The 72,089-nt window shown below is 38.6% G+C and overlaps 1 long non-coding RNA gene across 1 annotated transcript; it reads right to left on the bottom strand.

Annotated features, from left to right (window-relative positions):
• Positions 1-283: 283 nt before the first annotated feature.
• Positions 284-55,535, bottom strand: LOC134731809 (uncharacterized). The gene is made up of 4 exons (XR_010114401.1): positions 55,461-55,535; positions 5,900-5,958; positions 3,993-4,128; positions 284-411 (listed from the first exon to the last, which is right to left on the bottom strand). It is a non-coding gene; the product is annotated as an uncharacterized lncRNA (long non-coding RNA).
• Positions 55,536-72,089: the final 16,554 nt, after the last annotated feature.

Consider the following 72,089-nt stretch of genomic DNA (forward strand, 5'->3'; position numbering starts at 1 on the left):
AGAGAATAGCACTAAGAAACACAGAAATCTTTTCTCTTCTCTGCAGGCGTTTGTCACAGCGCCAGTTCCTAAGTGCACAAACTTTTGGCAGGATGAATCACTTTGATATACTTTTCCCAGGGTTCAAAAAGAAAAGATAAACAAAGAACTTGTGACTTCAGGAGGAGCAAAGGTAGCTCCTAACTTCGGGAGTTTATGAGGTAGCTCATCTTCTTTACACTTCTGGCAAAGGGGAAGGGAGTGTCAGTAAAAAGAAATTACCTTGTTAGTGGTTTCTGTGACTGCAGGTTTGGCGCCTGAGGGCACATTCTGTGAGAGTTTGCTGCTATTTTCCACAGGTAAAGCAGAGGGCAGCTTCTGTCAACAAAGGTTGACACTCCAAGGTTTTGTTTTGGTTGGCTTTATTCCTGCCTTTTAAGGCACAGAAAAGTATTAATCATTTAAAACTGGTTTTCAAAAGGTATTTGAATTTTCATTAACCATATTTCTCAATGAGTTAAGTCAAACAGGAAAGGCAAAATACAGTTGACGTTTCTTTTGGATTTTATGAGAACAAACAGGATGTGTCTAATTAAAACTTCAGCTTTAGTTTATTTGGCAATTAGTTTATTTCTTCTAGGATAAGAGTGTCTATAACTACACGAAGATTCAAATGTTGAAGAACAAATGGCACAGAGATGAGGATGCATTTACATACTAGCCTATGTTTATTCTCTTTCACTTTCCTGCAGCTCTTTGAAGAACAAATGGCACAGAGATGAGGATGCATTTAAATACTAGCCTATGTTTCTTCTCTTTCACTTTCCTGCAGCTCTAAGAGCTGTTCCTCACCAGCCAGTCTTGTATCACCCCATTGAGTAAAACACATTTTAAACCATCAGAGTCATGACTTTTGGATAATGTATTTTTCTGGATATTTGCCAAGAATTTGAGATGTAAGAAATAAACATTCAGCTTCAGTTTTTGATACAATTGGATTAGAGCCAACAAACTATAGCCCAAGTCAAGTGTCTTCACTGATGCTGCACCAGTGACGTCATAATTGGAGGTTAGGAGACCTCACAGGATCTCATTTGTTACACTCACTAATTTCTTAGTCAATCTTATTGCTTTCTTCCCACTCTCTGTCAATTGATGAAAAATCAGAATATTGCCTAGACTAATGGGAATGTGATAATATCTGGCTCTGTAGATGGTGAGTGGAAGAAAGGGAGGCTTAATCTCCATGATCTTCTAGTCCCTTGCTGCAGGTGGGCAAAGTCAAACAGAGGTACTGACTGTCCCAGACTAACCCTACTTGGCTGCATCCTGAAAGGTCCACTGTAGCTAGGCTCAGCTCTGCAAATGCAACACTCTAATCTTGCTTGTTTTTTCAACTGACCCAGAGTGATCAGCTTCTATAGACTGACATTGGCCAAATACCCACAAAACTGATTTAAAATACCAATTTATTATTATTTTATTTTTTTTTTTTGAGATGGGAGTCTCGCTGTTTCCCAGGCTGGAGTGCAGTGGCACAATCTCGGCTCACTGCAAGCTCCACCTCCCAGGTTCACGCCATTCTCCTGCTTCAGCCTCTCAAGTAGTTGGGACTACAGGTGCCTGCCACCACGCCCGGCTAATTTTTTGTATTTTCAGTAGAGATGGGGTTTCACTGTGTTAGCCAGGATGGTCTCCATCTCCTGACCTCGTGATCCATCCACCTCGGCCTCCCAAAGTGTTGGAATTAGAGGCATGAGCTACCACTCATAGCCCCAGTTTATTAATTTACAATGATAAATATAACTCCCAAAGGCTCAGAGTGGCTCTTGAGCATGACCAGATCATTCTTTCCTCTGGAGAAAATGTTATGTGGGAATCTAAATTATATTTAAAGGGCAGCTTGGTGAGTTCAGTGTCACACAGTGCTAATAGGGTGTACCACCAAGCAGTGGCAACATGTGCTACCCAACTCCAACTCCATTTCCAGGAACAATTCTCAGAGAGGATAGGAGGGAATGTTATTTGCTCAGTGCTGACACTGTGATAAATTAGCCCCCTGGTGTTTTTCTAGAATTGAGATATATCATCACCACCCCTTAGTGATAAGGCAATAACCTTTTAAATATGTAATCAACATGTATTGAATAGAAAACAGCATTCTTTTCCTGAAAAAACAAAGTACTACAAAATACTCTAATGACTTTAACAGGACTAAGGGAGAATGTCCAGGGCCTTTGATTGAATTTGGGAGACAGCCTGCATCTTCTCTCTGACAACTGGAAAATACAATGCTTCTTGGGCAACATACAAATTAGACTCCACTCAGAAGGAGTCTAGTGGATGAGCAGATGATGACAGTTCTGTGGATGAACAAATGACGTGCTCATCCATAGTGTGCTCTCTGCTTGTATTCACCTTCAGAAAGTGACATTTTCTGACCTTGCTCCCCAATGTGGAACTGTGTCCTGCTATGCCTGACTGTTGTGTGCCGTTTTCCCACGATACCAGCCAAGAGTACAGGCAAGACGCTTTGTAGCCACAAATGCTCCTTGTGCTGATGGAACATCTTTCCCATCAGAACAATTTTGGTTCAGTAATAAAATGAAGGGGACTCTAGAGGATCTTTCATGGCCAGCAAGGTAGAAGAGGTGTTTTAGCCCAGTATCTACTCAAGAAGTGGCATAAAAGGAGTTGAAGCCATTTGCCAACATATTCAGGATAATAAGTAAGATTCTCATTTAAGGAATAACTTATTAAAGTCAAATGCATAATTGGGGAAATCCTCTCAATTTCCCCATCTCCTTTCCCAATATCTAAAAGATATGGAGAAATAAATTATTTTTTATTAATAATAACAATAAATTATTTTTTTCTTTTTCTCCCTGAGTGAATAAATTTGTTCATGGGAAATTTTGTCAATTCAACAATAATGATAGCAATAACTAATAGTTACAGAGCACTTAGTATTTTTTCTCAGATATTGCACCAAGAACTAGAAGAAATCTTCACAACTATTTCATGAGTTAAGTACTGTGACTGGCTCTAGCAGGCATTGGGGTGAGAGAACTGGGCAAGCTGCTTAACTTCTATATGCCTCAAGTTCACACAGCTTGTAAGTGCAGCGCTATTGCTTAAGCCCAGGGCATATGACCATAGATCCTGCATTCTTAATTACAAAGCAGTGCCTCCTCAAAATTTCAAACTATAAATACTTGAGTAATTTGGCCTAACCCATTATAGCCATTAATATCGCCTCTATAAACTTGATTACCATGCTGAAGTTTTTTATTCCTTTTTCCTTCATGAAAAATAAGGCAAATGCAAAATTAGAACAACCTCCTGTCCAGTGAATGACTTTATTACCATCTCAGCCAATACTGAAATCCCCATTCCAAAAAAAAAACAAGATCTCCACCACCCACATTACCTTCACTGTTAATATTTATAACATGTGGTGAAAGAGTTTAGAAATAAACTTCATTGTTCCAACAAAAATTTAAAATCTTCCAAATTGGCTAAGGGGCTCTACTTCCATAAGGTCTCCTCCTTAAATGTAGGCCTTTTGCCAGTGTGTCTGACAAAGTGAGTCTCAAAATTTTAAAGTTATCGGACCATCTTTTGGCAGGTTAAAGAGTGTTCCAGGTGTCAAATGCACTCCTAGAACTGCAACTCCAAAAAATAGAATTCCTTCACATTTGTATATTAGAATTTAACCAGATGTTCATTATTAGGAAAAAGAGCCAAGTTAACTAAGCAAGGATCAATTCATACTCTACTATGAAAATTATTGAGTTTAATATAATTCAGAGGAACTCAATTACTTTTAGAAATATTTAGCAATAATCCTCCAATATTAGCATTTAACTTTGTGAAGATGGGCCCCCAAACTTTATTTTTCAGTTAAAACAGCAAGGAAAGAATCTATTTTTTTGACTTTTCAATTTTTCTAAGATGTTTCGTAACAGTGAAAATGCATCAATGTCGGGGAGGATTATTCAGTGTTCACTCACCATATTACTGTAGGAAGTCGTAACCAGTAGAATCCTTTTCTGCTTTTATTTCTCTTAGGTTTTCAAAGGAGAACATCAAAGAGGGTTCTGTTTCAGGCATAATGGTCCCTTCTTTTTCTCGTTAATCTCTTGATGCCTAGAAGCCCAAGAAACATAGACATTCTCCTTCTCTCCCATCTTCCAAAACCACATACAAGGGAATGAAGCTGTTCTGCAACATAATCTCACAAGACAATTGATGGGATCATACTGATTCCCTCTTGCTCAGTGTTTATTATTCCCTTTGTTCACCCATCCATCTTCCTATCTCACTAAATTTGTATATATCCTCATATTTTCAACCAATGAGCCTATACTTCAAATACCTTCCATCTGTTTCAACTTTAATCTTGGAGGGAGACACAGCACCTTTAGAACAGACAAAAAGGAAGTGGGTACATATAAGTATTTCACATAAATAATCCCAATATATTGGTGTAATAAATGTAATCCCAAACATCTACCTAATGAGTATATTAAAGATTAAAACCTGTTCTCTGAATTTTCAATCTTTGTTTCTTCTTTCCTATTTGTTAGGCTGGGACATCATTAAGGTTATCCTTGAAGTCTAGAGAAAAAAATGTTCTATCTTCTTGTATTGTTCAGAGACTAGAAAGGAAGTCAAATACTTTAGCTCACCCAAATATAGCATTAATTCCTGCTGAGGAAAGTCTGATTGAGAAACATCCCCAGCTGGATACTCTTATGTAACAATTTGTCTAGTCAGTTTCTTGGTAAACTAAATGTTTCAACTTTAGCAACACCTATGCAGAGTTGCTTAATTTAGATCTTTTGAATCCTCCCACCAAAAAATAATAAAGAATCCAAGTAGCATGACTTAACCCTTTAGTTCAATTGAACAAACATATATTAAGTATAAGGATATGGGCACTTATGTCACTAGTTACAATAATGAACTGTTTCCTAAAATGCCCCTGGGACCTTACAAACAGAGCAGCAGCAGCAGCTATAATGGCACCAGTAGCCTCATGAGTAATGGAGATGGCACCTTAATACACATCTGGGGGCATCGACAAGCTTAGCACAGTCATCGAGGCCATTTACAGCACCGGTGCTTTCAGAGACACAGAGCAGGCTGCTACCCTTAGTGTCAGCAGAGAAACACAGGCATCACCTCAGAGCAGAGATGTTATCAGAGTGAAAATTTTAAAACAGGCAGTTCTGCGTGGTGGCCAAAAGGACTGGTTACCAGATCATACATTCTAGACACTCCTTAGAGAAATTATGTGGGAAGAACATGAGGACACTGAAGTTCCCACAAAATAGGCAAAGATACAGCCAAAAATACTATTTTGAAATTGTAATTGTGATCCATTTTTTTTACCTTCAGACTAGTATGGACTGGGAAATACACTGACCCTTTGTTTTAGTTGTCTATTGCTGCATGAAAGCCTCATGATATTTACTGGATTAAAGCACCAACCATATTGTTAATTTTTGTGATTCTTTGTTTTAATTGGGCTTAGCTGGGTGGTACTTCTGCTCCATGTGATGCTGACCGGGGCTGCAGTTATCTGGGGTTCAATTGGGCTGGAATGTCCAAGATGGTTCACTTTCATGCCTGACAGTTGATATTGGCTCTTGGCCAGGAACTTAGCTGAGACTGTTGAACAAAATGCCTGAAAACAAGCTCTCCATGTGATTCGTGCACTCATTAGCTTGGCAGCTGGGTTTCAAGAGGAAGCAACCTCAGAACTAGTGTTCTAAGAGAGGAAAAGCATATGCAGCAAACCTTCTTCCCAAAGGCTTAGGCCAAAAACTGACACAGCATCACTTCCCTGTGTTCCACTAATCAAAGCAGTCACCAGCTCAGCCCAAGTTCAAAGGAGTGGAGAAATAGACTTTACCTGTGAATTTGTGGCCATCTTTCAACTGAATAACCTCTGTCCTTTGGTTTCAAGGAAAGCTAAAACAGCCAACAGAGAAAGGTATTATTACCACAAACAACTCAGATGGGACTAGGATGAGGAAGTAGGTGTCAATCAGAAACATCCTGGTTATGGTTGCCCCAGACTCCTTTTACATGTCTTAAACTCCATTTTTCAGATTCAGTCTGAACTGCTGCATTTATATGATCTCCATTTCCTAACATTACACTGCTGAATGGAAAACACCTCTGTCTGGTCAGGAAACCACAATTCTTTTTTATCTGTTTCACTTTGCACTTGATGTTTTATACTTCCCAGTGTCAGAAGGAGAGGAACTAGGGCCTGTGCAGCCTTCTGAAGAATCATTGACTTCACATCAGATTCACGTGCACGTGGGGTTTTAGAATCTGTACTCCCAGGCTATACTCCAGATCCAATGACTCAGTATGTCTGAGGGCATGCCTGTGTGCACACACAAAACTCTCCAAGTGATTCAGATATGCACCATTCTGTTAGAACCACTCTTAAAATGGTTATTGTTTAGAAGTTAATTTAGGGTTTTTAAATTCTTTGGAAGAAGGCTGTCATGAACAACTAATACATACAGAAGGTAATTTTCCTTATAATAGATCCATTTGCACAATTTCCTAGATCTTACCTATACCTTTGTGATTAAAGTTAAACATAACCCCTCCCATATGATTTGTCTTTGCCACAATCTCTTTTAAGTACCATTGGACTAATTGTGATGAAAAACTGAGGCACAGTCAAGGCCGGCTGTGTGAAGCTGAGACAGGGTTTCTGATTCCTTTGCATGGCGGACAGCTGCTCTCCAGAGTCCCAGCCTGTTCAGAACAGTTACACACGACGTGATCAGCCTGTCATGGGGCCTGTATGCAAGCATGAAAACTCTGGAACCAGCGTCACAGTGCGCAATCTGCGGAATGACCACTCACAGGGCAGCCGTACCTAGGTACTGTGCCTTTGGCGTGGTGAAGCAGCCACGAAGCAGGCACCCAGCCAGCACTATGCATGCCAGCAGAAAAGAGAGAAATGCCCAGGAGACAAGGCAAATCCTCCTTCCTGTAAAGACTGTCTGCATGCCTGCTTGAATACTGACTGCCTGCAGAAGGAACACTGAGTTGTTGGCAGAATCATGCCTCCTATGGGCTAATGTGACCATAATCTTTCTATGCCTCAGTTACCCCGGAGGAAAATAATATCGGAGTCCTGGATTCCTCCTGGGGGTGCTGTGAAGAGTAATGAGATAGTGTCTATCAAGTGCCCTGAGGAGAGTTCCTCAGAGAACCATATAAAGACAAGGTGCATCATTAACGCCCATGCAGCAGGCCCACTGTCGGGGATTTCAAAGCCTCACCCCAACTCAGTTGAAGGACAGTGCAACTAAGACAGCCTCTCTAACTATACATGTCTAAGTCTAAACAGCAGGCTCACGCTAACTGCTGACATATTAAGAAAAAACAACACAATAACAACAATCATTGGATTGATCATTGGATGCTGCATTCATTGGGCAATCTCTGTTTTCTTTGATAGAAAGGCAGTAGCCCGCAAGCTTTCTTCCCTGGGCTGACAGCCATTTCTATAAAGCCATGCGTTTTTTCAGAGCAGCCTATGGTGACATAGCAACCCAGACATATGGTGTCATTATTCAGCCGACACAAATTTGACACTTAAGTGAATTTATTATATTTTGCTTTGCTCCTGGTGCCTGAAAGGCTTTGCCACTGTCTCTTCATAGAGCTTGTCACAGATGTTGATGTATTTTCCTCCTCCATGGCCGGGTTTTACTGTGGAAACTGATACAACTTCACGATAGAATTTCTAGATGAATTATTCACGCATTGCATGCTTTCTGCACACAGGGACTTGGAAGAAATCCATACTATTCAATAAATGGTCTTTCTAATCCTCTTTAGCAGAGCATTCTCTCCTGGTTTAAACTGTTTCTATTATCGCCTTTGTAATCATAATGTTTTGGATAAAGTATTTCATAGTTGATAGCTTGGTTAAAACATTTACAATATTTCACATTAACGTGCAACAAAATTGCCCAGGCACTGGGATGAAACTGATCCATTCTAGCAACAATAAACCATATGGGCAAAATTCTCATCAGCTCAACTTTTGCTCACTTAAACACACACACACACACACACACACACACACCACCATCACCACCAGCAACAACAAACCATGAAAACTTGAAGTCAATTCTACTTCCACTGATTTATAGAATAATTCCTAAAATATCTCAATATTTGTTGTTTTCAACAGAAAAGGCCTCTCTTAATGCTAATACCATCTGTAGAGATGAGTTTTTAATTGAAAAAAATGTTCAACTTGATAGAAAGGAGTCAGATGAACTCATCACTGGCCTCTGAGAAAAGATTAATGAAACAAAAACATATCAAGCTTCTTTAATACCTGGAGAAGCCATAAGGATACCTCGAGTGACATTATGGGCTATGGTACATGGGAGTGAATAACTTTAACATGACACAGTAAGCCCGTTGAAGAATTAAGAAGTAGAATTACAGTTTTTAAAGTATACTGACCTGTTGACCTTTAAGATTTAAGACTTTGCCTTGGGGTCATTTCTTGACCTAGTTTTTGTTTTGTTTCATTAGTGTTTTTTTTTTATTCCCCACTGAAATAATTTTTTAACATTATTCAGCTAAATTCTAAGTGGTTGGAATGTTAGTTCTTCCCTATCATTGCCTTACTTTTAATTTAATTAAATGCTTGAGAAGTACATGTTTTTAAATAAGAAATCTCTACTTTTAGAATTTGCTTTACGTTCAAAAAGCACTGACATTCTGAATCGTTCCTAGAACAGATGGCAAAAGAATTGCACAAAAGCACAAAGGAAGATGAAATTCTAGCTAATGATTATTATTTGAACAAATTCAGGCTAAGTGCAGTAGACTTCATTTACTACACTTTGAGGTCCATCCATGCATAACTTCCCCCATGTGTTGTCTATGGCACCACTCTTTTCCCAGCCTCTCAAAACCTCAGCATTGGAGTCATCTTTGGCTGCAACTTCTCACATCCCATATCCACCCCCCAAGTTCTGACAGTTATTTCTTGCTTTGAAACATATCTTCTATTCAAATCTCTTTGTATTCCTCTACCTTACTCCAAGCTCCTGCTGTCTTAATTCGGATAGATATCCATGATATTTGTCCCATTTCATCTTCTAGTGCTCAGAAATTTCCCTCATCTGAGTCTACCTTGTATATCATTACCAGGATAATCTTCCTCATATATGATTTTATTATATCCCCATTTAAGAATCCATAATAATTTTCTATTATCTAGGTTTGTTACATGTATATGTGTTTATATGCCATATATATAAATATATGCCATATATATATATATATATATATCTGCCAGACGTATAAACTCATTTAATCCATGTAACAATCCTATGACATAGAAACTATTACTTCTTCCTTTTTATAGATGAGCCCACTGAGACACAGAGAGGTTAAATAATTTGCCCAAGGTCACACAGCCAGAGAGCAATGAAGCCATGATTCAAATCCAGTCTGTGCTTTTAACAAATATACTATGCTGCCTCGATCTGGAATAACTAGCACCCACATGTTTTATATTTTTTAAACAGTTTTCATTTATTTCTCACTTGCCCAAACCTTTCAGTCAGATGCTGTTCATCCCTAAATTCATCTTGTCTTATATCATTTTAATAAAAGGAACCATTTAAGTGGACTACTCTCCTCTGTGTATATATTTCTACCTCTTGTACCATCCATCGCCTGTGATGTTTCTCTTGCCTGGGAGGCCCTCCCATTTTTCTCTCTTTATGTAACTTATATGTAATTCAGTTCCTTAAATGAGGTTCTTCTGACCTCACATGAGTCTCCTCCCTTCTTTATCCCCTCTCAGTGTGTGCGGACACACAACCCAACTTGTCTACACTTTCTTTGCAGAGCCTCCTTCTGACTTCCATTGTTCTCTGAAGCTTCCTCCACATTCTCACAGGCAGGACTTGTAGGTATGTTAACAGAGCTCTGATGACAACTGAGATGGTTGGTTTGTCCCTTGATTTTTACCACATTCCTCTGTGTTGGGATCACTTCACATGTCTACTTTCCCCCCACCACCAGATTATTAGTTCCTCAAAGGCAGGTGCTGCAAAACCTCTGCCTATGTCATAGCATAGCAGAGAGTCAGGAAGTATTTTTAGTACATCAGCATACAGTTCCATTTTGATTTCTACTTGTTGCATATGTGTACATATATGTGTGTGTGTGTGTGTATGTGTATTCAAGCATGTGTGTTTTATTTTCTACCAATATTGTAAATTCAATGAAGACAGATCTTGCTTCTGTTTTCCTTGCATTTCTCATCAAATCAAGTACAATGTAATACCATCAATCCTCACTAAATGCCTGCTGTATGAATGGGTGAGTTATTAAAATTACCCCAGGAAATGAAGATCTTTGGCTTGAATTGCCAAGTGTTAAAAATGGCACCACTCAAAAATATATAGTCAACCACACATTAAAAAGTACTAAGAATAACTCAATATTTCTTGTATGGAACAGTTGCATTTTCTTCTGAGAATCCATATGTTAAAGTCTCCCTCTGTATTTCCCACATGAGCACTTAAGTCCAGAACTCAGAGTGTACCTGGCTTCAAACCAAGTACATTAGTTATTTTGGAATTGCAGAATTAATAGTCATTCTCCCACTTGCAGATCTACCTCAAATAAAAATTGTATTTCATTTGGATTAACAGTTGTAACTCATAAATTCAGCTACAGAAAGCTGCACTAACACAACTCTGTGGCACTTATCCCATTGCCATGCTTCAGAAAAATACTAGCAATTATGATGATTCACTTATTATAAATAAAGAGAAATCTTTTCTCCCAATGCTTAGAATGTGGATATGGAATATGTATTTTACTTATTCTAAGAATCAAAATTGTATGGTAATATTGTGACTTTCAGGCCAAAAGCCAGAGCCATATACAAATTCAGAAAACCATTTTGGCAATTCAAAGTTAACATCCAGATATTTTGTAACAGAGCCATGATATATCATTATCAAATGCCTCATAACTATTAAACACAGAACCAACAATAGATCCATTAGAAGGCAATTTTATAAATAAGCAAATATGTCTAATAGAAGATGTTATCTATCTTAATATTTATATTATGAAATATAACTATTATTAATAGATTTCTATTACCTTAAAAGTAAAAAAAGAGAAGAGAGTCAACATTTCTAGGACTAAGGGAGGCTCAGCCCTAAACGATGTGGTGTGACAATGAATTAGAAAACCACAGACTCTGAGAGACCAGCAGCTGAACAGGAGGGAGAAAGAGAGAAATGCACTTTTTCAAGTAGTTTTATTACTTAAGTTAGGTATAAAAAGAAAAGTCAAAGAGCAAAGGCCGTTTACACAGCAGTTTTAGATGAGAATCCAATAAATCATGTCATATTTATACAACATGGAGAGAACTGTTGACTTCCCATTTTTTTTCAGTCACTCCCCCACACACAGAATGTGTCTCCCTCACATGAAAGTTGGAAGCTCCTTCCATTCTGGAAGGCACTGACAGAGATATGAATATGTAATATCCCGGTAATACAGTCATACTGAAAACTTGGATTTAATTTATACAGTTACCACTTGGGGGTTACCTCACATGTTGTTTAAATCAAAGCTAATGGCTTTTAGTAACTCCAAGTTAGTGCAGAGGTAGTTTGGCCATTTAAAAATAAGTGCTTCCATATACAAACGAGTAGATTTCCGCATACAAATAAATTGTCATTTTAAAAGGCAGTGGGGGACCAGTCACTCACACACATTCATTGAGCACTGATTATGCAGTAAATAGGAGCTAGACAAGATGCTGTGGGTACAGAGAAAAAGGTGATCCCAACCCTGCAGGAGCTCACAGGCCCACAGGGCAAACAAAGTCAGATCACTTTTAAAATAAAGATAAGTGCCTCCAATTCAGTATGTACAGAACACAGAGAGATTGCATATTACCTAAGGGATGAGCCTGGAAATGCTTCCTGGAAAGACTGACATTTGGTCTGAGACTTGCAGTATGAGAAGATAACTTCATTTACTACACGTGATCACTTTGGAAACCAAATAAAATGGACACAGAGGAGGTGGTTTTAGGATATGCGCCTTAGCAGGAATTAAGATCCAGGTTAGCTGTAAATACGTATTGTGATACAAAAACTATTTGATGAACCCTTTAGTCTGTCTTGCACTACACTAAGGCATAGCAGAGAGTGCAAATGAGGAATAAGTGAAGGTCTTCAGAGTCTATAATTTAATTAGAAGATAAAAGTCAAACACGTGGCAGCCAAATAACACGACAGGACACTAGAATCTTTAGCTGTTTCAAAGCCAAGTATGAATCACTTTCTATTCTTACCCAATCCTCTTTCCCACAACTTTTCCTGTTAATGATGTGTTTGCACAAGAGACAATACCCACGCATAATTCTCATAAAGATTTTTCATTTGTTTGTATATAAATCTAACAACATCAAGAACAAAGCAATTATCCTAATAGATGGACATAGCAAGAGACCAAACTTGGGTTCACATTTCTTCATATTTGTGGTAAATCCCATGCAGTCTTGCTTCATAACAAAACAGACCTCATGTTAGAGGCCATGTTCTTTCTCAGAACCAAAATGTCATCTTTATAGCTTTTATGCAAAGTTACAGATGAGGAGGACTCAAAGGAGTCAACCACAAGTTGAACATACACCAAGTTGAGAAACCAGATTTACAATGTAGTTACATAGCTATTCCTCCACTAAATCACATTCACTCGATCTGAGAAAACACCATTGGTGCATTCTTCCATTTAGTGAAGCGATTTCACTTCACTGAGGAGTCGATCTCTTAAGGTTTTTTACTCCTACCCACAACGGGATGCAGTAGTTTGCTCTAAGAAAAAACACTACAGGTAACTAATTGTACAAAAATGTGAATGTGGGCCTAAATCAAGACTGCCTCCACTTGCACTCACTTCAGCAATTTGTTTGACTCTGATGAGCCTCAATTTTGTCATACATCAGACAGGCACAATGATACCTACTGAATCATTACAGGGCTTACAGATTAGAGAGAAGGGACAACATACATCCACTCTGAAAGCAGATTAAGTCCCTGATTTGAAAAGCAATGTTAGGACGAATGACATGGCCACACAGATTTGAAGTGTATGCACAGAAGGGACACTACTGCCTGAAATACTATCCACACAAAGGGGAACCCCCCTCGGCAGCCTTGAGAGGCTTGGCTACCCCTGCATCACCCTTTCAGACTTGGGCTCATATCGGCTGTTGGGAAGAAATGATATTAATAATCTATGCATTTCCATTTAAAGAAATGCTAAGGTTCCCTAACGTTTAATAGCCTTTCCATAAGTAGTGACAATTATATTCCTTATTACCAAATAGTGAGATACTGGTTTTTATTTTCAGAAATATAAAGTGATTATAATATGGAACATCCACTTTGCCAGTAGCTACATGAGCTTGGAGAGGTCCATTAGGAGTACAAATCACAAGGAACACAAGACACTGCTTCTTAATTTCATGCTCTTCTCTCCCTCACGTCAATTTCTCATCTATTGGAGGATACATGGGTATCCTCAGTGAACTCCTAATCCATGTCCTCCCGACTCCCACGTGGTAGCCTTCCTCTTTCCTTCTGCAGTTACTGGGATGCCTGACACCTACTACCATGCTTGAGGATATCCACTCTCCAAAGCCACTTCAGCTTCTCAAGCCATCCAGGCCCCAAGGCACACACCGCATCAAAGCTGCATCTTGCCAAAATTGTCACAGTCTCAAGCGTTCATCATGTCACCCCCCCACCAGAGATCTCTCCCACTGAAGTGGAGAGAATTCCCCCACTGAGGGCCCTGGCCTGTGACTTGGCTCGTGGTCGCTGCCCCTGGAACTGTGTGCGGCACACCACCTGCTGCTAAGTTGTGTGCAAAGGCCCTGTCGCTTCCCATCCTCTTCTCCCCGGGTCACAAAAGTACTACCTCGTTCTGTTCCCTGGTATCTTCGACACTTTACTAGGAAAGTGAAAAGCCTCTCTTCCTTGTTTCACTTGAGTCCTCTCCACTGGGATCTGGCACAATCCCCAAGAAAAATAAGAAGAGCACGTAGAAGATCGACAGGAGTGCCACACACATGAACCTGCCACTCTGCTTTCATTTAGGCCTTCATTCTGCAGCCCTTTCTCCACTTTAGAATAACTGCCTGAGGATGACTCACTCTATCTCAGGAGGCTTCCTGGACTTCTTTCAAATAGCTCCCAGACAAGCATGTGACAAGCTTTGCGGATGTGTTGGAATCTCAGAGGGTATATATTTTGAGTTCAAGTGGCGGCCCTTGCTATAGTCATAAGTTAAAGATTTATAACCTACAGCTTCTTGATAAATTACTTTAATATGAAACACAGTGTTGGAAATAAAAGAGCATTTTATTTTCCTAAAACTACATTCACTCCTCCTCCCCACACATAGAAATTATACACACACTCACATATACACGAAAATTCAGCCATCTTCTGTTCTCATAACCCTCACCAAAACTAAAATGTGTGATACTCACTAAGACCTTTGTCTCAGAAATCCCATTATTCTATAAATGTGTTCAGGTTACATATTTCTAGCCTACAGAATTTCTGCTTACATTTCCTCATGGACAGAGCTTTCTGTTGCTCAGCTGATAAACTACACTGGTTGTACTTATTCATGAGATCAATATAATCCATAGAAAAATGTTATTTACATACATGCCTATTTAGTTTAATTATTAGCTTCAAGGATAATTTGTGACAATGCATTAAATTTTTCTTTGTATTACTCTAAAATTTGTATTTCAGAAGGCTGTTGGCAAGGCATAGGAAATGAATTCAGAATCTTGCCATGATGAGAGAATACATACTAATACTATTTTTTAAAGTATAATAAAAATTGTTTCTGTATTAATAACTTAAAGCATTTGCAATGTTACAAGATTTTTCACTGCATGCACAAACTGAAAAAGAACTTCTAAACGTATTTAAGAATACTCTTCAGCAATTTTAGTGGCTCTCTAAGAGTGACTTCATTAATCATTGCTTCACTCAGGTAATTTACTCTTCATGCTGCTCCAGTGAATTCTCCAGTTGTCTTTAATCTTTCCCAGCATCTTCCAATTGCTCAACTTCGTTCTTATCTCTGGGGCTGTTCTGTTACTCCTCCGTCAGACACAAAGCAACACACAACTGAGCGATCGCAACAGCTGAAAGAACTACCTGGCCAGAGCACATGCAAAGCAAATGCAGAAATCACTCTCTAGAGCAATGGGAAAGTCTCTTTTGAGGAGATTTAACATATTTTCTGTAAGCTTTAGTACACTTGGAACAGATAAAAATCTATGTGTATAGCATGTGTGAGAGAAAGATTTCAAATAAATTACCCCTAGAGGCATAAGCATACGTTCAGCTACAGCTTTAACAATATTTTCTAATTTGATTCATTCCCAATGAGTTTTGCCATGAATTTCAATGAGTCCTTCCAACTTGCATGTTGCAGTTTCTTTTTTCACACATAGCTAATAGCCCTGGAATCAGATAGTTAAAATTTTGTTTAACCTGAAGTCATTTTTTAAATAATTCTATCTTTCAGGTCTGAAAGGTTCATTTTGCTGTTAACAGATACAACCGAGGCAAATCCAATGTCATTTATAAATTTTATGTTTTTTATATTCAATATATAAAAAACAAAAAATATTTTTGGTATCTCGTAATTAGATGTTTTATTGTGAGACATTGATACTGAGATACAAAGAAAAATAATTATTCAAGAAGGGAAAAAGCTATGAAAACAGCTTATACAATTGCCAGATTGAACTGTCAAGAGAAGCAAAAGTTCTTAGGTTTACCACAGGCACATATAAACAACCCAGCCAACAGCAATTCTTTGTTGAAACTCTAGGTATTCATGACTCAAATATGAAATAATGCATCTTTCCTTGATGGTTGGTTTCTAGAAAATACAAAATGTCCAGGGTCCATAGTTCATATTTCAGGCATCATTCTTCTTAATGCACAAAGATTTTGCAAGCCTGACCTAGATGTGAGGTCTTCCAGACCTGTGCTTTACTTTGTGGATGGGTATGCATGTTTTACAACATTCTTTCAAATGTTTAATTACAAAGAAGGACTTGCAATATCTCCTACTTCCAACTCAGAATTGGACATTTTCAAGCATGGCTATTCTGCCTGCCTTCCAAAACATGGTGTGGGGCTGGTACTGATAAACCTTGGATTCTTCAATTTCCTCTAATCAGAACAGAAACAAAAGAAACCTTCTGTCTTGTTCTGCACTATTTTCTTGTGATCTAACTTTCCATTCACTTGCAGAGTGTCAGGGCACTGGGGGAACAGTGAATTCTCCATGGGTGAGCCCAATTTGACTGCTTTTCTCCTGGTCATCAGCTCAATGTTCCACACCACTTAGCGGTTGAGATCTGAGGAAAGCTCAGGCATGAAGCCTCAACACTATGTTTCTTGCTCTAAACGGCTGCTCTGAAGTAGCTGGAAAAGTCAGGGAGACAGACACAGCTTATCAGAGTTGCTCCTCAGTCTAACAAATGGTTCCGTTGAGTGGAGCACTCTCAATGCCTACTACTTAAAAAAAGGAAAAACATCTATTTAATCAGTGTAGTGACCAAGGAGGGAAGCAACGGCATAACCACCAGGGTCTTGCATAGGGTGCACCAGGAAGCCCATGTGTCATGGCTCATGTAACGAAGGACCTTGGATTTAGACTTTGGACTTGATCCCTGAATGAGGTTATCCGTATAGTCACTTTTAGTGTGGTCCACATAAAGGTGAATGTGTTAAACACACACATTTAAAACATCCTAAACATTTTAAATGTATTTAGTATATTTTAAATATACTAAACATTTTTCTGTAGTCTTGTCTGGATGTTTATTTTAAGATACTGAGAGAAAAAAATAAATACACAGCACTTACTACATTCAAAACACCATTTAAACACTTAATGTGAATGAAATCACATATTCTTTATAGCCATCCTGCAGTAAGGACTGTTACTATCCTGATCTTACAGATGAGTAAACTGAGGCACAGAGTGCTTACGTAATTCATCTGAGGTCACACAGCTAGTAAGTTGGCAGGGACACCCAGTTTCTAACCCAAGCTCCAGAGTCTATACTCCAGACTGCTATACTCTACTGCCCGCTCTGAGAGGTGGGCTCTGAGAGGCCCTGGCAACTGTCCAGTCTCTTATGCTTTATCCTGAACCCAAGGCAGATTACTCTCAGGCTCCAGGTGCTTCCCTTGGTAGATATGGCTAGAGGTCCATGTAAGGTTACTTAGGGACACCACTTGAACCACTGCTTGATTATTGTAGGGCTCCACTTCTAGCTTCTAGGGTAAGTTGTCCTCAAAGCATTATCTGGACAAGCAAGTTGGCCAGCACATATGGCAGTCACTCTCTCTCTGGTTTCGTGGTCCCACACTCTCTCTGTATATTCCCACAGTCCCTCCCTCCCAATGCTATGGCATCAGATACAGGCATTTATTCCTCATTGGTATATTTCCTCCTCAGAGGAGTTTCCTCCCCAGAAAAGTTAGAGTCCATATTAGTCCATTTTCACACTGCTGTAAAGAAATATCTGAGACTGGGTAATTTATAAAGGAAAGATGTTTAAATGACTCACAGTTCTGCATGGCTGGGAGGCCTCAGGAAACTTACAATCATGGTGGAAGGGGAAGGGGGAGCAAGGAAACTTCTTCACATGGCAGCAATGATAGAGAGAGAGAGAGAAAGGGAGAGAGAGAGAGGGAGCTCTGGGGAAACTGACACTTTTAAACCATCAGATCTCATGAGAATGCCCTCACTGTTAGGAGAACAGCATGAAGGAAACCACTCAAATGATCCAATCACCTTGCACCAGTTCCCTCCCTCCACATGTAGGGATTACAATTCGAGATGAGATTTGGGTGGGGACACAGAGCCAAACCATATCAGAGACTAATCAGCATTAGTTCGGTCGTTTTATCTTATTTAGGACCATGTATTATAGTGAACACATAGGCATTTTTGAATATGCTTACGATATTCTTGATCAGCACTAAGCAATCTCCAATTTATCATATATTTTAAACCAAAACAGACAATCCAAATCTAAACATAGCCTGCATTTTACTTCTTCTTTCCTAAGATGTGAAAATTATAACTCATTTTTCAGAAAATTCCCCCAAACATAGGCAGACACTTGGTCTCCTTTTTCCTCATTTCCACAAGATAAAATAATTACAAGCAGAATTTTAAGAAATCATGTATGCATTAGGAACTCAGTCTTTCTTTTTGGTATCAGCTTGTTCAGAGGTATTCCTTTTGAGAAAATCTAGTGGTTCTCTTGATATCAGCAACTTCAAACCTTTTTCTTTACACAGACTATGACATTGTCATTGAATATGGTTTTAGACCACCATGTGAGCAAGTCATTTTAAACAGTTTTTAACATATCCTGTTACTGATGAGGAGTCAAACTTCATATATCAAGCAGTATTAAAAATAGTTATTTCCAGTTGACATGTATCAAGAGATTTTTTCTATGTTTAGACCATCTGACCAAGTAATTCTACTTTGGGGCCTCTGTCCTAGGGAAATAAACTGAAATAACAGAAAAAGCTTTATGCACAAGGACAGCAATCCAACCACCTAATCCTCCCCCAATACAGGAATAGCCAATAAACTATCCACTTAAATGAATATTTTATAGCTCCTAAAATATAAGTGATGAAATTTTATAAAATGTAATATTTTTCTCATTAAATGGAAAGATAAGACAAAATTATATGTACAAGTTAATCACACTTATGTAAAAATCAGGAACTCTGAAGGACAAAAATAATAATAATGATGAAACAAAACACACTAACTCACAGAGAAAGTAATTTTGACAGTAATTTTAAAAGACTAGTGGGATTCAACCAAAAAGGAAAGAAACAAGAATACTCTAGTCCTAACCCAAGAAGCTCTAGAAGCGCCTTTGGGCTTTCGTATTCTTTTGTATAAGGCTGTACTCAAAAAATACTTATTAAATCAATGAATGATGAGAACAGATATTCACAATTACCTAATACGTTGCAGCATACAAAATTGCTGATATTTAACCATTTCGACCAATAAAAACGGCAATTTTACATGATTCAACTGAATAGAGTCAATGAGCCTCTAATACCACATGTTGCACAAGATCCCAGTGAATAATCTGTACCTTCAGCAGTCACTTCCTCTTTCCCTTCTTCTCTCTCCCTCCTTTCTTCCTGTGCTGGCCAAATAATCAGCCTGAAGAAAATCTAGTTGGATATTTCACACAATATTGCTAAAAATAAAGATAATATCTGTCGCTCACTTTTTCTCATGTTGGTGTCATCACATAGACATACTTTAGGGCTTAAACAGGAGAAATGCATAAATCCTAAGATTTCTTTTTTTTTTCTTTGTATATAATTACATGATATCTTGGGATAATAGACACCAATAAGTCTAGTTTCCCACACCTGGCCACCTAAAGAGAAAATCACCAGACAATTTAAAAGATATAGGGCTTTTTCCAATACAAAACAATCAATGGTTCTTTTTCCATATCCTGAGAGCACTCCTGGTGGTCTTCCAACTTATTTCTTTTCATATGTGGAGACAGGGAAATATTGAATGGAAGCTCCATATTTTGCAAAAAGAGTACTTTTATTTTCTATTCACTTCCCTCATCACAATCCCCCTCCCCACTCCCAGGCAACTAACTAGAAACATCATAGGTAACCATGAGGGGAGTCAACCCAGAGAGACCTGGAACAGATTCAAAACAGTTGAACAACATTTCCAGTATTGCGAGCAGTTCTTTGGCAACACTCTACTAAAAAACATTCTTTGAAAAATAATTTATTTTTCACTTTATCTTTTTTTTAGTCCTTCCACTACAAAGAATAAATAATTGACTGTGTCTAATCACCTTTGTAGAATCCCCTACATACCATTTTTTTACTTTACAACAGTGCGAAAGTAATGCATATTCATTAGAAAACATACTTAAGTACACTCATACAGCCATTTTGTTTTTCACTTTCAGTACAGCATTCAATAAATTACATGAGATATGCAACACTTTATTATAAAATTGCTTTGCGTTAGGTGATTTTGCCCAACTGTAAGTGTTCTGAGCATGTTTAAAGTAGGCTAGGCTAACCTATGATGTTTGGGACATTAGGGGCATTAAATGCATTTTCAACTTATGCTATTTTCAGCTTTTGATAGGTTTATTGGGATGTAACCCCATTATAAGTTGAGAAGCATCTTTGTATAAATAGTAAAATAAATATGTAACCCTGTCTAACTACCTTTGTGGAATACCTTAGCCCTTTCAGAATTTCAGAGCCCTCTCAGCCTTAGCCTGATTGTTAAAATCAGCATCCTGGGCCAGGCACGGTGGCTCATGCCTGTTATCCCAGCACTTTGGGAGGCCAAGACGGGCGGATCACTTGAGGTCAGGAGTTCAAGACCAGCCTGGCCAACATGGTGAAACCCAGTCTCTACTAAAAATACAAAAATTAGCTGGGCATGGTGGTGTGCGCCTGTAATCCCAGCCTCAGAGAGGCTGAGGCAGTAGAATCTCTTGAACCTGGGAGGTGGAGGTTTCAGTGAGCCTAGATGATGCCACTGCACTCCAGCCTGGGCGGCAGTACAAGACTCTGTCTCAAAAAAAAAAAAAAAATCAGCATCCAAAAAAGGGAGATCTGTTCATTCACTTTTTTTTTTTTTTTTTTTTTTTGAAAATTGAGAACATGAGCTAGGACAATTATTCATGAGAACTGCTGAAGTAAAACAATTAATATGTTTCCCTCAGTTTTATGATGCTTCTATAACCAAGTGACAGCTATATAAAATGACTAAAGAAATCAGTTGGCCAGGCACAGTGGCTCACGCCTGTAATCCCAGCACTTTTGGATGCCAAGGTGGGTGGATCATGAGGTCAGGAGATTGAGACCATCCTGGCCAACATGGTGAAACCCCATCTCTACTGAAAATACAAAAATTAGCCAGGTGTGGTGGTGCGTGCCTGTAATTCCAGCTACTCAGTAGGCTAAGGCAGGAGAATCGCTTGAACCTGGGAGGCAGAGAATGTAGTGAGCCAAGATTGTGCCACTGCACTCCAGCCTCGGTGATGGAGCGAGACTGTGTCTCAAAAAAAAAAAAAAAAAAAAGAGGAAAGAAAGAAAGAAAAAGGAAGGAAGGAAGGAAGGAAGGAAGGGAGGGAGGGAGGGAGGCAGAGACAGAAAGAAAGAAAAGAAAGAAAGAGAGAGAAAGAAAGAAAGAAAGAAGAAAGAAAGAAAAAGAGAAAGAAATAAATCAGTTGAATTGTAGCAGGATGAGGTCTCAGAAAGAAGTTTACAGTATATTCTGTCCTGCTTGTTACCAAGTTGACAAAGTTCAATTTGTAAGTTGGTCTGATATTGTAACATTTTGTTAGAGGAGCTAAAAAAAAAAATCCTTTAGAAATTACTCACTTCTAGAAAAGTATAAACGCTGTACTAAATACACACCTGCTTTCAGTACCTATGTAAGCAAGACAATATCAATTTTTTTGTGGGAAAACAAACTAACCTAACTTTTGCCAACATTTCATGTACATTTTTACGTTTTTGTTGTCCAAAGACAGATGTGAGTTTTAATACAGTTTACCCATATAAGGAGACAAATTGAGCTTCAAATCTATCCAGGAACTTACTTCATTCTTTTGCTATCTGGTGTCTTTGTTTGGATTAAGACTCAAGACAAAATGAAAAGTATGCAAAAGACATTAAGATTACTGCAATCACCTGAAGATTTGTCACTGTAAAGTTACCTTATGTTCCACCTCAAAATGTTTTAACTTCTTCATTCATTTTATGGCAAACAAACTCTCTAAAACTTGTCCAGTGCTCTCATAAGGACCTTATTTAAACCTAGTGTGTGTCTTTTCTCAATTAGCAATTAGGGATCTAAAGTTTTTATTGTTAACTTGGTAATATATTTTTGAATTATAAAATCAGAGGGAAGTAGTTGGGAAAAGGACTGGAATAGGAGGCATGATTCCCAAGAGCTAGTCTCTGTGTTTTACCATGATTATGTGTTTTACCATTATCAGGGCCTCCGAATACATAAAATGAAAATGTTTTGTTAGATAACTAACTACTAGTTTGCTTCTGCTTTTTCCTGCAGTCCTTTGACCTATTTGGACTTCAGTTTCCTAAAGAATATAATGGAAATGATAACAAAATCAAATGAATTCTAAATTGACTTCCAATAATATGATTTTAATTATATTTTCAATTGTGGATATTATCAATGCATAGAAATGTACATGTTCTAAAAGATCTGACATAGCATGTCATATGTTTTTGTTAAGACATAAAATTGTTAAGAATAAAATTAGAAAAAGCCACCTTCTGGAATTCATACTAAAATAAGACAAGCAGGTAAGATTCACCATCTGTCTAGTAACTCACCTGACGAGATGGTTTTCAAACATGGTGCTCCCTTGATTATCAGTAACACAACTAGTGTATAGAGAAAGGTGTAGAGCCAGGCGTGGTGGCTCACGCCTATAATCCCAGCACTTTGGGAGGCCAAGGCAGGCGGATTGCTTAAGCTCAAGAGTTTGAGACCAGAGCAGCCTGGGCAACATGGTAAGACTCTGTCTCTACTTAAAAAAAAAAAAAAAAAAAAAAAGTGCAGTCTCATCCAACAGCTGGAGAAAGTTATGAATCAGCAAAAGGGTGAACTATCTGGTGGTCTAGAAAAATCTAAGATTATTATATTTACACTAGTATTCAGGGGAAAAGGATGCCCCAGTTCTGAAAGCTAGAGACAGATATCTAAAAAGATAAATTTAGATTCCCCCAACATTTATCGGACACCTGTATACCATCCATCGTGATTGATTATTTTGTGCATTAACTCATTTAATCCTCACAAAACCCTAAAAGTATTACCCTAATTTTACAGATGAGGCTCATAGATGTCCAAGGACTGTCCAGTTTCACCCAGCTGGAATTTATCCCCTATTCTTTGACCCCAAATCCCAATGTTTTTGTGTTCTATTATGCTGACTTTCCAGTGAATGGAGAAAAAAAAGAAGGTTTTTTTCTAACACTCTAGACTTGGAAAAAAGTAATCCATTTCCCTCTGTTAAAACTTTATGTTTGTAACAACTTAATTTATTCTTCACTATTGAAACAATTACAAATGAAACCCCTCCCCTACACATCTATATTTTTCAAACTTTTACCTAAAAATCAAAAGTCAGTAAGTGTTCACCATAATACTGTAAAATAACACAAATCATTAATATGGTTATGAGGCCATAAAATAGAAAAGGTAATATTTTTTTCTATTCATTGCTAGGTTCGTGGCTAAGACTCCTATAATGAAAGGCAGATTAACAGGAGAAAAACATATAAATGTATTTCATATAAGTTTACATGGCACAGGAGCCTTCAGAAATGAAGACCCATAAAACAGGAAAATCTGAATATTTTATGCTTGGGTTTGATGAAGAGTGGACAGTCACGTAAAAGAATAAATAAAAGACAAAAGAGTATGATCTAATGGTAATACACTGGGAGAGAGGGCTTAGTAAGGCCTGTTTGTTCAGATTCTTCTCTGTATTCCTGTGTCTTTAAAGATAAGGGCATTCTTTCCTCTGGGTATAGGAGGGATCCCTCTAGAATGAGGGTATTATGACCTACTTTAAAGGAAGGTCAGAGAGTTATTTTATGGTCTGCTTCAGGGGAGAATGGCAGGAGAAGGTCAGAGAGATCTTCCTGCTTCTGCTGTTCCTCAAATACTAAGGTTCCATATTTGGGGTAGCATATGCTGAAACCCGTCAGTGCTAATAAGCAATTGATTTAAATCAGGATTTAGGCAGCTAAGCACTGTTTACTGCTACTGGGCCCTTACTTGTGGCTACCCCACTGTCAAACGTCAGTCAAATGATAGATGTGCCCAATTCAAAAACTATCTGATATGTGGCTCTGCTAATAGTAGATGCTACAGCAATTATGCCACCAAATTCCTATGGTTGCAACATCAGAATGTCTGATAAGTACAAGATAATTTATATGTTTAGCCAAAGGAAGTGAAATTTATTGCGCCTGTTAACATCTTGCCTTAATACAAAAACACGTAAGTTAGGTTTACAGAAATATTTGACACAGCTTGTAGACCTCTTGTTTATTACATTCTTGGACCCCTAGAAATCAAGTAGAGAACAATGAGGTTAGAAAACCTCCTATGTTAAAGTTAATCCACTGGTATTCTATTCAAAAGTCATCATTCTAGTTTATAAATCACTCCTGTGCATTTAATTAGCATATATTAATTCTTCAATGTACATGTTGATGGTTTAATTTTAACAGGCTCTCTCTGGATGATTCTTTTGTTAGGAATGACAGCAATAAAATGTTTCAATATATTTGTATCAAAACCATTTACAATAGTCTATGACTCAGCAATTCCACTCCCACGTATTTACTCTAAATGATAAGTAAGATAATTGAGAATAATAACAAACTATTTACCCAACAATAAGGAATTGTTTAAAATATAATACATTACATTTTTCCACAAATAGTTGAGAGCTGCTATGTGCTAGGTGACAAAGACTGACTAGTAAACAAGGCAGAAATGATAAATACATTCATGAAATTGGAAAGATAGATATTCCAGTGACTATTTCTACATAATGGACTATCCCCAGGTTTTGTAGCTTACAGTAGCAACCATTTTATTATGCTTATAGATTCCTTGGGTGAGGAATCTAGTGGGAATGGTTTATCTCTGTTCCATGACATCTGGGACTGCAGCTGAGAAGACATGGAAGCTGGAAGTGACTCCACAGCAGGAGGCTCCTCCACTCACATGAGTGGGTAGGATGAATCAAAGACTAAGACTGCCAACCACAGCACCTACATGTGGCCTCTTCGGGTAACTTGCCATCCTCCTAGCATGGCAGCCTCAGACTAATCAGATTCTTACATGACAATTCAGGACTCCAAGTATGAGTCTTCCAGCAAACAGGTGGAAGCGGTATCGCTGTATTAGTCTGTTCTCACACTGCTATAAGGACATACCTGAGACTGGGTAATTTAAAAAGGAAAGAGGTTTAATTGACTCACAGCTCCACATGGCTGAGGAGGCCTCGGGAAATTTACAATTATGGCAGAAAGGGAAGCAAACATGTCTTTCTTTACATAGGGGTAGGAGAGAGAAGTGCAGGGAGAGTGGAGAAAAGCCCCTTATAAAACCATCAGATCTCATGAGAACTCACTCACTATCATGAGAACAGCATGGGGGGACCACCCCCATGATGTAATCACCTTCCATGAGGTCCCTTTTTCAACAGATGGGTATTACAATTTACATTATAATTCAAGATAAGATTTGGGTGGAGACACAGAGCCAGACCATATCAATCACTTTATGATCTAGCCTCAGAAGTCACAATTTCACCATACTCTATGGGCCAAAGCAGTCATAAGCCTACTCAAATTCAAGAAAAGAAGAATTCAAGTCTCTTCTTGATCTTAATATGTGGAGTGGCAAGGTAACATTGTGAATGAACATGTGAGGTATTGTTGTCTTCTTTGGAAAATACAACCTGCCTGTCTTTGTCCGTTTTGTGCTGCTATAACATAATACCTGAGGCTGGGTAATTTATAATGAGAAGGAGTTTATTTGGCTCACAATTCTGTTGGCTGGAAAGTTCAAAACTGGGCAGCTGCATCTGATGAGGGCTTCCATATGCTGCTTCCACCCATGGCAGAAAGTGGAAGGAGAATGGACGTGTACAAAGAGATCATCTTGCCAGCTCTTTGGCCACTCTCCTAGAAGACTCTAGAGAGCCAGGCCTCTCCTCATGCTCCACCCTCTACAGAGCCAGGCTTCCTTGTGCCCCAGCCAGGCCAGCAACTGAGTTGGGGATCACATGGTGAGATAGGAAGCAAGAGAGAGAAACCAACGAAGTCAGACTCTTTCTAATGACCTGCTCTCTTGGGAACTAATCCATTCCCATGAGAGCAACAACTCACTCACCACCTCAGGATGACATTAATCTATTCATGAGGGATCCACCTCACTGACCCAAACACCCTGCAACTAAGCCCCACATCCCAACATTGCCACATTGGGGATAAAATTTCAACATGAGTTTTGATGGGGACAAACCAAATCCAAACCATAGCACTGCCACAATGTAGTAGTGATGAGAGCACTACTATTAATAATTCCTAGAGTATTTATAAAAATGGCTAACATTTCTGAGTACTTACTATAAATTCCTAGGACTATCTAAGCTTTTACATGTGTTAACTCATCTAATCTTCAAAGCTGCCCTACAAGGTAATATTATCATTGCTTTCTTACAAATTAAAAAAAATCACAACACAAAGAAATTAAATCACTTGTCCACGATCACACTGGTAGTGGGGGAGTCTGGATTTGAACCCAGGCAGTCTGATTCCAGAGTTCCCCTTTGTAAGGATTTCTGAGAGTCATTTTGACTCTGAGAAATTATATTATAGGTTATTTTGCCCTCTGTTTCTCTTTGTTTATTGATTTTTTTTTTTTTTTTGAGATGTAGTCTTGCCCTGTCCCTAGACTGGAGTGCAATGGCGTGATCTCGGCTCACTGCAACCTCCACCTCCTGGGTTCAAGCGATTCTCCTGCCTCAGCCTCCTGAGTAGCTAGGATTACAGGTGCCCACCACCGCACCCAGCTAATTTTGTATTTTTAGTAGAGACGGGGTTTCACCATGTTGGCCAGGCTGGGTTTGAACTCCTGACCTCAGGTGATCCACCTGCTGCGGCCTCCCAAAGTGCTGCGATTACAGGCGTGAGCCACTGAGCCCAGCCAATATTTTTAAAATAAGAGGAAAATAAAGGAGTGTTTCCTTGAGGTTGTTCTTGTAGTTTCATAGGTTGTAAAGCACTTTCATATGAAGTGCTTTACAAACTGGTCAGATTAGAAGAATCATCTGACAAAATTGTTAAAAATGGAGATTCAGAAGCCTACTCCAGACCTATTGGCTCAGGCTCTTCAAGGAAAGGGCCTGGGTAATTGTATTTTTAACAAGCCCTTATCATTAAGCAAAGTTAGGAATCTCTACTATATGGTGTATTATGTCTGAGCTCTCCCAAATCTGTCTAGCTTTTCCTTTTCCTTCTGTTTGCTGCAGCTGTCAGAAACCACTCAAATGAAAGAAACCACTCAACCATGTAACTAGTGATTTTACGTAATAAGGAAGTATTTTCCTCTTAAAGACTGGTAAACATTTGATAGCTAAAGAATTCCTAGCAGTACTAAAGCAAAACTTAGCATCTTAGAGTTGTGGTAACTTCCAAAGTGGTTTTTTTTTTTTTTTTTTTTGACAGAGTCTCACTCTGTCGCCCAGGCTGGAGTACAGTGGTGTGATTTCAGCTCTTTGCAACCTCTGTCTCCCAGGTTCTAGCAATTCTCCTGCCTCAGCCTCCAGAGTAGCTGGGACTGCAGGCACATGCCACCAATTTTCGTATTTTTAGTAGAGATAGGATTTCACCACGTTGGCCAGGCTGGTCTTGAACTCCTGACCTCAAGTGATCCGCCCACCTCAGCCTGCCAAAGTGCGAGATTACAGGCGTAAGCCACCGTGCCCAGCCCCAAAGTGTTTTCAAATGAGGCAGGATACATGTGGGATGGGAGGTATTGTGGTCATGAGAAAAACAATCTCCCGCAGTGTCATAGTGAGAACGTAGCACAATAGGCAAATGCCAGTGGACTGTATAGGTCCAAGGAAGCAGTATCCTCTTAAAAACTAACCTTAAATAGGATCTGATATTTAGGGTTATGATAAAAAAGCAAATGGAAATGTAAAATGGTTGTATAATTTCATTTTCCAAACATTTCATAATATTTATTTTTATTTTGAAACAAAATCTATAACGTTTTTACTCAGATTGAAAAAACAATTGTGAAAGCAATTCAGGTGCCATTCAAGGATTTCATCATTCATAAATTGTCTTATTTGAACAAGCATTTGTTGTATATTCATCACTAAATATCCTTCGTTAAAAGTAACCTTACTGATGCCTACTATGTGAGAATTTACCATATGTCAAGTATTATGCATTGCCTTATTTACTTCTCATAACAGTCTTATGAGTTATCCTCACCATTTTGCGGATGAGAACACTGGGCCTTAGAATACTACAGTTATTTGCCTAAAGTTTCATGGCTAGGGTGACTCAGAACTAAAATTTGAACCCAGTAAAGTAATAAATCATTAACTGGTACAATAGTGGTCTTCATATTAATAAAGTCCATATATTTTAATGTCCTGTATATGCATACACATAATATTTAATACCCATGAAATTTACTTGAGTAGGTGGATTTTCTATATATGGAAGAGGGAATTAGAACTATTACAAAAACTCATTATAAAAATTATTTTAAAATTGCACAAAAGATCAATTGTACAGAGACATGAAATACATAGTAAGTACTGTCTGAAAGACACCCAGCAAATGTTATACAAGTAACTGAGTTCAACTAATATTTATTGTACAGCTAGTATAAATAGAATGTAGTTTCCATTTTTGGGAATTAACAGTTTAGTTTGGACGGGTAAGTTATACACAGATATACAAAGAAGAAAAGAAGAAGAAGGAGGAGGAGAATTTATTTCTCTTTATTTAGCAAATACTATCAATGGGAATAAAATCAATGCCATTTTACAGAGAAAGTAAGTGTACCCTTGATACTAGACCATTGCTAGTATTATATAACAATCACTGAATTACAGATATTGGGAATTCATCGAAAGAGGGTCAAGATTTCTCCTATAAGGTGATTCTAAAGTGTGAACCTCAAAGACAATGTTATAATGAGGTTTCAATGAGGTTTCAATGAATTTAGAATTCAAACCCTTTAAAAATTCACTTGGGAATTATTAAAATCTTTGCTTAAGTTCTCTTCTCCTCCATGTCCACCTACTTTTACAAGGGTTAAGTGCCTAAACTCTCTTTTTTGCCTCTATACTCTTCTCAGGCTAGATTTTCAAATAGATTGATAATTTTATCATTAAATTCCCAGTTGTGGGAAAATGAAGTACTAGCTTAGTTTAGAGTCTGAGAAGCCAAACGCTTCAAGTTAAAGTTTTGGAAAACTTTGTTCTTTCAGACTTCCTGAGATCATATCATTAGAGTCCTGTGATGAAAGTGCTGGCCAGAACATTGGACTTGAAGATCACTTTTGCTGTATTTCCAAGCAAATTCTCTTCAGTGCTACTTTCATCTATGACTTAAAGGTGTTACTTGCCCTACTCAGCTCCCAGAGTGTCTGTAAGGATCACACAATATAAAAAATATGAGAAAATTTACACTGTGAACTGGAAAGGACTATATAACTAAGAGATTATTAGTACTGTATTTAGTACAGTAATAATAAGATTCTTCTCCTTTCTCTAAAAGTTGAGAAAACCCAAGCTGGTTTATCCATTTTTCTTTATCAGTGTATCAAGAATGCATCACTACTCAAGACGCCATGCATGCAATCTGTCCTGCCAACATTTTTAAGTCTGCCGAACAAATAAAATATAAATGGATATGTAGAGAGATTCCTGGCTTAGGTCCTATATAAATAAAAATGCGCCCTATTCATGAAGATTATATTATACATTACCAAGACGTCCCACACATTTCCTTATAAGAAGAGTTAATCGTAGCCTATTAAAGATACACAAATGATCTAGTAGCCTGCATCACTCTACTATGAGGTTGCAGAGAGCTCCACAAAGTCCCATTTGGCAATGTTGATTTAACACTTCATAAAAATTCAGTTCTTTAGAGGAGCACTCTGGTTTTCAGGTTGGGGACATAGTAAGAATGGTTTACAATAGGTCAATTAATCAACTTTTTTTTTTTAATCTAAAAGCTCATCCAGAGCATGACACAACAGACTTTTAGATGTTCAAAGAGAACTGTGAGTACTTTGTCAGTGCACCAAGAATACTAGAAGCTTTTCTCAGCAAATTACATTTTAGTCACATATTCTTTTACATATTTTAGAAAATCAATGTTTTCAATTGCTGGGTTTTCTTGAATAAAAATTTTAAAATAGATTTACTTTGAAGGTAGAGTAAGAATTTGAGAGTTATTACCTTTGCTCTATTGGCAATATTATATTTTGTGGTCTATTATTAAGTTAAATTAAACAACTCTGAAATACCATCTAGGTTCCAGAGAGATTCTGTGGCACAGTATTAGATTAAGAAATTATACCTCCACTTTGGATTACTCTTCTGGGCAAACCAAAAAACTGAGAGTATCATTATACTAATAAGTAGATAAAATGTGCACTGAAATGTTTCTCAAAATTTATTTCCTTGAGGACACTTCCAATGATCATATGAACATTAAAGTAGTTGAAACATTTGTTCCATTTAATCTTTTATCTGGCTCTTGAAGAATAGATGCAAAAGTAAATTAATATTCTATATTAGAAACTATGATTTTTTTTTAAAGAAATGCTTTTGTAACTCCCAACTCTTGGAACATAAGACCACATCTCAAGGTAGCTCCTGGAGCCATCAGTGCCCGTTCCTGCTGCCACAGAACAGCTCACGTGGGGTCCTGCAGACCAACAGGAAGACAACGGACCTGGAGGGATTATGACAGAAGGAGCCAGAGGAATATGGACTCAGAGAAATCATGAAGATCATGTTTGCCCAGAAATAAGTTTGACTCTTTAATACTGTCATAAATCTTCCAAATATATCTGTCTCACTCTCTCTCTCTCTTTCTGTGTGTCTCTCTCATTTCTAGAATACACTCTTAGCCTCTACAAAAAGAAAGAGCTAGTCCCAAAACTATGAATAGTTAGCTGCATAGTATTAGGTATATTAATATCCCTAATTCTTAGATGCCTTGCCTTTATTTTTTATTAATATTATTTTAAATTGACAAATCATAATTGTATATATTTACAGGGTACAAAGTAATGCTTTGTTATATGTATACAATATGAAATGATTAAATAAAGCTAATTAACATATCTATTACCTCACTTTTTTATGGTGGGATATTTGAAATTCACTCTCAATTGTTTGAAATAAATATATTATTAAATATAGTCACCATGTTATGCAATAGATCTCAAAAGCTGTTCCGCCTGTCTAGCTGAAACTCTGTACCCTTTGACCAGCAACTCCCCATTTCCTTTCTCTCCCCATCCCTGGCCCCTGGTGACTAACCATAATTCTACTCTCTACTTCTATGAGTTTAACTTTTTTAGATTCCATATATAAGTAAGATCATGCGTCAGTAGCATTTCTTTACTCTAATAACAAACTATCTGAATAGGAAATTAAGAAAACAAATCCATTTACAATAGCAACAAAAAAATAAAATACTTAGGGAAAAACTTAACTAACGAGGTCAAAGACCTGTATACTAAAAACAATAAATCACTGATTAAAGAAATTGAAGAAAACACAAATAAATGGAAAGATATTCTGTGTTCAAGGATTAGAATAAGTTGTGAAAATGTCCATACTACCCAAGATGATCTACAGTTTCAATGCAATCCTTATCAAAATTCCAATGTCATTATTTACAAAACAGAAGAAACAATCCTGGCCTGTTGCCAGGGCTCACAGCTATAATCCCAGCACTTTGGAGGCCAAGGCGGCAGGATTACTTGAACCCAGAAGTTCGAGACCAGCCTGGGCAATATGGTAAGACCCTGTCTCTACAAAAAAATTTAAATTAGCTGTGCAAGGTGCTGCACTCCTGTAGTCCCAGTTCCTGAAGGCCGACGGGGGAGGATTGCTTGACCCCAGAGGAGGTTGTGGCTGCAGTGAGCCATGATTGATCGCACCAGTGCCCTCCAGCCTGGGTGATGGAGCAAGACGAAAGAAAGAAAGAAAGAAGAAAGAAAGAAAGAAAGAAAGAAAGAAAGAAAGAAAGAAAGAAAGAAAGAAAGAAAGAGAGAGAGAGAGAGAGAGAGGAAGGAAGGAAGGAAGGAAGGAAGGAAGGAAGGAAGGAAGGAAGGAAGAAAGAGAAAAAGAAAAATACAATCCTTAAATCTATATGAAAACACAAAAGACCCTGAATAACCAAAACAATTTTGAACAAAAGGAACAAAGCTGAAGGTGCACACATTCCCTTAAATACATTGTCATTAAAAGGAGAGACCTGGTTCTTCCCACCTCTAGCATCTACAGCTATCTTGAGGAACTCCAAATCCAAAAAGTACTCAGGTGAGAGCTTTGTCAAGACTCTTCCTCTCCCACTACAGTATGCACGTATATATATACACACATATACATATTTCTATTAAAAATATATTTTATATATAGAATTATATAAAATTTAGTACTATTATATTATTTATATATTATCTCTAATACAATATTAAATGTATTATATATTTTTAAAATATAAATATAAAAAATATATATTTAAAATATATATATATTTATACTGTAAAGAGGATCCTTTGGAAAAGTAAAGTATTAATCCTTTAAGACTCTATTCTGGAATAAGAAAATAAAATGAATCAAATAGAAATAAAGAATGATAATGACTAATTCATAAAATGGACTCTCTTTGATTACCTTAAGAATCATAGTTCACACTTTCAATTCTACTGGTCCCAACAGCTGAAAAAAATGCTTATAGATTTCTTAGGGTAAGCCATATAAAACTGCCAATATTTGACCTTTTGACATACAATAGTAATTCTAACAACTTTATGCCCTAAATGCAAGCATATTTGAATTAAAGATGAAATTTTGAGCTAATAAACTACTCTTCCATTGATTAAATTATGTTTTTTAAGGTTTTGAAAATAAACAGCAGCCTTTAAAAACATTTTCAATATTGTCATGCATTTCTTTCATTTCTGGTTCTAGTAATATCCATAATAACATTTGAGTGGTTCTTTCATGATGATAGACTTTCCCTGTATTTTACCCTTGTTAGTATGAAATCAGAGTGCCTCTGAACATCTCATGGGTCACATAACACAAAACAAGCAGACTTTTATAATACTCCAATTATCACTGCCAGAAGAGAGAGGCAGATTGCACTTAGAATAATAAATATCATTTTAAGAAAAAAACCTTTCAGCTGATGGTGAAACAGGTTAACTAAAACATTGCTTGTATAATTGTTTATTTGGTGCTCAGGAAAGCTAATTTGCTGTGTACAGGCAAATACCTCCAAAGCATTTGATTATCCAATTCCATTCCCTGCGACAATAGCAATTGTTTTCCCACCTCTGCACTCTGGACTCCCAGGACACACTGTACATACCTTCTTCTATCATAACATTTGTCACACTAATAACTTGCTTCCTACTGGAATAAAGCCCTATCACCTTATGTATCTTTGTATCCCTAGCCCAATGCCTGAGGCATAATAGATGCTCGATAATTTTGTATGGAAGATCTCAATTATTACCATAGAAATCGAATGGAAAAACAGACTGATTTTAAAGCTTTTTAAGAAAAATAATCAATAAAATTTGACAAACCATTGGAAGTAGGAAATAAGGAACAGGGGAAAGCCAAGAACAATAAGGTACAAATATGAGGGTAGTTTGGAGACAAGAACACAGTTTGGACAAATTGAGTTTGAAATGTTACTAGGCTAACCAGAAGAAAATAACTAGGAAGGAGATGGAAAAGTAGGTTTGGTGCTTAGAAGAGAAGCCAGGACTTCAAAGATTTGAATTTTGGCATCTCCCATAAAGAAGTCATTGATGGGTGTGTGACTAGAAATGAAGTCACCCTGGGCAAGAACAGAGGACGAGGAGAGGAGAGGGTTAAGGACTTCAGGAATTTAAGGAAATGTCTGTGGTTGAGCCAGGCTGAGTAAGAGAAACAGACAAGAAATGTAGGATATGGAATGAAATAGCCTAATGAACATGAGGGCCGGGTTGGAAGGCAACATCACTCTGGAGAGGGCAGGCAAAATAAAAGGATCCAGAAAAGATCATTAGAGTCAGCTTCAAGGAGAGGATTGGTGTTCAAGGGACTTGCTTTAGTAGAACAGAACAGGAAGGCACACTGCAGTGGTTTGAGGGATGAGAGTGATTTCAGAATTCAAGCTTAAAAGCAAAGATATATGAATGTGGACAGATTGTCAGAAAGCTGGGGCTCATGGAGGCTTTTCTCCATTAGGGAGCCTTGGACATGCCTGTGACACTGATGGGAAGAAGGCAACAGAGAGAAGATCATGCCCTTTAATTTGATTTTGAGTGTCTGGCTCAATTTTATGTAGTAGTTTAAATGGCATTTTATTGGACAGATAATAGAGATAGCTTTTGAATTTAAAAGCCTCTGTTACGAACTGTAAGAATATGTTTGCAAAGAAATATTCAAGTGCTTGTTTTCTTAGTTTAAAGTGTCATAAGAATTGAAAGGCTGAAAATTCATGGACTGATTTCAGCTCATTGGTGAGTTTGGTGGTTCAACTATAAAATAAAAATAACCAAACTATTCTGTAGTTTAGCATTCACGAGTGAACTAGGGGGTCAGTCCTTCTATAGCTCTTATCTATCTGAGAGTTGCCTGTCAAGCTAGCACATTTCATCTCCAGGAAGTGCCTATGTTGAGTGCATGGTTAATACAAGAGCTCTGTAATCAGCCTGCCTGGTTTCATACTGCAGCTCTGCCACTTACTAGCTATGCCACTTTGGAGCAAATTGTTTAAGGTCTCTATGCCCCTATTTCCTCATGAATAAAATAGGGTTATTGAAAGTGCTTACTTCACAGGGTTATTAGAAAGATGATATAAGTCAATACATATAAAAATCTTACAACAATAGCTGGCAGATAGGAAATGCTCAATAAACACTAGCTATTATTATAGGGGCTTCAAGATGGCTGAGTAGTGACACTGGACTCTGTCTCCTCCACAAACAGAAACCAAAATAACAAGTAAATAATCATACTTCAAATAGAACAACCAAGAGAGAACACTGAAATTCAGCAGAGAAGTGACAAGAAACACCTGAGGCACAGAAGGAGAGGAAAGGGAGGCAGATGACCTTGCCAAGATTAGTGGGGAGCCCAGAGAGGCTTCCCAGTGTGGGGAAAGTGAGAGATGTCCAGTGGTAAGTGGGAGATCTTCTGTGGTCCACATTCTTACCATGGACTCTTGTAATCCTAGCCATGAGAGTCCCTTGACCCCTGCAGGCTCTGAGATGGGTATAAGGAACTCCCTGGAGTCTGCATAATGGTATTGCTTCAGAGAGGAAGTGCATTCTGGCTTGTCAGCTCCCAAGTCTCAGGTAGTTGCAGAATGGTGCCATTTTAAGAGCCCAGCCCACATTAGACTGTATCCTGCCACAGGGCCCAGTAGCCCCTGCATCTCCATATCCTTGAAGCCCCAGTGACATCCCCTACCATCCACCCAGAAAGCTGCAGTGGTATGATATAGGTTAGACCCAGCACAGTGGCAGTGTCCCCAGCACCCTGGTCCACACTGTGTCCTGCACACTAGCGAAAGGGTGATACAACATATCAGGGAGGCTGCTGCCCAGGACAAAAAGAGCCAAAGAGCATCTGCAGACCATGACTCCTGCCTACTTGAGGCTGCTGTCACTGACAGAAACCCTGCCCCTGCTCCCACCAGCAGCTGAACTGCAATGCAGTTGCATGCACCCTGATCCCTGTCCACTGCCATTACTACACTGTCACCCAAGCACATTGAACAGGACCTATGGATCACCCTTCCCTGCTCATCACCACCTGTTCCCATGTACACCACCTGAGGATAGGCCTGCCTGGCCTGGCCCTGCCCCTCCCAAGTGCCCAAGCACGCCACCTGGAGACATGGGGCCCTCTATTGGTTACCAAGGGCATATGTATACACCACTAGGGACCTAACAACAGGTCCAAAACACCTGCTGCCAGTGCCCAAGCATGCCACTCAAGAGCCTGGGGATTGCTCTGCCCTGTCCACCAGCACTGGCATCTGGGCACTCCTTCCAGAGGTCTGAGGATGGGCCCACCCCATCTGCCACCACCACCACCACTACTGCCTTCCTGAATGCATCACCTGGGGGCCTGGGCAGTGGTCCACGTAGGCCATCACAACTACCACCAACACCAGCAAGTGCAAGTGCCACCTGGGAGCCTGAGGGATGTCCCACAACCACTACTACGATCATCCACACCATACACATTGCTCAAAAGCTTCAGGCCTCACCCATTTGCCCAGCCCACTACTGTCACTACCAGCACCTAAGCAAGCTCCCTGGACACCCAAGAATCAGCCTGCCTGGGCCCACTAACACCAGTGCCTAAATATGCCACCTGGAGGGCCAAAGATAGGCACACTCAGCCCACTACTGCCACCACTAGGGCACAAGGATTGGTCTACTTGGCATCCCATCCTGAGTAAAACCTCACTACAGCCTTCACTAAGAAAACATAGCTTAAGCCACTGAGAAAATCACAAACACCATTGATGGTGTTTACAGCCAAAGAAAGCAGATGGAGACTGCACTCTTGCATAAACCCAGAATCAAAGCTGAAGCGCTCTACCCAGCCAACACCACAGACACATCTAGCAGAAAATCTTCCCCACACAAGCCAATCCAAAAAATTGGAAGAAACAACTATTATACCAGATGTGCAGAAATCAGTGAAACGACACAGGAAACATGAAAAACCAAGAAAATACTGCACCTTCAAAGGAACACAATAATTGTCCAGCAACAGATTCCAATAAAAAATAAATGTATAAAATACCTGAAAAAGAATTTAAGAATTCAAAATAATGATATTAAGAAAGCACAATGAGATATAAGGGAACACAAGTAAGCAATACAAAGAAAGCAGAAAAACAATTAAGAGCATGAATGATAAATTTACCAAAGAAATAGATATCATTAAAAAAAAAACAAAGCAGAAACCCTGGACCTGAAGAATTCAATGAACAAAATAAAAATATAATCAAGAGCTTCAACAGTAGACTAGCTCAAGAAGAAAGAATTTTAGAACTTGAAGACAGGTCTTTTGAAACATCTCAGTCAGACAAAAAAATAAAAAGAATGAGGAAGGCCTACATGAGTATGGGACACCATAAAGCATCCAAGCATTCTAATTTGGGGTGAAAAGAAGTTCAATGGCATAGAAAACCTATTTTAAAAAACTAACAGCTGAAAACTTCCCAAGTCTAGCAAGAGATTGAGACATCCAGATGCGGGGAGCTTGGAGATCCCTGCATAGATACAACCCAAAAACGTTTTCTCCACAGCACATTTTAGTCAAACTGTCAAAAGTCAAAGACAAAGAGAGAATTCTGAAAACAGCAAGAGAAAATCTTCTAGCCACTCTTCAGGGACCCCCATCATACTAGCAGTGTATTTCTCAGCAGAAACCTTATAGGCCAGGAGAGAGTGGGATAATATATTAAAAATTCTGCAAAAAACTGCCAATCAAGAGTACTATACCCAGAAAAGCTATTCTCATAAATGAAGGAGCAATTAAGACTTTCTCAGACAAGCAAAAACCAAAGGAATTCATTGCCACTAGACTGGCCCTACAAGAAATGTGTAAGAGAGTCCTATACCAGAAAGCAAAAGAATGACTTCAAACTATAGTATGATACTACAATAACCAAAACAGCATAGTACTGGTTCAAAAACAGACACATAGACCAACGAAACAGAATACAAAACCAAAAATTAAAGCTGCACACCTACCGTCATCCAATCTTTGAGAAAGATGACAAAAATAAGCAATGTGGAATGGACTCCCTATTCAATAAATGGTGCTGGGATAGTTGGCTAGCCATATGCAGAAGAATGGAAATGGACCTCTACTTTTCACCATCTATACACATTAACTTAAGATGGATTAAAAATTTAAATGTAAGACCTCAAACTATAAGAATCCTAGAAGAAAACTAGGTAACACCATTCTGGGCATTGGCCTTGGGAAAGTATTTATGACTAAGTCCTCAAAAGCAATTGTAACAAAAATAAAAATGGATGAATCAGACTTAAGTAAACTGAAGAGCTTCTGTACAGCAAAAGAAACCATCAACAGAGTAAACAGACAACCTACAAAACAGGAAAAAATATTTGCAAACTATATATCCAACAAAAGTCTAATATTCAGAATCTCTAAGGAACTGAAATAATTGAACAAGCAAAAAATAACCGCACCCAATAAAAACGAGCAAAAAACATGAACAGATACTTCTCAAAAGAAGACATACAAGTGACCAACAAACATGAAAAAATGCTCTGCATCACTAATCATGATCCCCAGTGTTGGAAGTGGGGCCTAACGGGAGGTGTTTGGGTCATGGGGGCCAATCCCTCAGGAATAGATTAATTTCCTCTCTGGAAGGGGAGTGGTGAATGAATTCTTGCTGTTAGTTATTTCCAGAGCTGGTTGTTAAAAAGAACCTGTCACTGCCTCCTCTGTTGCTTCCTCTCTTACCATGTGATCTCTGCACACAATGGCTTCTTATTTTCCACCATGAGGAAAAGCAGCCCAAGGTCCTCACCAGAAGTCAAGCAGGTGCCAGCACCATGCTTCTTGTATAGCCTGAACAACTGTGAGACAAATAAACCTCTTTTCTTTATAAACTCCCCAGCCTCAGGTATGCCTTTATAGCAACAGTAAACAGATTAAGACAGGTACTAACATACAGTTAGATAGAAGGGATAAATTCTAATGTTTGATAGTAAAGTAGGGTGATAATAGTTAACAACAATGTATCACATATTTCAAAACAGCTAGAAGGGAAGACTTGAAATGTTCTCAACACATTGAAATGGCAAATGCCTAAGGTGATGGTTATACTAAACACTCTGATCATTACACATTCCAATTATATAACAAAATACTACATATGCCCCATAAATATGTAAAAATATTATGTATCAACTAAAAAACTATCCATTGTTTCCCATACATCCTATTATACACAGAGAAATTAGACTTTTATGATGATGATGTTGTGTTCTATCTTCTCCTATTTGTGCAGACCTATACAATAAACTATGATGATGTTATTGACAGAGGTGATACTACTGAATTATCATCACAGTACATGAACTTTAAATTATTTTTCAAGAATGCTAAATGATTTTCCTTGAGCCCCAATTACCCTAGAGTGGTCCTTCTTTTGAACCATGGCTATTGTTGGAAAATCAAGAAGCTAGTTGTTGTTAGAGATACAGCCTGTGATTATGGAACAACTTTTCTAATACAGAATGACTAGACCATATGGGAATTGAACTTTGGCCTCATTAATTCCATATTTCCAACTGGCTCAACTAACTAAACCAGGCAGGCAGCACCTCACAGATTTTGGACACTCTGAAATGTGTACTTGTCAAATCACTGGGAAACAGTGTTAAGAACTACTGATTATTCCATTTAATCCAAGAATTAAGCCAATTCAGGTACTGAGAAATGTAGTCTTAACCCCAAAACTTAATTTTGCCTCTATAGTGGCACATGTTTGGTATTCAGTGAATGCCCTCTGAGTTGACTGATCACTGAGACTAAATTCCTAAGCACATATCATAAAAATGGTAACCTGCCTAAAGATCAAAATAACAGTAAGTAGAAGGTATGTCAGTATTTTATATGACTTTACCAGGCCAGTTAAGAACCAGGTGTTCAAAGCTTTAACTATTACTATATATACGGCTCAGGACAGAGTTTTATATGTGCTTCCCTGGAGGTAAAGTACTTAGCCTTCAGAGTCAACTTTATAGCCCTTTTCTGCTTTCACCTTAATGGATAACATCCGTCCACAAATTTGTAACATCAGTGAGTTCAAATAATGACTGGTGAGAATTCCATTCCTATTTGAAGGTTAAGACATTTCAAACTTCATCTCAAAGTGTGGCTTAATCTGAAAGTTAATCAACCTCAACCTTAGAGATTTAACAAAAACATAAAAGAATAGCTCTGAGACCAACCTGTGTTCTCCTGAAGACCCTAAGTGAAGAGGCTGATCTCTTTATTGGACCCAGCACAGAGAGGCAGCTACTCAACTGACCTGCTGGTGTGAACCTCTGTCAGCCACAACAGGGAGGTAAAGCTTTCTCTTTTAGCCAGCTCATGAAGAAATAAAGACTGTAATTCTGAATATTTTTGTCTTCCTAATATCAAATAGATCAATCCTTTCAGGAAACACCAAAATTAAGAACTAGATTTCCTTAATGTTCCATTGCAGGCTCTTTTTCTTGCTTTGTCTCTTGAATAAGCACAATGGTAAATCATTTCCAAGGACTTTGCTAAAATTCTACAGAACTCAAGTTTCTTAATCAATCAAATCTTTCCTTATTTTCTCCATCTATAAAAAACCTTATTGATAGCACCTGGAGAAATAGACAGTAGTTAAAAAAAAAAGGAGAAGCAAAGAAAGAAGGTATTTCCCCCTTGGATCACATGTAGAAAAAAATACACTCTCATTTTTAGGAAGTGGATGCACAGGAAAAGCATTGTGTCATCTCACCAGAAACACTAGGTGGAATGGAGCTGTCAATCAGAAATATGAACGATATTCAGCTTTTTCTCAGCCTTTTTGTTCCAAAACTATCCAATAGGGCCATGTAATTTTATGTTGTGTTTTTATTCTCAAATGAGTATGTTTTAACTGGAAAACACGATCTGAAACTTTAAAAGATATTTTCCAACGAGTATTTTTGAATTAACTTTTACAACCTAAATTTCATCCATAAAAAGGCTAGTTTGTGTTATATTTTAAAGTTTTTTTAATTCAGAAAGTCATCTTTTTCCCTATTCTTATCCTACTGTCTAACAAATACTTTCCATCCTTGCTAATTTCCCATCCTGGCTGAAGTTTTTACACCTTTATAGCTCTGCTCATTCTTCAAACACTGAGTACGTACTACGTGCCAGGGCTTGTGCCAGGGTCTGGGAAATCAAATATATCCAGGCCATAATCTCTACCTTTAAGAAACTCATTTTCTACTACTCGGACAATGTGTTAACCCCACTGTTTATAACCTGGGTTACTCCACTTTTCTCTCTTTACGTATTTGGAAGCTCCCACAGATACTCCATTAGACATGTATTTCAGAACTTATTCTTCCTAGACAAAAATTATTTGACCCTCATACAGTTGTAGAGAAGATATCCTATGTCTCTCTTATACCACATTTTCCTCTTGGAATAGCCATTTCTCTTCAAATTGTTAAATTTGAACATTGTTTTTTCCTCCTAATCCTTTACCTTTCTTGGTAATCTTAAAAAGATTATCTGTATGCCTATATGCTGAAGCACTTCAGCTTCTATTTTTGTACACTCACACTAGCCTGCTTTTCACTTTATAAAAGTCTTTGCTTTCTTTTCCACTCCCATGCTGTCTGCGATCCTTCTAATCCCTAAATATTCTTTACTTCTTCTGGATACAAGAAAGTGACATAAGAAAACTTTAACTTTGATATGGGTAACTTATCTATTCACATCACAATATATAAGAGTCAGAGGAAAAAAACCTATTACTGTCTCAATTACCTTGAAAGCATAGTAAGTTGTTACAGATACTACCAACTTGTGAATTCTCAAACCTGAAAGCCTATTTAGTTCACACATTCAATATCATAAATATGCATCCACCCAACAACAACAACAACAACAAACTGTGATTAAGAGAGACTTTTGGGAACGAAAATCAAGTGCTGCCATTATTTGAATGACCAACCACTTGAGTTTGATTCAGTACCAAGTTGCATCACTACAAAGTCAAGACAGATGAATTTGCTCTTCTGAAAGGCCCTCTCATGAGCTCCACCTTGGGAGTACCTGAATAGACTCAAGTTACCCTGAATTCCAAAGGATAAGGAGTCTCTGTCCATCCTGATCCTTTAGGAAATAAGGCATCATTTTGTGCTGCAGAACTATCTGCTAAACTATTAACACCCCTTAGAGTTGAGAATGCATTCTGAACCTTCCAGAGCCTGCTTCTGTATTACTACAAGGTGGTATGAGTGACAGATCCTCTTTGTGTTCCTTCTCCATCATTCCTTCCATCCCATCATGCCTTCAATCCCCAATCCCTCCTACCTCTCTACTCCCAAACCTTCTCGAGGGTGGTGAACTTCACTCATACCAACTGAATCCAAGGAATTCAAACAATAAGCAGAACGTCATAGCAAGTGTAATAACTCACTGTTGTGAACTGGTTAGCAATTCAAAATATTCATACTGTAAGATATATTTAGATGTGTTTATCCAAAATGTGTACATCTATAAATGATGTACACAATCCCCCCTCTACACAATCCCCATTGTTGCCTACCCTTTTATTTATTTATGCTTCATGCTGACCATTCCCACTCCCTGGTGTCCACTTGATATGAAATGTCAAAATTCCACATAAAATACTACTGAAAAGCCATGTATAAGGCTGCACATATTACATTGGTAGTTTGCTGAAGTGTGGGTTGAGCTATTCTAACAAAATCCTAGGTCCAGATTATACTTAACTTACATAGTTATTAATTAATTGCAAAACTATCTCAGAATTGTACATCTAAGAAGTAACTGAGTTCAACAAATACGTACTTTTTCCTAAGGAAAGAAACCAGGACCTATTTAAACTGGCATTCTATTAATTATATCTACATCCATATTTTACTTTCAGGGCTTTCCTGGTCAATGGTTGTACGACTAGAAAAAAAAAGAGCATATGACCAATGAATGAGAATTTAATAGATACATACTTCAACCTTTCCGTCAAATTCCCTGTTTAATTGTTAATGCCATTAGGAAATTTATTACTACTGGTGGAAATGATCTCCATAAATTACTTGAGACTTGACTAATTGAAATATGTGACTGGGGTATCAAATCTGTAATGTATTTGATTCAAGAAGAGTAGCTATGTTTTGTGTCAAACTGGATTTGGCAGTACACATTGGGCTTACAAATCTCTGGTGTCAGACCTGCACTCAAGCACCATTTGTTTAGGGAAGATTTGAAGAACATGAGCGAGTAAGAAAGAGTAGGTCCAGATGTTCTGCTTAAACCCAGGTGTGGCTCAGTTGGCCTGTTTTGTGATGAGGGCTTTTCCAGAGCACAGGAAGCAGCACCTGTGTGAGATTACACACAGATTTAAACTCGCTACCAAGCTGATTCCCTTCTGTCTGATCTCCTCCTAATTGCAGTGGCTTAAACAGATCTCAGGTGGAATAGGCCAAACATACAGACTGTTTGCCATTGCTTGCATTGATTGAAAAAATATAAAAACAGCTCAGTTGTACTTTGATCTTCTTAAATAAGGAAGATCAATTGCCAATATAATGGAATCAAAGTTGAGATCACTAAAAAGATTAAGGTCCACCAAATTAATAATTAATCCAGGATTTAATAAAATTGCTATTATATCTTTTTCCTTAAGAAAAGACAAACATATCTCCTATACAAATTTAACGCCAAGGTCAGAGTAACACCAGGGGGAAAATGGATTGCTAAGCAGCCATGATGCTGTGTTGGTATTCAACAGGTTTTGGCTATAAATCGGTTTGGTGTGTGTAGATGACTTTTGGCTGCCTTATTAAAGGAAAATCCTTCTAGTAAAAATACGCAGCACCCCTTTTCTATATAGTAAACAGATGTCAGCCTTTCATTGTAAAGTATTTTTGATTTGATAGATGTCAAATATTACTTTAACAGACAGTTCCTGTCTACAAAGAATATTTAACATTTGAAAGATAAAATAGCCACTCAAAAGTTTTGTATTTTTTTTAACAGCTAATGAGGCACCATTAAAACAAATGGCTTTGAAACTCCAGTCTTAGCACTTTAATTTAAAGATCATCTCTGTGCATTAACATTTCTCTGGTGTATGATTTTGCAGTGATAAAAACCCTGCAGTTAAATGTGTTTATCCAACAAAGTTACCTTCCCATAAGTCTGTTGGGCTTCCATAAACTGCTGATTCTGCTTTTGTTACTATAGGCCATAAGTGCTGAATGACAGAAAGCACAGTACAGATGACCAAGTCAAGACACATTTTGCTATGTAGAGCTATTTTCTGAGGACTAAAGCATGTACCAAGGACTGCATGTACTCTGTCAAAAAACATCTAATGGTAAGATGTTAGGTAACAATATCTTGCCCAGCCTCTTCCAAAATACTGTCTGCCCACTAGTGGGGAGAGTGTGCATGCAACCTGGGAAGTTAAGGGAACCTGATATAAGTTCCTCCCTAATGTCCCTCTCCTACTCTCCACCAGCCATGTTAAGTAACAACAAAAACAGACGTTTTTTGACAGAGTACATGTCTATGTAGTTTATTAGGAGGAAATTCTGCTAACTCAAAATTAGTTGCTTCATACTAGAAGAGTTGGATTGAAGTGGTATGATATAAACCTCAATGGTTTCACAGACCCAAAAGCATTGTTTTAGCATTCCACCCAACAAACGAACCACTTTGCGAGTTTTCATGCCTTTCTAACAACATTAAACTCCTCTGCCTTATTCTTGTGTGCCACTCCTCAGTTTACAAAGTAGATCATGTGGCATTTTATCCCACCAGCATCTGAAATGATCAGCTCCTATGTCAGACAAAGGAGTTAGGCATCTTTAAAAGACAGACCTATCAGCAACTGGCAAATAGTGGACCCAGGACTCAAACACAGGGTTTTTAAACGTAAAGAAATGGAAATATCTTTCCTAGTCACCAACCGGTAATGCTCCTGAACTATTCTACATTATAAGCATTTGATGCATCTGACATTTGTTGAGTACACTCTTTCCAAAACGAAGCCTATGTAGAGAATATCATTTCACTGCATTGAATGACGGCCCCCAAAAAGATATGTCCACTTCCCAACCCCTGGGACCTGTGTATATGATTTTATTTGGAAAAAGGTTCTTTGCAGATGTAATTAAGTTAAGGATAGATGAGATCATCCTGGATCAGTTAGGTGGCCCCTAAATCCAATGGCAGGTGTTCTTATAAGAGATAGAAAGAAGACAGAGACACAGAGAGGAGAAGCCTTATGAAGACGACAAAGCCAAAAATTAGATTCATGCAGCCAAGGAATTCCTGGAGCCAGCAGAAGCTGGAAGAGGCAAGAAGGAGTTCTCCCCTAGAGCTTTTGTGGGGAGCATGACCCTGCTAACACCTTGATTTCAGACTTCTGGCCTCCAGAACCGTGAGAGAACTCTGTTGTTGTAAGCCACCCAGTTTGTGATCATTTGTTACAGCAGCCCCGGAAAATGAATACAATGATATTAGAGTGTATTTGAGTTTTAAATATGAACCAAAGTAAATGCTTTCTAAGTTATTTCAACCAAGAATAGGTTTAGGCTTCCTTTGGGAAAGTCTCTCATTAAGCCCCAAGGTAAAAGGATGCTTTTCTCGTTATTCCTGGAAGCTTGACTCAGATTGTGCTGCTAATGGACTCATGAAAACTCTGGAGTCACAGAATGAGCCATAACCCAAATTTGCGACAAAGCTTCACTGGCAGGAAGGAGAATGGGAGTGAGAGAGTGGGCACAGGGGCATCGAGGCAGGTCTATCTCTAGACCTGGAGAATAATGTACCATTGGGTGTGACTAAGGGCAGGGAAATCAGCTCGTATTTGACTACACATGAGGCAGCACACTCCTAGAAAGTATAAACACTACGAAGTTAGTCTTTCTTTCACCATGAGGTGACTGGTTTTGGAGAGCACATTAGAATCACTGCATGGATGTAGACTGCCCTATGGAGCCTTGATCTAATTTCTCAGAACACACAAGGGGCTCTGAACCCCCCGAAGCAGTGACATTTGGTAACCATTCTCATTGCTTTACCAAGAGAAGCAAGTTTCTTAGGGAATAAAAGTAGCTGACATTCTGTAACACACATGCAGCTGTGGCAATCAACATTCTGCCATCTTCTGCCAATTAACTTTGCTGGTCATCCTTTTTTAAGGCTCCTTTACGATCTATTTCTGCCTAGCAACAACTCTGCTGGCTTCTCATGAAACTAACCAACTTGTGGAAACTCTGAAGGTTCCCTTGTGCTCCTGCGGCAATCCCAGCATCTTCCCCACTGTGGGGCTGTATGAGAACTCCATGCCGCGCTGTCTCAATACCCAGCCTCTTCCAAAATACCATCTGCCCGCCAGTGGGGAGAGTGTGCAAGCAACCTGGGAAGTTAAGGTCTCTGTGTCTTACTTTCTTCACCTGAAATTTGACGTAAATGGTACTTACCTCAAAGGGGAGTTTTGTGAGGACTAGATGAGAAAAAGCCACCTATGAAGTACTTAGTACAATGCCTGGCGTATGGTAGGAGCACAATGAAAGATAGTAGTTGGTATAGGATCTAAAAGGGCTGAATTGGGGTAAGGGCTAAATAGGTCACTGTTTTTGGGGTCAATCTCGGAACACAAAGGCACAATTTGTGACTTGCCCAGGGTACATCTCAGCTTCTCATGGCTAGAATTAACAAAAGTGTTTGGAGCCAAAAGCTTAGAGCAGTTAAGTTAATGGTGCACTTTTCCCTGGAATCCTGTTCACCCTCAAACCCACCCATAGCCACCAACATTCCCTGGGAACCTGTAGTAGCAGGTGAAAGCTGATAAAAGATTAGAGGATTCTGACTGTTCTTTCCGCTCACCCTCTTACCCATGATTTTTCCCTCCCTCTCTCACCAACTCCTCACCTCTCTCCTTATCTTTTTCTTTAACTCTTAATCTTCGTTTCTTTCTCAGATGATTCACTGTAGAACTGGCACTTGGCTGTCAAATCCTCGAAGACAGGATTCAAGCCTTAACAAGTCAGCTGAAGCCCCCGCTGTTCCCAGCACAGTGCTGAGTACAGAACAGTAGCACAATAAACACTTCATTCAACTTCCTGTTGCTGGTGAAGAGGGTTTTTTTTTTTTCCCCTATAGACGACAATAACCAATGTAAAAAGAGAACATGGTAGGGTGGGATACCAGCTAAAATAGAGATGAAAGCAAGTGTATATAAGAGAAACTACAACCTAGGTTTTGTATCAATTTCTAACCAAAAGCCTTCAAGATGTGAAAAATATACTGCTACCTAGCCGTGAAATGTGTAAAAGACTTTTATCTGATAAATTGTAGTCCAAATTAATACCGGACGTTTTCATCAAATTTTTGGCAAACAGTTTCCCCCCATAATGCTGGTTACATCATTTTAAATCCCATGATGAGGCAGGCTGACCAAGTTAGTTTTATGTTTCCCATTTCTCTGCTTTCCAGAGTTCCAGCTAAAGACGAAAAGAAAAAGAAAGAAATTCCAATGTAAATTCTTTCTTATAATAGACACAACAGCGATGTTAGCTGAATACCAGGTTCAGTACTTTATATAGTAAAATTCGGTATTTATATCAACCAAGAAGTTAAACTTTATGCTTAACATACCATCTTGTGAGAAGTTTACATTTAGTTTCATTTGAAGTCTCAAAAATATAATCTGAAGGTATGAATAGAATGAAATAACCAAGAGTCTCTGTGCTCAGCACTAAGATTTTGTCTTTTTTTTTTGTACCAATAATAAAATTTGAAAGTATTTGGACCTACGAGAATAAATTAAAGCTGAAGCATGAGAGACGCCTGTGGACAACCGTGGAATAGAGTCAGTTACTATGCGTTTATGAGCATTGTCAAGCTCCCATGATTCTAGGGAAAACAGTGGTACAAAAATTATGCTCCTGCTCTTGGAGAATGAAAATCACATAAACTGCCTCCTATAAATCATATTTTGCTCGTCTAAGTGCATCAGACGAGAGAGAAGGAGAGGGGGCTTTCCACTGCGAGAAGCTTTGATCATTTGATCAAACACAGACCACCTATCAGCCTTCCAAGTGCCACCATGCGCGTCTTACACATTTTCAATATTGTGTCATAATAGCTACCAGTCATTGTAGTTGAGATAAAAAAGGGATTGTAATTAAACATATGATTGGATCCAGACATTTTAATCATGCCATCTATCTATTTTTCAGAGCAGGCCTGCTGTTTTTTCAGCAGTCCCCTGGAATCGCCCTAGGATGACAATTTGCATGCTAACTGAATTCGTGTAACGTGCAGATTCATGAGGACATCTGTTGCTGATTGTTTTGGTCCTCTGCTTTTCAGACTCAAATATGAAAATGCAGAAAGTAAAAGGCAAATTATGGAGCCTGGGGCAAGATAGCAGACTGTTTGATTTTTCTTTCCCACTCTCTCTCTAGTGGGAGACTATTACAGAAACTAAAAAGGGCCCCCACTTTGCAATCCCCTTGGCCTTACAGTAGAATTGGGGTCCATGTAATGATGCTGTTTCCCAGCAACTTCTTATCTTAATCTTATTCATGTTGGCCTAGAAAGAAATTCCATTTGCAGCAAAAAGGTCTCTGAACACAAGATAATAGGAAAGGAGAAGAGCTTCCCTGACCCTGTAATCCAGACATAAGAAAGAGTCAGGGCCCACAACATCCTATGGTGCATAGAAAAGCTGATCTACAGGCTTTGCAAACATTCTTCCCAGCCTAGGAACGTGAAGGATCCAAATGCAAAGGAATTGTGTCACATAAACACATAAGGGACCATTAACAATACAAACTCTTCAAAAGGGTCCATGTTAATCGTCCAAAGGTAGAATTGCTCAGGTGAAGCAGTGGAGTAGCTTCCCTTGGCCTTATTCAGGGGAAAGGCTAGGTATCAAAGTGATCTTCAGAAAACACTTCTTATCAGCTGTCATGTAACTGGTACCATTAGGGATGTTTTCACCTACATTTTTCTACAATCCATACAATCTTGGAAGGTGGGAAATTATCCCTCTTTTACAAATGAAGAACCCACAATTCAGAGAGATTAAATAACTTGCTAAGGCTACCCAGCTAGGAAGTCACAGATCAGGGTCGGTTGAAGCCCAGGTTTTCTCCCGCTGAGCAGATGATGCCGTACTTTTCACTCTGCCACACACCCTTATTCTTTGTTTGCATGGGCTGCACTGGTCATCTTCCAACCTCAACACAGTGCAAAATTAACAATTTTGAGGAAACCTATTGCTTTTGTCTTTTGCAAGGTGTATTTAATTTGCCTCAACAGAAGATAGGCAAAATAGTTGCTTCATTGTTTAAACAAGTCCAAGTTGAGAGTTTACCTGTTCAAGTAGTTTCAGGCTGCCTAGATTCTGGGAATGGGAAGTGTCAATGGCAGGAGTTGCTTGAATGAGCCAGAGTCACCATGAGAGTGAAAGGAACTACTTCCCTCAGCACTCTGCTTCCCCATCCCCTCAGCTCCCCACTTCAGTTCAAATTCAAGTACTATTTATTGAGCATTGACTATATGTCAGGCACACTCATATTAATTTGCTTTGCAGCCCCAAAACAATCCTAAGAGAAAAGTAACAATCGCCCCACCATCATCTAACCCTACAGAGCTTACAACCATTCAGCCGGTAGTGCTAAAATTCCAACATGGTCTCTTCACTGTAGACCAGTAGTGTCCAATCTTTTGGCTTCCCTGGACCACATTGGAAGAAGAAGAATACTCTTGGGCCACACATAAAATACACTAATACTAATGATAGCTCATGAGCAAAAAACAGAAAAACAAAACACAAATACACACACACACAAATCCTATAATGTTTTAACAAAGTTTATGAGTTTGTGTTGGGCCGCATTCAAAGCCGTCTGGGCTGCATGCAGCCCACGGGCCATTGGTTAAACTAGCTGGCTATAGACCGTTTCCCACCTCACTACTGTCTCCATAGTCCCAGTACCTTATTTTTCTTGTTCTTCCCACCAAGACCCCACATCCCATAGTGTTGAGTAGCTCAGAGTCCTCATCCACTTACCACCTTCTCTCCCAATATCTAAGCTCCCTTACTCTGTCTCCAAATCCCACATCGAACTCCTTGGTCTCCCTACAGCAGTGGTTCTCAAACTTTACTGTGTTTAAAAATCTCTTTTAGGCCTGGTGCATTGGCACACACATGTAATCCCAGCACTTTCGGAGGCTGAGGCAGGCAGCTCACTTGAGCTCAGAAGTTTGAGACAGGCCTGGGCAACATGGCAAAACCCAGTCACTACAAAAAATTTAAAAATCAGCCAGGTGTGGTGGCACCCAAGTGTAGTCCCAGGTACTCAGGAGGCGGAGGAGGAAGTACTTGGTGTAGTCCCAGGTACTCAGGAGGCTGAGGAGGAAGGATTGCATGAGCTCAGGAGGTGGAGACTACAGTGAGCCAAGACTGCACCACTGCACTCCAGCCTGTGCAACAGAGTGAGATTCTGTCTAAAAAGTAAAAAAATAAATTATCTTAAAGAGCTCGTTCAAACAGTTTCCTATGCCCCATCTTTAGAGGTTCTGACTCAATAGTTCAGTGGTGGGGGAGCAAGATTTTGCATTTCTAACAAGATCCCAGAGAAGATGCCGATGCTGCTGATCTGGGGGCCAGCCACAGCATTCAAGGCACAGACAAAAACTGCCAAGACCATGAAGAGTGACAGCAAACTTATAGCTGCCATGTTGAAGGCGTTTTCAGAAACTGAGTATACCTCTCGTCATGACTACATCATCAGATATATGTGGAGCAAGGGGAATTTGATTCTGCCACAACATTAGCTGGACATTTTTATTGGGACATAGGAGCCAGGACCCTAAAAATAAGGTGAGCAAGAAAACGTAGGGACTTGCTCTTTGCCCTTGTACCTCCTCCATCAGGACATGTTTGGTGACCTCCAGCTAAGGGATGTGCCCAGATTCGCCCCTAACAAACAGCCTTACCCCCAAAAATTCTTTAGGTCTTTTAATATTTTTCCTTTTTAAAAATTCTTAATTTTCTTAAATGTCTGTAAAATATTCTTATAGTACATTTTTTTGGTTCTTTCAATCATTTAATTTCTGGTTTGCACTGTTTTATGAAATATTCATTATTCTTTGCTTTATTTGTCTTTCTTACAGCCTTTACCATTTATTCTAAATAAATGTTTTTTTGCCCTTTTACCATTTATTCTACATAAATGCTTTTTTGCTTCTATTTATTTTCACATTTTTCAGGGGCACATGAAAAATGCCCTTTTTTATTACATATGCAATATAAGATAATTTCAGAGAAACTGCATAATACAAACAAGCAAAATGAATAATTTAAAAAATCATAGTTGTAGCTATGCGGCATCATTTCCGAGGGCTCTGTTCTGTTCCATTGATCTATGTCTCTGTTGTGGTACCAGTACCATGCTGTTTTGGTTACTGTAGCCTTGTAGTATAGTTGAAAGTCAGGTAGCGTGATGCCTCCAGCTTTGTTCTTTTGGCTTAGGATTGACTTGGCGATGCGGGCTCATTTTTGGTTCCATATGAACTTTAAAGTAGTTTTTTCCAATTCTGTGAAGAAAGTCATTGGTAGCTTGATGGGGATGGCATTGAATCTATAAATTACCTTGGGCAGTATGGCCATTTTCACGATATTGATTCTTCCAGCCCATGAGCATGGAATGTTCTTCCATTTGTTTGTATCCTCTTTTATTTCATTGAGCAGTGGTTTGTAGTTCTCCTTGAAGAGGTCCTTCACATCCCTTGTAAGTTGGATTCCTAGGTATTTTATTCTCTTCGAAGCAATTGTGAATGGGAGTTCACTCATGATTTGGCTCTCTGTTTGTCTGTTATTGGTGTACAAGAATGCTTGTGATTTTTGTACATTAATTTTGTATCCTGAGACTTTGCTGAAGTTGCTAATCAGCTTAAGGAGATTTTGGGCTGAGACAATGGGGTTTTCTAGATATACAATCATGTCATCTGCAAACAGGGACAATTTGACTTCCTCTTTTCCTAATTGAATACCCTTTATTTCCTAACAAGAAATGGGGAAAGGATTCCCTATTTAATAAATGGTGCTGGGAAAACTGGCTAGCCATATGTAGAAAGCTGCAACTGGATCCCTTCCTTACACCTTATACAAAAATTAATTCAAGATGGATTAAAGACTTATATGTTAGACCTAAAACCATTAAAATCCTACAAGAAAACCTAGGCAATACCATTCAGGACATAGGCGTGGGCAAGGACTTCATGTCTAAAACACCAAAAGCAATGGCAACAAAAGCCAAAATCGACAAATGGGATCTCATTAAACTAAAGAGCTTCTGCACAGCAAAAGAAACTATCATCAGAGTGAACAGGCAACCTACACAATGGGAGAAAATTTTTGCAACCTACTCATCTGACAAAGGGCTAATATCCAGAATCTACAATGAACTCAAACAAATTTACAAGAAAAAAACAAACAACCCCATCAAAAAGTGGGCAGAGGACATGAACAGACACTTCTCAAAAGAAGACATTTATGCAGCCAAAAAACACATGAAGAAATGCTCCTCATCACTGGCCATCAGAGAAATGCAAATCAAAACCACAGTGAGATACCATCTCACACCAGTTAGAATGGCCATCATTAAAAAATCAGGAAACAACAGGTGCTGGAGAGGATGTGGAGAAATAGGAACACTTTTACACTGTTGGTGGGACTGTAAACTAGTTCAACCATTGTGGAAGTCAGTGTGGCGATTCCTCAGGGATCTAGAACTAGAAATACCATTTGACCCAGCCATCCCATTACTGGGTATATACCCAAAGGACTATAAATCATGCTGCTATAAAGACACATGCACACGTATGTTTATTGCGGCACTATTCACAATAGCAAAGAGTTGGAACCAACCCAAATGTCCAACAACGATAGACTGGATTAAGAAAATGTGGCACATATACACCATGGAATACTATGCAGCCATAAAAAATGATGAGTTCGTGTCCTTTGTAGGGACATGGATGAAACTGGAAAACATCATTCTCAGTAAACTATCGCAAGGACAAAAAACCAAACACCGCATGTTCTCACTCATAGGTGGGAATTGAACAATGAGAATTCATGGACACAGGAGGGGGAACATCACGCTCCGGGGACTGTTGTGGGGTGGGGGGAGGGGGGAGGGACAGCATTAGGAGATACACCTAATGCTAAATGACGAGTTAATGGGTGCAGGAAATCAACATGGCACATGGATACATATGTAACAAACCTGCACATTGTGCACATGTACCCTAAAACCCTAAAGTATAAAAAAAAAAAAAAAAATCATATTCTCACCTACCCAGAGATAGTCACACACAATACCTAGTTGTATACACTTTCAGACAATTTTCCTTGCAAAACATTCCAAAATTTCCTCTTTAGCTATTTTTATCCTTTTTAATAATGTATCTTTTAATTTTTTTCTTGTTATTTCTCAAATTCTCTAGTTTAGTTTTTTCACCTTTGACCCCTTTTAGTTTCCATATTATAATTTTGTGACACATTTTTACCCTTCTATTAGTTATCTCATACTGTTTTTGTTTCTTATAGTTTTTAAAAACCGTCTGTTATTCTTTTAACTAAGTTTTTCATTCACTTTGTTTTTTATTGTTTACAGGGTTCTTATTTTTTAATTCTTTTCATTCTAGGTTTATGAATGACCCACAAATATGAAGAAATACTCCCTCAACAGGGATGACAGGGGGCTCATCCCACACCAGTCCTTCATGCTCCTCATAGGAGGGATCATATCTCCCCTCAATGCTGAATCACCTAAAATGTATGTAAAGCAAGAAAGAAAAACTATAAACTGAATTCCCTCCCAGGATTATGATAATTTTACCTAGACAGGTGGCATTCTTGGCCACCAGAAGGTGGCTTTCTTCTATTACATTTCTTCCACCACCCTCTAATCCCACATACAACTATGGCAGGTATAATCGCGGACATTGAGAAATAATTGATTGCTGTGCAACAGGATGCTGAGGGGAGGAGGAGGTTCCATTCAGGGAGGACTCTCAGAGTAAACCTCTCTGATTATAACACGAAGCCTGAGGATGTTGAAACTTCCAACGAATAGAGCCATACAACCAAGTTTTAGGAATCATACATCCACTTGTCACCAAACTATTATCACCAGTATGACTTATCATTCATTTAAGCAGGATTCTCAGAGAATTTTCTTAGCATCTAAAACTCCTCAACTCTATCCCTTTATTAAGAAGCCTAAAGATAAGTTTACATGGGAGCAACTGTCCATTTTAGGGTTTGGGGCCACAACAATGGCTGCTTCAGTTTTTTTATCATACATTTGAGTTTTCTACCCCAAAGTCCTAAAGATACTGAGATGTGAATCAAACATTTTCTTACCATGGAGCCAGATGCCATCTTTGGACTGGCTTGAGTCCCTAAAAAATAGGTTGATTAATGTGCAAAGTCTGATTCCCTCTATGTAATGTTTCTTTCAGTTTCTATACCTCATGTGTGCTGCAGTTGAAGATCTGTTTAAGAAATTCACTCTGTTAGGTAAAATTTCCTCAGGGACACCCCATCCACCAACAAGCTATTCACTACCATTGTGTCCCTCTGGCCATTTGTCCTGCTACGGCAGGAGTGTCCAATCTTTGGGCTTCCCTGGACCACATTGGAAGGATTGTCTTGGGCCACACATAAAATATACTAACGCTAATGATAGCTAGTGAGCTAAAAAAAAAATACAAAAAAATATCGTAATGTTTTAAGAAAGTTTATGAATTTGTATTGAGTCGCATTCAAAGCTGTCTTGGGCCACATCCAGCCTACAGAACACAAGTTTGACAAGCTTGTACAAGGACTTGGATTCCTGGAATATCTCTCATAATGTCAATGTCCACTCTCTCTGGTTTGCATTAACAATTCTCAGCCATTTAACTTTCACTCAGTATTGCCTTTATATTAATTATTTGGCCTGAAAGGCCTGGAAGTTCTCATGTCAAAAAGAACATATAGCAATTTCACACTTTTATCTGAGTAGATTAGACTGCTCATTTCACATCAAGTCATGCAACTAATAACCCTAGGATGTCTCATCCCAAACTCACTATCTTCATGAAATCATAAACCATGACCATTTAGAAATCTGGCTCAGTTCTTTCGCTTTACAGATAAGAAAACTGGGCAGGACGTGGTGGCTCACTCCTGTAATCCCAGTACTTTGGGAAGCTGAGGCAGGTGAATCACCTGAGGTCAGGAGTTCAAGACCAGCCTGGCCAACATGATGAAATCCCGTCTCTACTAAAAATACAACAAGTTAGCTGGGTGTGGTGGCATGCACCTGCAATCCCAGCTACTCAGGAGGCTAAGGCAGGAGAATTGCTCGAACCTGGGAGGCAGAGATTGCAGTGAGCTGAGATCACGCCACTGCACTCCAGCCTGGGCACCAAGAGCGAAACTCCATCTCAAAAAAAAAAAAAAAAAAGAAAGAAAATGAAAAGAAAACTGAGCCCCAGAAAAGTTAAATTTTCCAACACCACAGGGTTATAAGCAAAATAAAGCCAAGAATCAAGGTCTCAGGCTGGGCACAGTGGCTTATACCTGTAATCTCAGCACTTTGGGCGGTCAAGGTGGGAAGCCAGGAGTTCAAGACCAGCCTGGGCAACATAGCAAGACTCCATCTCTACAAAAAAAAAAAAAAGCATAGATTAACATGATGGCACAATCCTGTAGTCCTAGCTACTGAGGAGACTGAAGCTGAACTGCCTTGAGCCCAGGAGTCTGAGGTTGTGGTGATCAATCATGTCACCACTGCAGTCAGCCTAGGTCACAAAGTGACCAAAAAAAAAAAAATTAAAAAAACAAAAAATCAAGGTATTGGTAATCCCAAGTGACAGATTTCCCCATGATAGATACCATTTTTCCCCACTCAGTAAGTATTTATCACCTGCCTGTCCTAGCCAGGGAGTCTGGTACTGTATTGCTGAATACAGCCATCAGCCCCTTGCCAATTTACTTGGATCAAGCTTCACAACCACTTGTGCAGTTCAAGTAGGGATGTCTTCCATGGCAGGTTTAGAGATAGCCACCTACTTCCTAGTAAAGAAAGAGGACATCACAGGGATAAGATTCTCCCATACTCTTGCACTTGTTTCTACCAGTGTCTGGTAAGGAGCTGCTTACAAATCTATCTCCCAATTAAATTGTAAGCCTTTTGAAGGCAGCATCTCTGTCTTCATTTGGCCCATCTTACAATTGTTTGTCTTTCCATTTTAGTCATCTTTATATCCCCCAAGCCAACCCTGCCTTACATATTCCTAAAATAATGACCTGTGTGTCCTCTGTGTCACTCTCTTTCTCTCTATGGGGGCAAATAAGCTGCTAATAGGTTCCCTCTGTGTGGCCAGATTGTGTATCCCTGTCAACTGGGATACCAAAGCCCACCTGCCTGTCATTCCCAGCCCTCTTAGAGGTCACAGAGAAATTGTCCAAAATCTGATTTTACCCATATGCTTCCAACAATCCTCTATAGCTTCTTTCCCAGTACCTCAGTGGAAGTTCATGATTCACAACATGGTCCTCCACAGGATGACTCCAGACAACATCATCAGCCTGACTTCCTCCCATCCTTCCCCATGCCTTACCCTCCTACAAAGGCCTTGCTCATTAATGCCTGGTTTCTTTTACAATATCTTGTTCTGTCTGCCCATGATGCCCTTCTTTATCTTCACCTGGTAAACTTGTCATACTTCAAAACCACATTTAAATATCTCTTCCTCCACACAAAGCTCATGCTCTCTCTGAGTTCCCATGAGGTTTTGTAATATTATTGGTTTACACGTTTTATCTCTAGGAAATACTCCTGAGGACATTACTTCTTGGGAAGGTCAGAGGCCTAATGAACTAGTAGATGTCAATCACAGCAAGGCTGTGAGTCCTCAGAAATGCCAATCATGTGCTTTATGTAAAGTGAATAACTTTGTCCTTTCTAGTTGCCAATCTTCAATTTAGACAGAGGGGCCATATGTATTCATTCACTTAACGAATATTTATCAAGTGCCTAAATATGCTACACACTATTCCAGGTGCTGGGGAGACAGCAGTAAACCAGCCCCCAAAGCACAACACAGAAAATAGCAAAGAGCCTTTGCAGGAGTCTACTTGGCCCAACACTAGCCAGGGGTTAGTTAGGTCTTAGATCCATTATCTTATTAGAGAATTTCTGGCAAGTTAATGGGAAATAATCTTTAGGTTGAAAAAGAAAAAAGAAGAAACTGAAAACAATGTTAGCCTAGACAATACTGCACTCTCATCTCTAACTCTGATCCCACTTGGTTAAATGACATGTATCAAGGTTACAATTTAAGAAGGAATTGTTGAGGAATTGCTCGTTATTTCATGAGCTTTTTCCCCACTCATTTGCGAGTATTTGCCTTTGAAGCTTCCCACCATGAGACATTTATATGTTACAGGAAAGTATCAGGCCAATGACTTTCTGAAGTCGGGGATGAAAACACCAAGGGTTTTAAAACTCTATGAAGAGTTTCTGAGCACTGATTCCCTTAATGACCCCGAAATAAGCTTCATGTGAAAGAGATCACATTCAAAACACAGCAGTGCTTTTCAAAGCACCAGACAGAAGTTCAGTGTGATGTACTCATTAGCTTGAAAATTGTTGAAGGGGTTTGCTTTGAAGTGTGGTGCTGAACACAGTATATAGATGTGAATGTGAATGTCATCTCCTCACAGCCTGCAGAGCTGGTGCCAAAGGGACACCTTCCCTCAGCTAGACTCTCCACTTCTGACAGTCTGACAAGGTCCTAATTAGAGAACAAGTCTCCTGCTGTCCAGGGAGGAGGAGCCTCATTTGCCAGATGCAAAGACCTTTCCATTTGAGAAGGTATCTGAGTGACGTGGCAATCAAATCAACAGCTTACCTGGCCTTTCCTCCAGTGTTTATGTTTCCATGGCTGAGTTTTTAACAGCTTAGGTGATCATCATTCACTTCTCAAAGCATGAGTTTCAGCATTTTCACTAGGATTTGTAGTGGTTGTGAAGCTTCACCCAATGGCATATTTAAAGGCAAGTGTGTTTTTATTGTAGTTACAATAGTATCAATAAAAAGAGTAAAAAGGGAGACCATATAAAACAGAAGTTGCCTGTTGAATGTACATGTTTTGACCTTTATTTAGACTATTTTATATAAATTAAGTTTACTTAAAGATACAATAAACAGAATTGGAAAGCTAATATACTATGCTGTTAATTGAGGGACGGAACATACTAAAAGAAAAATAATATAGATAAATACAACTGGAATTATTTCGAAAAAAGCCAAAAACCTACCATGGCTTTAGCTTTTATTTTAAACATTAAATTAGATTAAAATTATTTGAAACAAAACTCTTACCACATATGGTGAGCCCTTCCTTGTAGTTTATAGACTATTGTCAACCCCAATCCCCCCAACAATTTGACCACTGACCCAGCCTATTAGGACATGATAGAATTAACTACATTTACTAAAATGACAGCTAACTCCTTATATGGTATCACAATGGCCTGAAAACAGTAGTGGAATTTCTCTTAGGACCTCATGATAGCCAGTAATCAACTAAAGACTTGGAAGATTTGATTTATTGTCATCATATCATTTGTACTTAAACATATGAAACAGTCTGATAGATATTTTCAAATATATATATGATAAAAGTGGAACCCAAACTAATCCACCTTTTTAAGGCTGATCTCATGTATTCTCTGAACAGCAATTCAGAAACTGCTGAGAGTTTTACTTATATTTGGAATATTTGGAACCACAGCAGAAGATAAATAGTTATTTTTTCAAGTTTATCTAGAAGTCCTTCTCCTATTACTAATGTTAATGTAACAGAACAATAGTCATAATACTTACACATTTGCATAACATTACAATTTACAAAGTAGTGTCACATCCATTATTTCATGAGGCTTTAAGTTCCACCATGTCAGGGCCACCGTTACCTTATTCAGTGCTGTATCCCTCATCCCTGGTACAGTTAAATGCTAACTAACTCTATTTTCATAGAATGAGCAGATTCACTTGAGTAAGCATGCCAGGTATACATATCCTCATTTTAGAGATGAGGAAATTAAGGCTCAGAAAAATTAAATGATATAAACATAGAAGCAAAATAAGTAGGTGATTTTTGGGAGTCTGAGGCAGATTGCTTGAGCCCAGGAGTTTGAGACCAGCCTAGGCAACACAGCAAAATGCTGTGTCTACAAAAAATACAAAAAATTAACCAGGTGTGGTGGTGTGTGCCTGTAGTCCCAGCTATTCCAGAGGCTGAGGTGGGAGAATCACCTGAACCCGGGGAGTCGAGGCTGTAGTAAGCCGTGATCGTGCCACTGTACTCCAGCCCGGGTGACGGAGTGAGACACTGTCTCTAAATAAATAATAAATAAAAAGAGATCAAACTAGTACCAGAGCTAGACCTTCGATCCCATGCCTATTTCTCTTTCCACTGGCTGCACCATGTCATCTACCATAATTTATGTTTTTTAAGTAGCTGCTAATCCACAAACTGTTACCTACTTTATGGTTGTGCTTGATCCACTATCCATAAAGTGTGTGATCACCTTGTGAGAAGACTATGGGAAACAGATTTCCTATTCTGTTGACAAGACAACTGATGCTCATTAATTAGGGTCCCAAATCACCCACGAATGAGTGACAAAGCCAGAAACTAGAGCTGAGATCTTCAGACTCTATCCTCCATGCCCTTCGCTCTATGCTAACTCTTGTTACCCTCTCATTTCTGCCTTTAGCGGGCAAGCAGTGTGCCAAGCTCTTTGGGACAGATGCTGCACCAGTGGCACTGCCTCCATCTACCAAGGGCTCATCTTCTTGCGGCAGGTCCACACACGTGAGTTCAGCTGACTGTATGACAGATCTGAGCACGACAAACACCAGAAAGGTACACAAAAATAAGACAGGGCTCTGTCAAACCAAAAAGAAACTAAAGCATTTAGGGCTGCAAAGTGCAAACCTGATCCTGACTCATTTACTCTCTAATCATAAGACATCTACCTTTGATTTCTTGGCCTGTCAGATAGGAAACAAAATGTATAAAGTGCTTAAGGGGGGTGCATTTTATATAATCCAGTCTTTTTGTTTTTTCAGAATCTATCTTTTCCAGCTGAAATTTAAATAAAAGTTATTGTTCAACTTTTGACCAGACCTCTGTGTCCTTGTAACAACAGCCATTTCACCTATCCCTCATCTTCTTCAGAGGCAAGGTACCCAACTCAGTGTGTGGCTCCTATTTGTCTAAGCTAGTGGCTCGCTACATAACCCTGCAGTAGAATCCCCTGGGTGTTTTTGAAGACTATTAATGTCTTGTCCCCACTCAGATCAATTATATTTGAAAGCTCCGACCATTTATTTCTCAACAAAATGAGATAGCTGGGTTCAAATCATTTAATAACACTAAATCATTTTGTCTCTAGAACTTCTTTATAGTGAATTAAATTACTTCGGTTTTCTCTATCTAGAGCCAATAGACAATTATCTGAAAAGAATGTCTAATTTGATGTGAAACAACCCAAAATGTTCTTACAACTTTTGATGTGAATAAATAGTGCATAAAATTAAATGAACACCAAAAATAAAATTGTCACTTTTTTTCTTGGAGGAGAGTTAGGGAGAAAGAATGAAAGAGAAATTGATTCATTTTAAAAGATATCTATTTTTAATAAGAGAAAAGGGATGCAAGGTTCTGGTGAAAAGCAAAATACTTATTAGCAACTATCAATATAACCCACTGCAGTGTTGTACACTGTAAAATACGCAATGGTAAATAAATGCCATGTCTATTTTTTAAGGTGTTTTTGTTAGGCTATGGTGCTTCCTAAAAGGATGGAACATTGGAGTTTAAAACTGATCACGTTGTCACTAAATTACTTTGACAGTTTCAATGGTCTGAATTTGTAAATGACATGAAACAGCTACTACAAGAACAAAAGTGTCTGATTCTTGTTACTTTGCGGTTGCTCTGTATTTCAATGACAAAGGCAGTTTCTAGAAGTCACTGAGAATCATGTATGAACACATTAAGGGTTTTTTCCACCATGAACAGATCAAAAGGACCCCCTGAAGCCATGTCTGTCCTTTATTTCTGCTAGTGTAATTACTAATCTATTTGGTGGAGTACTGGCATTGTACTTTTCTCCAGGCTCATGATTATATTACTTTTTTTATCCTTGCTGTCTAAAATGCCAGCAGTGGGCTAGAATAACTCAGTGACTTTGGTCATAATAAAAACTTAAAATTAAGAGTGACATTCAGATCTCATGATATGATGGAAACAAAAATGGACTAGGAGCCAGCTCATTAATGTATGAGCTGGAAAAAACTGCAAGCAACTCCATTGGGCTGGAGTGTTTATAAATAATGGGATAAAAGAAAATGTGATCTTTTGGAGAAATCTTTAAAATAAAAAAGAATAATTTTCTACTTCTGATACCTATTCAATGTAATCTATTTTATCAGAATTATACTAACATATTAATATTCTTTATTTTCATGTGTTCCCACTAACATTCAGGCATTCCCTATGCAGGAGAGAGAGAGAGAGACAGAGAGAAACAGGAGTAGAAAAGCCTCACCAACAGATTTATACCACAGTCAGCCCTCCATATCTGTTCCATGGATGTGGAGGACGGACTTTTCATCTGCGGTTGGTTGAATCTGCAGATGTGGAACCTAAGGACTCAGGGGCCCAGATGGAGGACTGAGCATCCCATGATTTTGGTATCTACTTGAGGGTCCTGGAATCAATCTTCCACGGACACCGAGGGACAACTGTGTAACACGGGGACTGGTCATGGACCCTCTCAAATCACACAAGCAATGCCCAGTGAGGAGCTGTCCTGTTGCTCAAAATGTCTGTATGTGAATGCATTGGGTTGCTTGTGGAAGATGCACATTCCTGAGCTCCTTTCCCCACTAAAGGAAGCACAATCTCTGCATGTGGAGTTTAGGAATCTGTACTGAACAAGCTTCTCCAGCAAATTCTTGTTCACAAACAAGTTTGAGAACCATTGGCCTAAAAATGGACCCAAAGTTATTCATATTGTCTCCAGTCCCTTAAAGAAAAATTAGAGGCTTGCATCTGACTCAGACCCACAGGAACTAAATTTTGATTCACATCTTAAGCTCTGCAGCGAAGTACGCATTTTCCATTTCAGACAGAAAACATTATGGGGCGGGGGAGAGCAGCAAACCATCAGTACAATTGGAGGCCTAAAAGGATAGTCCCTATGCTCTTGAGACAGTTGAACTCATTACTGCTAATCACTCAGTAGAGGAAGCACTTCACCAAAGAGCATGCTAAATGCCTGCAGGTTGGCAGGAGTCCCTTAATTGAGACATGCTTCATGAAGTAATTAGATAATTAGAGAGTGCATGTTCAATTAACTTTGAGGATCTACAGAATACTAAGAAATATATCAGGTGATAAAAGGCTGTGTACAGAAATGCTTGTTATTACTAACTGAGAAAAATGGCTCTTTTGAAGTCTGAAGTCTCGAGCATAGCTGTTAGTGCTACTTCATCAGAGGTAGCTTCTTGGATTGGTGACCTTTGTTTAATCTAACAATTTTGTAAATTGAAAATGGCTCAGTTATGAATCACGTTGGCTCTTCACACGGATTTAATGGTTGGGTGGGAGTGGGGCAGAGGAGGTGGGTAGGGGGAATTTCTGCACACCAAATGGCCTAAAATATATTTCCTAAATTCCTCTTTTAGCAACAATCCCAATCAGTTCCATATCCTACAATGGACACATTCAAAGGGAGGGAAGAAAAGTTAATATTTTTTTCCTCATCCATCTCAAGATAATGGCTGAGGCCCCTATTGTAAAAGACAGACTGCTTTTATTTATTTATTTATTTCAATAGTTTTGGGGGGAACAGGTGGTATTTGGTTACATGAAGAAGTTTTTTAGTAGTGATTTCTGAGATTTTGGTATACCCATCGCCCAAGCAGTGTACACTGTACCCAGTGTGTAGCCTTCTATCCCTCATCCCCCTCCCACCCTTTCCCCCTGTGTCCCCAACGTCCATTGTATAATCCTTATGCCTTTGCATCCTCATAGCTTAGCTCTCACTTATGAGTGAGAACATACAACGTATGGTTTTCCATTTCTGAAATACTTCACTTAGAATGATGGTCTCCATCTCCATCCAGGTTGCTGTGAATGCCATTATTTTGTTCCTTTTTATGACCAAGGGAAAAACATAAAAATATATTTAATAGGCCGGGCGCGGTGGCTCACGCTTGTAATCCCAGCACTTTGGGAGGCCGAGGCGGGTGGATCACGAGGTCAGGAGATCGAGACCACGGTGAAACCCCGTCTCTACTAAAAATACAAAAAATTAGCCGGGCGCGGTGGCGGGCGCCTGTAGTCCCAGCTACTCGGAGAGGCTGAGGCAGGAGAATGGCGTGAACCCGGGAGGCGGAGCTTGCAGTGAGCCGAGATTGCGCCACTGCACTCTAGCCTGGGCAACAGAGCAAGACTCCGTCTCAAAAAAAAAAAAAAAAATATATATATATATATATATATATATATATATATATATATATTTAATATAAGTTTAACACGACATGAAAACCTTCACAAGAAAATTAAAACCCAAAGAAACAGGTAAACTTCTGTTCTGGCGGGGGGGGGGCTTTGTTTGTTTTTTTGTTTTTTTGAGATGGAGTCTCACCCTTGTAGCCCAGGTTGGAGTGCAGTGGCGCAATCTCAGCTCACTGCAACCTCCGCCTCCTGGGTTCAAGCGATTCTCCTGTCTCAACCTCCTGAGTAGCTGGGATTACAGGTGCCTACCACAATGCCAGCTAATTTTTGTACTTTTAGTAGAGACAGGGTTTCGCCATGTTGGCCAGGCTGGTCTCGAACTCCTGACCTCAGGTGATCCGCCCGGCTCGGCCTCCCAAAGTGGTAGGATTACAGGTATGAGCCACTGCACCCGGCCCAACTTGTATATTTTTATGGATAATCATGCCGAAGTATGATTGGAAACCAAAAGTGTATGGTTTAATGGTAATGAACTGCAGAACCTCAGCAAGACCTGTTTGTTCAGATTCTTCTTGGCATCTTTGTGTCTTCAAGGATAAGGATGTTCCTTTACTCCGGGTATAGGGAGGGTACCTCTGGAAAGAGTGTCTTATGACCAATTCAGAGAGGAAAGTCAAAGAATTCTTTTATGGCCTGCTTCAGGGTAGAAGAGTAGAAGAAGGTTGGACAGTGACCTCCTTTTGTCTACTGTTTACTGTTTCCTCAAATGCCAAGGGGCCACGTTTTGGGTACAGTGTCCTGAATCCCATCAGAACAAACTCTGCAATGTTATGATGGCATATCCAATTTAACTTTTATTCCTGATGCAGAAGACAACTCTATTTTGTCTTCTAATTTTAATCATTGTATATAGAAGCAGTGCATAATACTGAATGAATAAAGACTACCAAGCAATTAAGATCTATTCAATTAATTAAAATAACTTAGATGTCAAACTTTTGGGTTTTGATTATTTCTTGAACGTGCGACAAAGAATATCTCAGTAACAGGTAACTCATATACTTCGTAATTTCATTTCACACCTGAAACCTAGAAATCCATCAATTGCCACAAGTTGTTCAAATATTCTTTAATGTCTTCCCAGGAAGATAAATAAAAAGACATTCTAGCTGTTACATAATTTTTATAACACTCCAAGCAGACCTAGGGTAAATTGTAAAAGAAAAGCAAAAACAAAGATTCATTTACTAAATTGTTTTTGCCTGACTAATGTATGTCTAGGTACTGTTCTGCATGTGCTTGACATACATCGCATGTTAATAAACTTTTGTTTAGTTTTCTCTTGTTAGTTAGTCTTTTGTTAGTCTAATTTACAGGGTCCCAGCAAATTAATCTAAGATGGATAGAGAGAAAAGTATTTTGTTTTTTTCCCCTACACAAAAAGTGGTGTACAAAAATACATACAAATAGAAGGTAGTGGGTGCTCAGTTATGAATGCATGGTGGCACAGACAACATGGATGTATACTTCCAAAGGTGGAATGATCATTGAGGGCTGGCATAGTGAGAAAGTGGTTGTAGTGAATGTAAAAAATGTGAATTGGGTGAAGAAATAGGCCTTTATAAGTGGAAAATGGTCAGTGAAAGAATTTCAGACAGAAAGATTAATTCAGAATAAGGCCTAGAAGTAGGCATATTCACAGGAGACTGGGGCAGGAGGATCACATGAACCCAAGAATTTGAGGCCAGCTTGGGCAACAGAGCAAGATCCTATTTCTGGAAAAAAAATTTTAATTGTCAAAAGAAAAAGTAGGCATATTCAAAGAACAAAGAGTTGGCTGGCACAAAATTCCCATAACAATATATCAATGGAGAAATACCAAGTATATAGGAGTGATGTGGCATGTAGGTTTCTTCCTTTGGGCAAAAGAGGGTTCTTCAAGGTGTTAGAGCAAGGAAGTGTATTGTTCATGACTGGGTTTTAAGAAGATTAGATGAGAGTGTTATATTTAGCTGCATTATCACAGAATTGCAAATGGAAAGACAGTTAGTCCAGGCATATATGGGGCTATATGCCATACGTCAATTCAAAAAAAATTATATAAGGGAACTATACTGTCGATAACTATAGTAATGGCTGTAGTGAAAATGATAAGGATTTTTGCATTCATAGTTATTTCTTAATTTCTAAAAGTGGACATGGGCAGAGGCTACAGTAGGGTGGTATGGGCCATCATGAAAGTAAGAATAATCCCCCTTTGCAGTTGCTTAAGTTTTATTTGCTTCCTTTCTCTCAGCCACTTATCGTTTCTTCATTATTTTGATCTGAAGGCTATTGAGAAGAAGCAGATACAAGAAATGCCCTCTGCCCTCTCCTTACTTGTCTAAAAGCAGGACATTATTTGTAAAATTGTCCCCACCCCCTCACTACCAGGAAGGATAAAAGTTAATCATCAAGAGCAACTCTAGATCCTTTATCACCCCAGAGAAATCTACATAATAAACTTTACTAACTAGCCTTTATTTTACATTAGTTCCCCCATACAGTTACCCTCCTACAATTTGCTGCCCTAGAAACACAGAGACCTTTTCATTTGCCTGTCACTTCTCTAAAAATTTATTGTTCTTTTGTTAACCTGGGATGTCACTAGAAACTTTCCAAACTGAAATGCAAAGACAAAAACAGAATGAAAAACAAAACAAAAAAGGCAAAAAAAAAACAGAATATAACATCTAAGAACTAAGATAAATTTCAAAGGGTGTAATGTGTAATTGGAATAGACAGAACATAATGGAAAAAATATTTGAAGTAATAATGGTCAAGAACCTCCCCAAATTAATGACAAACACCAAACTTCATATCCAGAAAAAAATCAAGTAACACTTCTGCCTATCATATTCAAACTGAAAACAACAAAATGCAAAGAGAAAATATTGGAAGAAGCCAGAGGTTAAAAATTTAAATAAATAAAAATGTATTTATAGAAGAATTACAGAAGACATTTTGTCATAAACCATGCAAACAAGAAGAAAGTGGAGTGTAAAATTTAAAGTGCTAAAAGAAAACAAGTCACCAAACCTAGAATTCTCTACCCAGCAAAATTATCTATCAATAGGGAAGGAGGAAAAAAAAAGCTTTCTCAGACAAACAAAAACTGAGAGAATTCATCACCAGTAGACCTGTCCTGTAAGAAATCTTACAGGAATTCAGAAAGAAGAAAATTATATAGGTTGGAAACTGGGATCTATGTAAAGAAAACAATGGTATCAGGGAAACGTAAGTGAAGGTTAATTAATCTTTGACTTGGTCCATTTCTGCTGCTCTAACAAAATACCACAAACTGGGTAAATTATAAATAATAGAAATTTATTTCTCATAGTTCTAGAGGCTGGGTGGTCTATCATCAAGGATCTGGCAGGTTTGGCCAGATTTGGTGAGGGCCAGTCTCTGTGAAGAAAACAAAAATATGTCACCCCAAAATATATTTATTTGGCATATTTTGATACAGCTATTCAGAGGGACTGCAGACATGGGGATGGCTTGGGAAAGCCATCTTTTTGTAGAGGAGATTGCATCCTTAGAGGAAATCTACAGATGCAAACAGGCTTCTTTAAGGCCACCCCCCAAACATACACTCACACCTTACCTACCTTCTCTGCATCTAGGAAAGATTAGCTCACAGGAAAAAGAGACTAAAAATCTGACAATTTTAAAGGTCTGACAGAGAGAAACTTTTACTACCAGCTACAATCTATTCTTTCTGAAGGGAGCTTCAAGAGTGGAAGGAAGGAAAGAAGGAAAGAAGGAAGGAAGGAAGGAAGGAAGGAAGGAAGGAAGGAAGGAAGGAAGGAAGGAAGGATGTCCTATGAAACTAGAACATTCTCATCCTTAGTAGAGTAAGGATGGCAGTGATGCAACTAAATTTTAAATACATTTTAAAGCATTCCTTGGCTGAAGACAGCTAAATACGACTCTGGCTAAGGTGGGACATTTTTGGAACACTGTCAGGGGAATCACACTCTTGAGTGAAGGCCAGAGAACAAGGCTTAACAAGAGCCATTAAGGGAACTTCAGATGGTTAGGAAACAGGACCCTTAGGAAAAACCTCATAACAAGAAGAGTAAAGTCAATTTTCCCTGGCATGATAAGCAAACTCCTAATATTATTTATTTTAGCCTTTTCAAGATTCAGAAGCTCATTAAAAAGTGTTTGATTATCTGGGCTCAGCTTGTGGACACACACTGGCTGTGCTAGGGTAGGAGAAGGACAATCTAGACTCTAGAGTTCTAACTTTTATTTAAACAGACACCAGGATTTACTCTCCACCTTCGAGTTCACTCAAGAAAGCTGAAGCCACGCTAGGTTAACAGACAAATTTTAACATAGGCAATTGGAGGACTAAAAAAATCACATAATAATGCTGAAGAGGCACAAAGGTAATAATTGCAGAAAGCATTTGCCATCCTAGGGCTACCAGAACAAAGGGAAGAGATTGAGTTATACAAGTCTAGAAGCCAGGAGAAACCCTCTGTCTGTGCAACTTAATATCTGAAGAAGACAGCAGAGTCCAGCTGCTGCTGGTGTCTCAAGAGCTGGAAGGAGAGCCTGTAAATCTGGACTCGGACCTCTGAGGGGAAGGTGCTCTGCCAGGCTGCTGTGGGTACACCTCAGCCTGGTTGTAGGAGTGCTGCAAGAAGCTGGACACCAGAAGACACTGCTGCTGCACAGGTGAAACACCAACCCCAGGGCTCTGAAGACAGAACTTGTGACTAGTAAACAGGAAATAGCAGATTCCTTCTCCCCTCTCCTGTCTTCTAGTCTCCTTCTATTGTCCCCTATAAACAAGAAGTCATCTGACAAAGGAAAGATATTAATGTGTATAATCCTTGCACTAGTCTCACAAAGCCAGGCATAGCAGAGTGGATAAGAGCTGAGAGACAATAGCATAAGTACTGGTACATCATTCCACTGAGGCCGACACAATGCTTCAAGTAATAATCCAAAGGAAATTGAGGCGCTGGTAGAAGGTAAGTGGTCGCTGGACACCAAAAGGAATATGGAAACTCTTTTAAAGACTAAGAATAGGTACTTTCTGAGTATCCAGTAGAGGAAAGGTACCTCTCCTAATTTCTAAAAAAGCAGCAAATTGTATTTATTTGTGAATTTGAGAGATTTTCTCACTTATGTTTTAGGGGAAAGTTTAAGAAACAAGATAATGCTTTATTCACTTAATGTATGGTTCAAGGAAGGTATGTGGAATACAGACGGAAAGCAAGCATAAAGTTGCAGAATTAGATGCAACTCTATCAACTCTAGCTAACAAGTTACAGGCACTTTGCAGGGTACATCAGAAGAAAGCAAAACCTCCTTAGAAATTGTCATTGAAGCTTTGTACTTAACACAGATTTGGATTTGGAGTAATTACAGACTGAGGAACTGAGGATTATCTGCAATTAATATTAAAGGCTTTGATAAAGGACACTGCAAATGCAAGGCAGACAATGAAACAAGATGGGGTTGGGGCGGATGTAGAAGTCAACAGGTAACAAAGACAGCCAAGTCTAAAGAAGACAGAAATACTTTCTTTACACCAGGCTGATTGTTCTACCAATCATGACACAAAAGAAATTCACAGTTCATATCAAAACCTCATAGTATATTACTTGTAGTTGTTTATCATTATTTAAATTAACTGTATAGCAGAGTCTTCTAGTATTTGACAGAAATGGCTGTAGGAGCTGTATATAGTTCTATGATGCATATAGTTCTGTGCATATGGTTCTAAGAGGAACTCCACAAAATAAAAAGCATCTTCAGTTTTCTTGGAGCTTCAGGACTGACATTGGCATGTTAAAGAGCCTGAGTAGCTCTGTAAAGAGAAATACTGAACTTTAAGCCAGTGTTTCCTCAATTTATTTAAATCAAGACACCTGGTTTCAATAATCATCTCCAGAATGAGTTTTTTTCTGAACACAATTTACAATACATTGCTATATATTGTCTATAAATAGCATATAATTCCCCATTTCATAGAATAAATTCATTTTTATTTTATCCTTTGTTGTCTTAATAAAATCAAAATGTAAAATCTCCCTGGATATCACTTTATAAAAATATACAAATCTGATGATTTAAGCTAATACTTTCAGGCAAGGTTCTGGTGCTAAGGACTGACCCAGTTAAGCTACAGCCTCCATTGCATGCTGCTTTATTGGGCCCTTTGCACCTCTGGGTGGGTCCTACACAACAAGCAGGGATTATTTCCCTGCAGCAAGACACAGTAGAACTGCTCACAGGCAGCTCTACTGCCCTCTGGGTAGACTGAACTCTTCTTGCTTTCCCCAAATTGCTGACTGTCAAGAAAGAAAAAAACAACAAAAACATCTTGGGGGAAAATAAGGATCACTAAATCAAGATGTCTTGTCTCCCACCCTAAATATAATTTAGCTAAAATCAATATGGACTTGGAAGAAGGTGAAAGACCTATTGTTATATTATGAAATTAGATAAACACACCTCTCACCAGTGGCAATTTTAATATATCCAAAGTAATTTTACTTCACCAGGGAAGAGGGGTGAGTCTCCATACCCATTTTAAAAGCAAACTGATGAAATGATCCCAAGTTTCTGAAAGTTCCCAGAGGGATGCATGAAATACATGCTTGTTCTCTCTCTCTCTTTCTCTGTCTCTCTCTCTCTCTCTCTCTCATTCTGCCAAAACTTCCTGATTTATCAGTCTCAGAGAATTTTTCTCTTGGCTATTATCACTTTCCGTTAAAGGACTGGAACGGAAACTTGCAATTTGGGTTAAAATGGAACGTGGCTTCATAGAACTGAACTGAAGTGGAGATCCTTTAGGAAATATTAAATAGCAGAATAACATCTCAGATATTTTGAAAGCCCAAATTAGCTAAGAATGACAAATATAACTCTGCTTTTATGAATTGCAGGCAAGTTAAATTTTATTTCAAAAGGTATAAATTCTTTCCTTTTTGTAGGATTGTATTAAAATAAATGAATTCCAGTTCTGTATTTTATATTTCCAGATGCTGCCTCCAGCTTCTGACATCTTTGGAAGGCTGATCTCCCTGTGTTTTCATGGCAGGGGAGCAGTCCTGGGATGTGAGCTTTTATATCAGAGATCTTAAGATCTCTGCTATAAAGATATTTATAAAGAAGAGTTATTACAATTAGAGCAACTAGCATGGATATTAACAATTGACAGTTTATAAAATATTTCACTAGCATTATTTTACTTGATTATCCAAATAACTTCATGAGAGAAACTAGGCAGGTATTATAATGACTATCCTCTGCATTTTTCACTGGAGGACGTAAAGACTGTGAGAGGCTACCCAGCTTGCCCAGGAACATACAGGGCTAAGAGTCAAGGATGATCTACATCAAGAAGACCTAATTCCATCAAGTTCTGATACACGCTACAACGTGGATGAACCTTAATGATATTATGCTAAATGAAATTAGCTAGACACAAAATGACAAATATTGTGTGATTCCACTGATATGAAATCTCTATAGTAGGCAGACTCATAGAAGCATAAAGTACATCAGAGGTTATTAGGAGATGAGAGAGTGGAGAACAGAAACTTATTGCTTAATGGATACAGAGTTTCTGTTTAGATTGATGACAAATTTTGGAAATTGAAAGTGGTGAGGGTTGCACCATATTGTGAATATAATTAGTGTCATTTAATTGTCAACATAAAAATGGTTACGATGGGAAATTTTGTTATATATATTTTTACCACAATAAAATGCTTTACAAAATTTAAAAAAGAACAATAAGAAGATCTAATCCCAGAGCCTGCATTCTTTTCTGGTTCATTCACTGTTCTACCATTCTACCTGAGGGTCAGCTATGACTCAGATTCACAGCTCAGCTATTTAGTATCAGCTCAGCAAGTAAAGTCTTAACTAGACCCTTGGAAAAAGGAGTCATATTGCTTGTAAGGTTTAAGAAGAACAAAATGGCATTTCCCTACTGAAAATATTTTGTAATTTAATAATCTTAAAAGCAATTCCTCACATAACAAATTGTTAAGTTAAATGCATTCCTTATCATTTACAAAGGGCAAATAATATAAATTTTATTTCAAATTGATTTATCAAAACAGCAAACACTACTTTGGGATCATGTTTATGCATAATTTACCATAAAATTTTTGCAAATAATTTGGGGATTCCCATGCTTTCTTCTTCTTGTCTGCTACTGCTATTAACAGAATGCTGGTTTCCATGTCAGATCTCAATCCTGCCTAGTAGATAATGTCCAAAAATATGTGTCAATCAATTATATGTTCATCCATTGCAGCCTTATTCACAATAGCCAAGAGGTAGCAACAACCCAAATGTGCACAGACAGATGAATGGATGAAGAAAGTGTTGTACATACCTGCAGTGGAATATAATAATGCCTTTAAAAAGAAGGAAATCCTGTTACATGCTATAACGTGGATGAAACTTGACGGTATTATGCTAAGTGAAATAAGATAGTCACAAGACAAATACTATATGATTCCACTCAAATGAAGTATCTAAAGTCAAAACTGTAGAAACAAGAGGTAGAAAAGTGGTTGCCAAGGGCTGAGGGAGGGATGAGGAGGGATTCGTGTTTATTAGTATAGAGATTCAGCATTGTAAGATG

Source organism: Symphalangus syndactylus, chromosome 11 (assembly GCF_028878055.3).
Source record: "Symphalangus syndactylus isolate Jambi chromosome 11, NHGRI_mSymSyn1-v2.1_pri, whole genome shotgun sequence".
Classification (NCBI taxonomy): Eukaryota; Metazoa; Chordata; class Mammalia; order Primates; family Hylobatidae; genus Symphalangus; species Symphalangus syndactylus.